Source organism: Lissotriton helveticus, chromosome 3_1, assembly GCF_964261635.1.
Source record: "Lissotriton helveticus chromosome 3_1, aLisHel1.1, whole genome shotgun sequence".
Taxonomy (NCBI): Eukaryota; Metazoa; Chordata; class Amphibia; order Caudata; family Salamandridae; genus Lissotriton; species Lissotriton helveticus.
The window spans coordinates 1,204,545,579-1,204,617,667 of record NC_136061.1 but is presented as its reverse complement, the minus strand read 5'-3'; the positions used below and the strand labels follow the sequence as shown (position 1 = coordinate 1,204,617,667).

Genomic DNA, 72,089 nt, shown 5'->3' with positions numbered 1-72,089 from the left:
GAAGACGAAGGTGAGATCAACGTCATAGGGGACATGACAGGAGTCAATGAATCGCCGGTCAATAAAGTAGCCATAGCAGGTGTCGTGGGGGAAGGAGTAGATATAGTTCCTGTGACATAGTCGTGGCAGGAGTCAAAGGGGTCGTAGCTAACGCAACAGGTGCACCGGGGGCACTTGCCAGGGGTATCGTAGGATACACTCGTTGCGGAGCATAAGGGGGTGGAGGACGCGTATCTAATAAGTCCTCTATCTCATCCTCCACCTCAGGTCAAGCTGTGTAACTTTTATCTGCCTGCAGTCGGAACTGTCTGTCTAAACATTCTATCTTTTTCTCAGTTTGTTCTTTATCATATGCCATAGCTTTTTGAGTTATGGTCTGACCATTCTGTATTTTTAACAACTTCTCTTCTCTAATTCGATGACGTTTTGCCTCTTTTGCCATAATCTTAAAGAATCAAACATTCCCTGCCGACTTCTTTTAGAGAACAAACAATCCTGTAAATACTGCATTTTCTTCTCATCAAAAGACCCAGTTACAGGCCACTGTAATTCTTCGTTATCCTTGGTGTATTTATGCCACAGATTGCTAAATAAAATGGGCGTAAGACCATGTTTTACATACATGTCAAAATTTGGACCAAAACATATTTTACTAAAACACAACATTTTTTTAGGTGATCACCCTTCACACTTTGTCACACACAATCAAAACATGGCCATGTTTAATTCACACTCAATCTTCGTCGATTCCTCACCAACCATACACACAAATTTAAATGTACAACTTTTTACATTAAAAAGGCAAAAAAAAAATCTTTTCAATTTTCGATCGATATGAAACCACCAAAGACTCCCGTTCATAGAGAAGTTGTGAACCTCCAGCCACCGGACCAAACAGAAGCAAAGAAAAACAGGCAGTCAGGAGACTACCAAGAGGTCATCAGACAGGAATTAACCACAAACCGGCCTACAGACCATCCAGCAATATTCCCGGTTCACCTTCAGGACTGTTCTGACTGAGCCCGCTACCTTAGCACTGCTTCAGATGTGTCCAGTCACCCAGGTAGAACCACTGGCCTTTCCGGGGGCAGTCCGGCCGGGTGTGCACTCAAAAATGCCACACCGAGGTGTCTGATTGCAACCTCTATTATTCACCAAACAAGTCCGTGGAGCATCTGCCCGTGCAGCCTCAATGCTGCCCAGTCGGATCTCCAAAACTCCTTGTGGTACGCCGACCACCAAACCAACAAAATCAGTTAACTATTTCTAAAACATTTCTCAATAGCACAATCCATAAACAACGAACTAATACACTCACCTGGTGCACTCAAGTAGGATTGCAAGTTCTCCACTGCCCACTCTTGAAGATCAACTCGGATCGGTTCCTGGGTTACACCCATAGGACTCCGGCGAGGGGTCACTAGCAGCTGGGGCTCTCTGATCGCAAGAGCGGAGTTTGGCCAAAATCATATATCCGTCCACCCCCTCGACCAGAGCAAACCCCTTAATGACCTTATTTTACCCCGCCTTACGGGAGGACGACCCCAAACGCGGAGTCCAGGCGGAGTCGCCAACTGTAGTACTGGAAAAATATCGAGAAGGGCCACACTTACCAATAGCCCAATAACATTACCAAATAACCAGTCAGTTGGCAGTGAAGAAATAGCAATCGTTTATTAACAAAAAGCTCTGCGCAGAGAAGCCCCCACGTCCACACCAAAATCAGTGTGCCGAGAAGACTGACGATGTACACATGAGACAAGTCATTTATACCTTAGTTACATTACATGAAATACCCATATTTGGCAACCTCCCAATAGGTACAGGATCTTAAGGAAGAACCATATATGGCACACAAAGCCTGCTCAGAAGTCTGTTTCTGCTATTAATGGGAAGGTCAGAAAGCGTAACTCCCTTTTGTCTCGGTACATGGGAGTAACAGCCTGGCGCCGGCAAGAATGTGCTTATCACCTCTAAAGCCAGATGTGACCTTGGGCCTTAGAGCAGAGAAAAACATTGTGAATTCAACTGTCTTGTAACTCAACTAATTGGGACTCGCTCTGCAACATGAAAAATAAAGTGTGATCTCTACCCAGGCCTGAGTCGACAAATGCAAAATGGCGTTAGTGTGGTTTCTCTAACTAATGTGCAACCTAACCTATAAGAAGGAACAAAAGCTACTCTTCGTTATTAACACTAAATGGTACATAACTATGAATATACGTGTATGCAGCTACATCAGGCTAGAATATCATATTAGTAATGACAGAAAACGGAATTCTGTACCACATACCCCTTCACAAACCTCCTATTTATCCAGTAAGGCCAAGGGATGCCCTGACCTGAGATTGTTTTTTGGGAGGCTACCAGTATGCATATGATGCGTGGAAACCCAAACTTGATCCCCAGGTTCAAAAACTGGACTCTCCTTACGACCCTTATCAGCCTGTCTCTTGAAGGCTGCCTTCGCCTTTACCAAATTAGAAGAGGCAGCCTGATAAGCCAATTGCAACTTCTGAAGAACCTCTTCGACTGCAGGGACGTCCACATCTTCTCTGCCCACCAACATATTGGGATGCCTACCAGAGTTCAAGAAGAACGGGGAAAATCCTGTGGCAGAATGGACTGAGTTATTGTACGCAAATTCTGCTGGGTGAAGCAATGAAGGCCAATCTCCCTCTTGTTCCATAAGATATAACCGAAGGTACTGTTCTAGATCCTGATTAACTCTCTCCGTCTGTCCGTCGGTTTCTGGGTGATAACCGGTGGACAAACGAGAATCAACCCCCAAACCTTTAAGGAAGGATCGCCAGAATCGAGACACAAATTGAGGGCCTCTCTCGGAAATGACAACCTTTGGGATTCCATGCAGTTTAACTACATGTTGCACAAACAAAGAGGCCAATTCTGTAGCATTAGGAAGATTTTTTAGTGGAACAAAATGACTCATCTTGGAAAATTGGTCAACCACCACCCAAATGACCGAATTCCCCTGACAAGATGGTAACTCAACTATGAAATCCATCGACACAGTGTGCCAAGGATAGGGAGGTACTGGTAATGGCATAAGTAGGCCCTGAGGAGATTGTCTGAGACTTTTCCCTTTCAAACACTGTTCACAAGTGGCAACATACTGTCGAACCTGAGCTTCCATGCCGGGCCAAAGAAAATTCCGCTTCACCAACTCCAAAGTCTTTACCACTCCCTTGTGTCCGGCCAAAGGCAGATCATGGAACCTTTGAATGGTTTCTACTTGAAGCTTTTCTCCAGGAACGAATCTCTTGTCTTGAAAAAACGGTCTCCCATCTTTCACTGAACGATTTGGACCTTCAGATTCCCAATTCTGATATTCTTCTTTCTGAAATTCCAGCACAATTTTCTCTTCCAACTCATCCACCACGGAGACGGCCACAATCTTCTCCTTAGGAATGAGGTATTCCTCCTGTCTGGCTTTTTGATTTTCTCCCACATTCAAACGAGAAAGAGCGTCAGCTTTCCCATTCATCACTCCAGGTTTATAAGTGAGTACAAAATCAAAATCAGCAAAAAACAATGACCACCGAAGTTGTCGCGGTGTCAAAGTCCGAGCTGATTTAAGGAATTGCTAATTTCTGTGGTCAGTAAACACTGTAACCACATGTCTGGCCCCCAGTAAATAATGTCGCCACTCCAGGAACGCATCCTTGACTGCCAACAATTCCTTGTCAGCAATGGCATAGTTGAGCTCTGCTGAAGACAATTTTCGGGAATAATAAGCAACGGGATGAAGCTGCCCAGTTTTCTTATTGCGTTGAGACAAAACTCCTCCAATAGCCAAATTGGAAGCATCTGCTTCCACAAAAAATGGTTCCAAAGGGTCAGGGTGTTGCAGAATTGGCGCTGAGATGAAAGATTCTTTGAGAAATTGGAAAGCCCCCTCTGCCTCAGACCCCCACACAAACTTTTCATTTTTTCGAAGCAAACGGGTGATTGGACTCACCTTCTCAGAAAAATTCTGGATGAAACGCCGATAAAAATTGGCGAACCCCAAAAAACTTTGGATTTCTTTTACTGTACTTGGAGCTGGCCAATCACGAATTGCTTTAAGCTTCGATTCATCCATAGACACACCATCCGGGGAAAGGATGAATCCCAAAAATTCGACCTTAGTGGTATGAAACACACATTTTTCCAATTTTACGTAGAGTTGATTTTTTAAGAGACATTCCAAAATGGTTCGGACATGCGAGACATGCTCCTCCATATTCTTGGAAAAAATAAGAATGTCATCTATATAGACGACTGCAAATCTATCCAAAAACTCCCGAAGGATATAATTTACAAAATGCTGAAAAGCCGCAGGAGCATTGCACAACCCAAAGGGCATCACCTGGTACTCAAAAAGCCCGAATCGGGTCCGAAACGCCGTCTTCCACTCATCACCCTCCGCCATCCGAACCAGGTGATAAGCCCCCCTTAGATCTAATTTGGTGTAGACATGGGCCTCTTTCACCTGGTCCAAAAGTTCAGAGATGAGTGGCAACGGGTACCGATTTTTTCTAGTCACCAAGTTTAAAGCCCTATAGTCGATGCAAGTCCTCAAGCTCTTGTCCTTCTTGGGAATAAAAAAAAGAGGGGAGGAAACTGGAGACTGAGATGGTCTTATGAATCCGTTTGCCAAGTTCTTATCCAAGTACTCTTTTAAATGCAAATTTTCTGATTCGGAAAGAGCATAAATGCGACTGCAAGGTAGGGAGGCACCAGGCTCCAATTCAATTGTACAATCATACTCCCGATGGGGAGGAAGTTTTTGAGCTTCTTGTTCATCAAAAACGGATTTCAAGTCTTGGTATTGAGCAGGAATTTCCGGAAGTTCCACCAAACAAATCATCTGCGGTTGGTTAGCCAAACAGTACGATTCACCTAATTCCTTCTCCTGTGGAGGAGAATGAAAACAATGTTCCAAGCAATACTCAGAATTCAAATCTACAGTTCTCTTGGCCCAATCAATCTTCGGATTGTGTTCGGTTAACCAGGGCAAACCCAGAATTAACTGAAATTGCGGGGCGTCAATTAGACTGAAGCAAATGACACTGCAATGTTTCCCAGGACCCAAAACCGATATTACTTCGGTATCAAATGTTATCGGCCGGAGGATAGTGGAGTACCATCCATTGCGCGCACAGGCTCTGGTTTGATTTTTCTCACAAAATTAATTCCTAGACTTTTTGCAAATAGGATATCGCAAAAATTTCCAGTGGCTCCAGAGTCTATCATTATTGATACAGTTGCTCGTTGATCTTTTCCAAAATGAATTTGACAAGAGAGAATGAGATGTGGTGCGGAGAACTGCATTGTGTTAGACAAGGACTGCACAAAGGGAGTTGACTTAGATTCGGCATCCACCAGAGCAACTCCGTCTACTGGTGGAGCTTCTCTTTTACCCATGTCGACATCTTCGGTTTTCGGGGACACTCCTTGACAAAATGGCCTGATCCACCACAATACATACATAATTTTCCGACTCTTCTCTTTTCACGTTCTTCCTTACTCAAAGGTCCTCGAACCGTTCCTATTTGCATCGGTTCTTCAACGATAGCTTCTTCCTTAGGTTTAGTCCCTTCAGAGCGAATCCGATCAAATCTGGGAGGAAACGGTCTATTTTCTTTACGCCGCTCTGAACGTCTCTCAGATTGTCTCTGGTCAATTTGAAGAACCAAGTCAATCAATTCAGAAACATCTGTGGGTCTTTTGGGAATCTGAGCTAAGCCATCCTTAAGTTCTTCTCTCAGACCTCTGTAGAATATCACTGCTCTTTTTTCTGATGGCCACTTAGTCTCCACAATAAGTTTGTTGAACTGTGCTAAGTATGCCACTAACTCGCGATTCCCCTGTTTCAAATCTAGAAGCTCATTATCTGTAGTTTGAGAAATTGCTCTGCGATCAAATATTCGTAAAAATTCAGTCCTAAACTCTTCAAAATTGTATAACTTGGGATCATTGGTAGACACCAGTGGCAAAGACCATGCCGCAGCATCCCCACTCAGGTACGACAGCATGAACGCCACTTTGGATTGATCTTCCTTAAATATGATAGGTTTGCACAAGAAATGCAACGAACACTGGGTGACAAATACCTGTGCCTTATTTGGATCTCCCATAAATCTTTCTGGTGGAGCAAGCGGGATAGTAGGGGACATGGCATGCACCACCTGAGTTGTAAGCTCAGAGGAAGATGGAGATAGATTAAAGGTTTGAGATCTCTGACCCCCAAAATCTGGTCTAGGACTAACTGTGAGTTCATTTAAACGTTGACGAAGGAAACTAGTCTCTTGATTTGATTTTCTAACTTCTTCCCTAGTCTCAATCAACTGCTTCTGCAAGCCTTCCAAAATGGACCCCAAAGCTTTTACATCTAGTCCCTCAGCCATGACACCCAGGCGGAAGGCAACTGCGGGCACTTCAATCTGTCAGATTAGTACCTGTAATTTCCTGATGTCCGCAGGGATGCCCACACTAGATTCCTCACCTCGATTGTTCTGCTGAGGGAAATGTTCTTCCTACAAAATTTAACAAAACATTACTAAGTTCATGCACATGGAAAAAGAACAATACTACTAAGATATTCCTGTCTCCCTTTTCTTTTACCTGACTTAGTGTGGGGGTTAGCCCTTCTCTAGTAAATCTCTAAATAGTACGCTTCTGCAAAGTTCTTGAGCCACAAAGGAATACGTGGAGGAAGAGGATGGATGAAGATAAAGGTGGTACACAAGAATATATATATATATTATTATTTACTTGTAGAATTCTCTGGTCGCTGTACTCCACACAATATTCCAGGAGGCAATGACTAAAGTTCTGTTCCAAAAGATGGCGCCTTTAATCAGTCAGTAGAGGGCGCTCTAAGTCAACAAGTCACTGCTTAAACTACAATTAAGCAAATAAAGTAAAGTAAAGTCCACATTTGTAAAGCGCACAATCACCCGTAAGGGTCTCTAGGCGCTGGGGGGCCGTCGGGAAGATTAAGCGAGCTATTGCCCAGAGTCACATGGTGCTGGGCTAACCTGCCGCCGGAGCCGGGGATCGAACCGTGGTCCCCAGATTCCAGCGTCAGTCGCCCTGGCCGCGGCGCCACACCTCTTCCACCAAATGCTACTAGTTCATTGAAGCGGAGGACTTCTCAATTACTCATTACTCCATGAGCGTATTTATCAACTCGACTGAAGCCCATGTATAAATCAGAGTCATTAACTGAAGAACAAATAACTAAATAGGAACTCGAAATAAATGTCTCTGGACTAACTGCAGGTAAAGGCTGAAGTACTTTGTAATATGAACACTCAAGCAAGGAAAAATCTCACCCAATATTTGGCGAGTGCTGCCTCTGGAACATGGAGCTGGCGTGGCTGGCTGTCACTGCTGCGTGGCTCACTAGGCGAGAATAACTGCCTCAGGAACTCGGAAGGACTGAAGCAGAACACGACGAGTGAGAAACGTCTGTTCTGAGAATTTCCGAGCCGGACTGAAAACTGCTGCAGGCACCGCGGAGATGCCGACACAGAAGCTCAGTGTCGAAGATACTAAGAAAGCCAGATACCAAACGTGGTATTAGTCCTCTGGCCTCACAAGAGCTGGAGAGCGCGAACTAGCTACCGCCTCTCGAGAAATAACGGTTGAAGTGCGACGTTATTAGAACGCTCGCGCTTCATATTCAGCTGTACTCGTTTTTACAGGAACAGCTAGAGCGCTAACCCCTGGAGCAAAACGTGGCAACTGGGAAATGCCTGACCAACCTCCAGCGGTATTTTGAAAACAGAGCGCTCCAACTAATTAAGGGACAAGGACACTTTGCCACCCAGGGACCTTACAGATTGGGGAAACTATGTGTGCCTGCCTACACGAAAAGACCTTCCTGACACCCGGTCCACAATATCGTATAGGACCTACGGGGCTCTCCCATCCTCAAAACATTGTTCCCATAGAGAAATCAACCGATTAGCCATAGTTTATAAGGTATACTGCTGCATAACCGGTTCGTAATCCTTCATAGTTCCCCAAATAGCCTCAATAGTGTAAATAGCATTCAGCACCCACTGGGACGCCTGATCTATCACCATCTGTTTTTCCTTGCATACTACAACAGCACGTGTATATAATCATCAAACGCCCCCCATTCCGGGAGCATGGGAGGGGGTCGAATTCACCCTGGCAGGGGTTGAAGTGGCTGACTAGGAAGGCCAAGCCACAGAAGACGAAGGTGAGATCAACGTCATAGGGGACATGACAGGAGTCAATGAATCGCCGGTCAATAAAGTAGCCATAGCAGGTGTCGTGGGGGAAGGAGTAGATATAGTTCCTGTGACATAGTCGTGGCAGGAGTCAAAGGAGTCGTAGCTAACGCAACAGGTGCACCGGGGGCACTTGCCAGGGGTATCGTAGGATACACTCGTTGCGGAGCATAAGGGGGTGGAGGACGCGTATCTAATAAGTCCTCTATCTCATCCTCCACCTCAGGTCAAGCTGTGTAACTTTTATCTGCCTGCAGTCGGAACTGTCTGTCTAAACATTCTATCTTTTTCTCAGTTTGTTCTTTATCATATGCCATAGCTTTTTGAGTTATGGTCTGACCATTCTGTATTTTTAACAACTTCTCTTCTCTAATTCGATGACGTTTTGCCTCTTTTGCCATAATCTTAAAGAATCAAACATTCCCTGCCGACTTCTTTTAGAGAACAAACAATCCTGTAAATACTGTATTTTCTTCTCATCAAAAGACCCAGTTACAGGCCACTGTAATTCTTCGTTATCCTTGGTGTATTTATGCCACAGATTGCTAAATAAAATGGGCGTAAGACCATGTTTTACATACATGTCAAAATTTGGACCAAAACATATTTTACTAAAACACAACATTTTTTAGGTGATCACCCTTCACACTTTGTCACACACAATCAAAACATGGCCATGTTTAATTCACACTCAATCTTCGTCGATTCCTCACCAACCATACACACAAATTTAAATGTACGACTTTTTACATTAAAAAGGCAAAAAAAAAAATTTTTTAATTTTCGATCGATATGAAACCACCAAAGACTCCCGTTCATAGAGAAGTTGTGAACTTCCAGCCACCGGACCAAACAGAAGCAAAGAAAAACAGGCAGTCAGGAGACTACCAAGAGGTCATCAGACAGGAATTAACCACAAACTGGCCTACAGACCATCCAGCAATCTTCCCGGTTCACCTTCAGGACTGTTCTGACTGAGCCCGCTACCTTAGCACTGCTTCAGATGTGTCCAGTCACCCAGGTAGAACCACTGGCCTTTCCAGGGGCAGTCCGGCCGGGTGTGCACTCAAAAATGCCACACCGAGGTGTCTGATTGCAACCTCTATTATTCATCAAACAAGTCCGTGGAGCATCTGCCCGTGCAGCCTCAATGCTGCCCAGTCGGATCTCCAAAACTCCTTGTGGTACGCCGACCACCAAACCAACAAAATCAGTTAACTATTTTCTAAAACATTTCTCAATAGCACAATCCATAAACAACGAACTAATACACTCACCTGGTGCACTCAAGTAGGATTGCAAGTTCTCCACTGCCCACTCTTGAAGATCAACTCGGATCGGTTCCTGGGTTACACCCGTAGGACTCCGGCGAGGGGTCACTAGCAGCTGGGGCTCTCTGATCGCAAGAGCGGAGTTTGGCCAAAATCATATATCCGTCCACCCCCTCGACCAGAGCAAACCCCTTAATGACCTTATTTTACCCCGCCTTACGGGAGGACGACCCCAAACGCGGAGTCCCGGCGGAGTCGCCAACTGTAGTACTGGAAAAATATCGAGAAGGGCCACACTTACCAATAGCCCAATAACATTACCAAATAACCAGTCAGTTGGCAGTGAAGAAATAGCAATCGTTTATTAACAAAAAGCTCTGCGCAGAGAAGCCCCCACGTCCACACCAAAATCAGTGTGCCGAGAAGACTGACGATGTACACATGAGACAAGTCATTTATACCTTAGTTACATTACATGAAATACCCATATTTGGCAACCTCCCAATAGGTACAGGATCTTAAGGAAGAACCATATATGGCACACAAAGCCTGCTCAGAAGTCTGTTTCTGCTATTAATGGGAAGGTCAGAAAGCGTAACTCCCTTTCGTCTCGGTACATGGGAGTAACAGCCTGGCGCCGGCAAGAATGTGCTTATCACCTCTAAAGCCAGATGTGACCTTGGGCCTTAGAGCAGAGAAAAACATTGTGAATTCAACTGTCTTGTAACTCAACTAATTGGGACTCGCTCTGCAACATGAAAAATAAAGTGTGATCTCTACCCAGGCCTGAGTCGACAAATGCAAAATGGCGTTAGTGTGGTTTCTCTAACTAATGTGCAACCTAACCTATAAGAAGGAACAAAAGCTACTCTTCGTTATTAACACTAAATGGTACATAACTATGAATATACGTGTATGCAGCTACATCAGGCTAGAATATCATATTAGTAATGACAGAAAACGGAATTCTGTACCACATACCCCTTCACAAACCTCCTATTTATCCAGTAAGGCCAAGGGATGCCCTGACCTGAGATTGTTTTTTGGGAGGCTACCAGTACAAAATGATCTGGACCTTGGGTTGGAGAGGTTTAACTTGGCCTCCACCTACAAGGTAGCCCAAGTAGACAACAGAACAGAAATCTGCCCTTTCTGGCACTTACTGTCCTTGATAGTGCGGTCTGCCTATTACAGGGCTGCAAAACTTCTCTCAGGTGGACCATGTGATCCTCCAAGGTAGAGCTAAAGACATCTATATCATCCATATATGCTGCACTAAAGTCGTCCAGGCCTGAAAGAACTCTATTCACCAACCTTTGAAAAGTGGCTGGTGCAATCTTTAACCCCAAAGGCATCACTTTGAGCTGAAAGTGGCCCTCCAGAGTGGAGAATGCATATCTCTCCTTGGATCTCTGGGTCAGTCCAATCTGCCAGTACCCTGATGTTAAATCTAAAGCATTGAGAAATGTGGCTGTCCCTAGCTTATCAAAAAGCTCATTGACTCTTGGAATGGGGTGTGCATCTGTCTTGGTCACTGCATTCAACCCATGGGAGTCCACACAAAATCTCATCTCGACCTTGCCACCCTTTGAGTGAGGTTTGCGGACCAGTACCACTGGGCTAACCCGGGGACTGTCAGAGGGTTCAATTACCCAAAGTTCCCAGCAGCTTACTGACTTCAGTTTTGATGCATGATTTGACGTGATCAGGCAGTCTGTGAATCTGGTTCTTGACAGAGAGCCTGTCACTGGTGTCCACATCATGGGAACATCATGTTGTCTGGCCAGGGGTCAAAGAGAAGAGCTATGAAAACCGGCTGAAAACATGTCTGCATTCAGCCTCCTGCTGGACAGTTAGGGTGTCAGAAAGATCAACACCTTCCACTCTATAATCTTGTGGATTTGTGGACAATAAATCAAGGAGAGGTTCACTCATTTCCTCCTGATCTGCATCAGTGACCATGAGCATGGTCATGTCAGCTCTGTCCTGGTGTGGTTTCCGGCTATTTACATGAACTACTCTGCGAGGACTTCTAGGGGCGCCCTAATCAACCAAGTAGGTGACTTACCCTTTCTTTTCCAAAAATTGGATAGGGCCCAGTCCACTTGTCCTTGAGGGACCTAGGAACCAAAGGCTCCAAAACCCACACCAACTTTCCCAGTTGGTACTCAACGAAGGAGCTTCCTGGTCATCCCAGTGCTTCACAAGTTCCTAGCTGGTCTGAAGATTCTTTGCTGTTTTTCTTCATGTACTCAGCCATACATGAGCATAGGCGAAGCAAATAGTCCACTATGCCTTGCTTGGTTTGCTTGAGAGGTTTCTCCCAACTTTCCCTCACCAGACTCGGAGAACCCCTTACACTTGTCCAAACAGAAGTGCAAAGGGGCAAACTCCCCCTTCTGAGGAACCTCCCTGTATGCAAACAGGAGGCATAGCAGTAAGAAATCCCATCTTTTTCTAAGTTTGTCTGGGAGTCCCATGACCATGCCTTTAATGGTCTTGTTTAATCTCTCCGCCAAGCTATTACTTTGGGAGTGATAGGGGTAGGGAATTTGTAGCTCATGCCACATTCATCCCATATAGGTTTTAGGTGTGTACACATGAAATTGGTTCCCCTATCGGAGACCACTTCCTTAGGTAACACAATCCTGGTGAAGATACAAAGGGAGGCCTTTGCCTCTGCAGGAGCAATTGCAGTCCTAAGAGGGATTGTCTATGGAGACCTAGTAGCATGGCACACTACTACTAGAATAAATCTGTTTCCAGATGCACTAAGTGGGTCAAAGGGACCAGCCACGTCAATTCTAAACCTCTCAAAAGGGGTCCCAACCACAGGTAGTGGGACTAAGATAGCCTTTGGTGATGCACCTGTCTTGCCACTGGCCAAAAGGTTGCACATGAGTGACAAAACTCCTTCACTTTCTTAGACATTAGGGGCCAATAGAAATGGGCTACTAAATGGTCCCAAGACCTTGACTGACCAAGATGTCCAGCCAGAGGGATGTCATGGGCAAAGTGAGAAGGAATTATCTGCATGCTTTGAGAACTACCACTTTCCTGGCTGTCCCTGGTTTGGGGTCCCAGGCCTCAGCATACAGCGATCCATCCACCCAATAAACCCTGCGTGTGCCACTGGCATCTCCCTCGTATTGCCTGGCAGCTTGCTGCCGGAAGCTCTCAAGGGTTGGGCATGTCCTGTGCTCCTGGCAAAGTTCCGCTCTGGAGGCCCCCCTGCACTGAGAGGCTCTGCCAGGTCAAGCCAGGCTTCCTCAGTTGTAGTTCCCTCCTCAGGGCCTACTGTTCAGAAGAGTTCTCCCCCCTAATCCTGTGGATCTTTAGAAACTGGTTTAGCAGTCTTCTTGTCCTTTCTCTTGCTTGTTCTTAAAGAGCTTGGCACAGTTTCAGGTTCCAGCTCTTTACCTTTACCCTGATGTACAGCCAGTGCCCTAGTTGTCACACACACAGACACTCAGGGAGACCCGACATTTCTGAATGAGTCCTCTTTTCTACTTCTGCCCATGCAGAAGTCTCCAGATTGTTGCTTAACATATGCTGTGCTGGTATGGCAGGAGACACAACCACTTTCTTCTGCCGAGTAACTCCTCTTCACTCTAAGCTTACCAAAGCCACTGAATGAAGCTTAGTTTCATTATCAGTGTTGGTAATGTGGTGACTGACACCAGGCATCATTTGGTCTGGGGAAACCAGTCTTGCTGCTAGCATGGTAACACTGGCACCTGTATCACTCATAGTCCCTACTTCAGTCTCATTGATTCTTGGCCTTTGTCTGTACTTCTGCAGGCTTGGAGGTAAAAGTGGCAAGGCGTCAATGTCCACCCCTCCCAGGGAAACCAATGTTGCCTCAGTGTGTTCTCTGGACCTTCCAGAGTACACTTCTTTGTACCCTTGTCAGTGCTCACCTCCTTCCCCTGTTGGGAAGTTTGAAACCCCTTTTTAGAGTCACCTCCAGCTTGAGTCTTGTTCTGGATAACCCTGGATCTGGCCCATTATTCTACAATCTTTCGCAGCTCTCTAGGAGAAGATAACTCAGAATCTACCAGATGCTGTCTAAATTGCTCTCTGGCATAATTTATTAGAATGTGCTCTTTCATCAATAGATAATACAGCCCTTCATACGTTTCCACATCATTACCGATAATCCACCTTTCCAGTGCCTTAACTGAGGAGTCAACAAAATGTACCCAGGTTTGGTTTCGTCCTTTATGGGTGTCCTTAAATCTGATTCTGTACTCTTTTGTAGTGAGTCCAAAACCTTCCATGAGGGTGACTTTCATGTGATGACAGGACTCAGCTATTTGTTCATTTAGGGTCAGAACTCTATCCCTTCCCTTAACTGGTAGTAATTCCCACAGCAGTGAGCCCCAGTGTTGGCGACCTACTCTTCTCATGATGCAGGCTCTCTCAAAAGCTGCGAAACATATTGAAATGGCATCTCCATCCTTGTAACCGGGGACTATAAACTTTGGAAATTGAGGGTCACAGGATTCCTCTCTGAACCTATTAACTTTTCTGCCACCATCTTTAAGCTCTAGGCCCAGATTAACCCTTCCCTCATCTAGGGATAGTCTCCTCTCCATAGGTTCAAGCTTTCTCTCATCCAAGGAGATTTGGGGAAGCTTGTTCTCAGGGTCTCCTGCTACCCTACTCACAGGTTTACCACTAGAGTGACCTCTGCCACTACCTGCAGGTGAGGGGAGTCTTGGGAAGTTCATGAGATCTTGGTTCCCATCTTCTTCACCTACTCACTGAGCCAATATATCCTCCTCTGCATCAGGCTGACTGATGAGAGTTTCCCTATTCAATCTGCTTCCTCCTCATACTCTTGGAGCGCCTGTATCAGATCCTCCTTTCTGGCAGGGGCTTTGTAGTCAATGCCCTGAAGTTTACAAACAACCCTAAGATCCTGGTTCTTAGAGTTGGGAGAGTGAACACCTCACCCTCTTGCGCACTCTGCATTGTATTTAATCTATATAGAAAGTGAGTAACTTAGTAAAATTTCTAAAACTTTTAAGATGATTTCACCTACTTTCTAAAACATTTTTAAACATTTTACTCTTTAGTTTACTATTGCAATAGGTATGTAAAACAGGGCCCTGGAAATTGAAATTAAAACCTGATTTTTTTTTACTCTGCAAAAATACACTTCTGGAGTCTAAAGTCAATTGAGGATTTCTCATGCACAAAAAATATGCTTATTCCAAAGTGGTGAAACGAAGCACAAGTTCTGGAATCCCACCGCTGAATCCCCAATGTTACTCGGTGAAAGTATTATGTGGTATGTTTGGCGGGGGGCTTACCATGTAATACTAGCATAGATGGACCCCGGGTACTCTCTTTTACACTTTTTTTCTCAGTCCTGGGAGAGTGGCAAAGAGCCGACAGGCTACTTAGAGGAACATGTGTTAAGCATTTCACATCACCAACATGGACGATAAGCAATTGACACAACTTGATAGAAATCTGACAACAATTTGTGAAAATAGAGATCATTTTTACCTGGGCGTACATGCATGTAAATTGAGATAATCGAATAATTGAACTCTTGAAAGTGTACCTAGGGACCATAGGTGTACCCCGTTGAGCTAAGTCTAAACAAAACAACACACACATCCTGTAAAGTATAAAACTTGAGGAAACAGGAACATCATAAAATTTGCAACAAGCCCAAACATAGATACATATGGTAAAACAGGCTAAAACTGCCATTAGCATAAAAAACGTGATTTGAAGAGAGTTACAACTATGTGTGAACGTGTCATCATATACATATGACACACACACCAATGTGGAAGGACAGGTAAATGTCGAAGGAAGGAAAACAGTGGCATAGACATAAATGACGTGGCATTGAATGAGACTCCCACACTTGAGTTGTGCTGCTGTAAACAGAAAATAGAACACTGACCCCCATAAGAAACATGTTAAATAAAAGTCACTAAAAACACCAAATGCGAATAATGAATACATGTATAAGGTGAGAGTGTCACCAATCTTGAGTTGTAACACACCAAATTCTTTCCTGTTGTGTGTGTCACCGCTGACCAATACCTTAAAAGAATAGAGAGTCGTGGAATCCTCCTGAATTGAGCTTAGAAGAAACTAAGGCCAACGTGAGTCTTTAGCATGTAACAGCTAAAAAGGAGAGTCAACTGCATCTCTGGTGCGACACAGCATAAACACTAAAATGCTGACTCCCATGTGGCACAAACTGATAGGGAGCTACGATGGTGATTCCTGGATCCAGGGAACTGGAGGATATTTTCTCGTCATTACTCACTTCCCTCAAGATGGCGGCACACATATGACATCGTGCCGTGTGGCAAAAGGCGTGACCATGCACCAAGACATCCTACAGCAGCATACAATGATGGACAAAGGGGTGTCACGGAGACTAACGCACGAGTGATAACAAAGGTAAGAACGCGCGTGCACTGTTAGTTTTTGTGGATCTAACAGCAGCGTTCGATTCCGTAATCCATGTCAGGCTTTGGGAGATCCTTGTAGACTCAGGGGTGGACCCCAATATTATCGCCTTTCTGCAGCGACTCTATGAGGGAGCGTCGGCCAGCGTCAGATATGGGTTGGAGGGTCAGTGGACAAAAACATTCCCTGTAAGGAGAGGGGTTGGCAGGGGTGTGTCCTGGCCCCCTCCCTTTTTAATCTATACACTAATGGGCTGGCCAAAGCACTCCTAAAGAGTGGAAAAGATTTCCCTCAAGCAGGCGGGCGACCGATCCTGGCCCTGCTATATGCAGATGACGCGATGTTAATGGCGCGTATGCAAAATGGTTTGCAAAGGGACTTGGACAGTTTTAACGCTTTTATGCTTGATTTGGGTTTATGTATCAATTTCTCAAAGACTTTTATAATGAGTTGTGGTATAGGGACACGCAGGGATAAGGGTAGGGACATTTGTCTGGATGGTAGGAAGTTAGCATCAACAAGAACTTTCTCGTAACCTTGGTGCCCTTTTCAATCAGAACGATACTTCGACCCGCTCAATGGAGTCAAAAAAACTTGGCTTTAGTATAACTACTAGTGCCCTTGCCATCTTCGCGAAGAAGTTGGGCAGGAAGCCACCGGTCGAATTCCTGCAAATATATAAGGCGCAGTGTATATCCGCTGTGATTTATGGGGCTGGGGTTTTGTTAATTCTTTACCTCTACAAACTGTGGAAAACGCCTTCCTCAGGTATATTCTTTCAGCTCCTCCTGGCACGTCCTCATTTGTGTGTCATGAGAAGCCAGTCTACCGTACTTAACGGACCTCATTAAACTAGAGCCTATCCTCCTTTGCCACAGGATATGGGTTAGTGAACAGACCCATTTAAATCGAGATATCCTGCGCGATTGTATTGGGTTGGAGGGGGCGCACAAGATCCCCTGGCTTAGGTTCGTTCACAGGTTTATGATAGATCTTGGCACCCAGATTATTATACAAACCCTAGCTCTATAGCTGGAATCTCGAGAAAAACTTTGAAGAAAGAGGGCCTTGCTTTGTTGGAATTATTAAGAGTAGCCGATGAAGCTGTTACACCGACAGTTATGCAACATCACTTAAGGCTCACTTCTCTGGCTATGGAACCTTATTTAAGCTTTGTCCCTAGTGGATATGATAGAATGCTTTTGACCAGATTTAGACTAGGCACCGTACACAGACTAGTGACCACACCCAAGATGAATGACTGGTCAAGACCTCTACCCCCGTATGTGTGCAACACCCACTCAGAGCAGTCCACTATTCACTTATTCATTTTTTGTAAGCTGTTTTTTTAATTAAGGAAAGTATGGTTACTACCTCTTCTAAGACAGCATGGTCTTAGGCAATGCCACCCAGCTCTTGTTCGCTTACAATTACTAGAGAATGAACATGTGGCGTGGAGGGTCTCCAAGTTCTTGAAAAAGGTCCCGTGGCATAGGAAAAGCATGCTATTTGAGGCCTTGGAGGCCCTTTCTAGGTGGAATAGTGGGATCTGAAATGCTGTTGGATACTATTTGATGTAACTTTTTAAACGTGAGCTTTGTATTTTATTTCTCTTAATCTATGTATTGTAATAATCCTTTTTAACTTCAATTTTACTGATTGTGTTATGTGCTTTTATGACTGTGAATATTATGGTCGAATAAAGCTAAATATTGAATTGAATTGATTCCTGGATCCAGGGAACTGAAGGATATTTTCTCGTCATTACTCACTTCCCTCAAGATGGCGGCACACATATGGCCATGTGGCAAAAGGTGTGACCATGCACCAAGACATCCTACAGCAGCATACAATGATGGACAAAAGGGTGTCACAGAGACTAACGCACAAGTGATAACAAAGGTAAGAACGCGAGTGCACTGTTAGTCTCGCGGAAACTTTAAAACAAAATGTCATAATAGAGGTTGAACTGTCACATGTCCAGGTGAAGCAAGGTACTAAATAAAAGACAAAATAGACATACCTCCACAAATCCATTAAAGCACATGTGTGGTAAATGACGGAGAGACGATCATCAACCAAACAGCCTTCACCAGACCGACATCAATTGCAGTACAAACGTTGAAATTACAAAAGTTAACTGTACACATGAGAATTCCAAGAGTTAGATTTGTGCAGGCCATAGATGTAGGTGTCACCGCTCCAGCAAAGATAGGAAACATCTCATAGACGCTAAGGAGAACATAAAACATTGTATAGACTTTTCCCTTATAGGATAAACAAAAGCAAGTAGACAAAGTTGGTGCAGGAAAAATATCCATGTAATTACAAAGTGTGACATACTGTACTTGAAGGTGCAGTTCTTGTTGATGTAGTCACATGACACAGATCATAGCCTGCTTAAATTGCTTTTCTCTGGAAAGGCGCTTGTGAAGAAACTGTCAAGCCACACTGTACCTGTGGGGCTTGTGTGAAGTGGGATCTGGCATGCAGAGGTTGGGGGCGAACGGTGTAGTGGTCACTGGTGCTGCTCGGGGTGCCAGAGTCCTTGTTCCAATGGAAGGTCGATGTTTGTTCTCAACTTCTTGATTTCCTTGACATTGACTTCTTTTGTTGAGCATGTAGAACGAGGGTAAGATCAGATCGTCGCCTTAAAAATGTAGTAATGAAGTCCAGACAGATTGTTGTGTTCAAGATGATTTATTGTAGATATGTAGATGACTCCCACCAGGAGCAGCCAGCATGCTGCTCAGCCCCATCACAACTGTGGCTTTTCTTGACAGACACCCAACATTCCGTTATGCATCATTATAATGTAACATTCCAAAAGCAGAGCATGTGGTGGAAAATGGCATACATAAGCATGGACAGTAAACTAGGATACTACACTTAAATCCTGGATTTAGGGGGTGTTAGTGGGTGTGAGAACTATTTAGCCAATGGGCATCTACTCTTGTGGCTAATCCTCCCCTTTAGTGACCACATCCTGCAGGTGTATGTCACTAAACCAGTAAGAACCTACTTTTTAGGATAAATTCCTTATGGCCAAAGCCATTCTAGACTATGCACATGAGCTGCATCACCCTAGAGATGTGGTCAGCCTTGTGGGTGTGTACGCCTCCTGAATAGCTCATTTACCCACCAGCCCACGAAAAACAGTACATGGGGTAGGGAGAGGCGTTGAACTCGATAGGGAACAAGTTCCTTTGTCCAGAAGCGCTGGTGAGGCCTTGGAGGCTCACAGCCATGATAGCCCATTGACTAGACCTCCTGTGTGGGTGCAGGTGTCACCTCCTGCACACACAGGTCTTTGTATCTGACCTCTGGGAGCAGCACACATTCCCCAGCATGAGGTCAGATCTGTGTCTTGGCGGAAACCCTTTGGAAAGCCAGCCAATGCACAAGAACACTGGCTTAACTTGGTGGGCACTGTCTAAAGTGCCACCTAGGTACATGCTGATTAAACCTTGACAGCACTATTGTGTATGGGGTTAAAAAGCAGTGTGTTTGACACCAAACACAAAAGGAATTGACCATTCCATAATAGAGTTGGACATCTGTGTACAGCCCATGTTATCCTCTGGAGGGTCGGTCACTTGTGGGCAATTAAGTTTAGAATGCTACCAAAGGGAAATATATACTTGCACATATATTTCCACACATACCAAATAATGCACTCTGCCTCTTGGGCTAAAGGGAGGCCTACTCTAGGGGTGACTGGCATTTATTAAATGCAGTGAGGTGACCCAGTCACGCATGGTGTGAGCAGGGTCGAACTCAAGCAGGCAAGCTGCTTGTGCAGGGCTCACATGGCAGGTCTGCAGCCTTTGGTTTCACTTAGGACCCTCAGGGTGACACCATAAGTGCTGCAGCCCAGGCACCCCTTTTACATCCCTGCCCTGGGTATCACTGGTACCTTATACTAGGGCCTTACAGGGGTGTTAAAGTACTTTGCCAATTGGGTGTACCAATTCACAGTTACAGTATAAGGGAAAAAGCACTGGTGCCGGGGCCTGGTTTGCAATTACCAGAGCATCTAGCATCAAAAGGCTGGGGGTGACCATTACACTTTACATTGACACTCTCGTCTAGCCCTCCAGACTTTTTTTTTTTTTTAATTTTTATTAACAGCACATAGTGAAACTCAAGCAAAAACAGTATACCATCAAAATTTATACATAATACTTATACAGAAAGGCATATAATACTAAAATAACAGATACAAAAATATATACATACATTCATACAGTATAAAAAGAAGCATATTCTCCACAAAGAAATTATTAAATAAAGTTGCCCCAAATTTTCTCAAAATTAAGCATAGCCCTGGTACCCCTAATACGGGCTAATCCGGCTTCCATATTATGGATTTCATTAACCAAAGACCACCACTGCATAATCTGCGGTGCCTGTGGCGAAATCCATGCCCGAGCTATAGTAGTTTGCCACAGGATAACAGAATAGTAATTAAAGCTTTTTGAGGTAACGTAGTACTGTGTATATCTAAAAGTACAATTGAAGCTGATAATACTGGTGGTTTTATTAGTTTAAGCTTCAAAGCTTTATCCAAGTTAAGCCAAAAATCCTTCAATTGTGGGCAAGAAAATAACATGTGTTCTATATTAGCACCAACTGTATCACATATGGGGCATTTAGTACAATCAGTATATAATGGGTTTGAAGACCATTTAAGAATCACTTCCGGGGTATGGTATAACAAACAAGACGTTTTAAACTGTTGCAGTCGAAGGCTAGCTGAATGAACCAAACTGTTAATTTTAGAAAGAGAGTGAGAAATCTGATCCGAATAGATCCTCAATCCGAGTTTAGAGCTCCACTTCTCCGCTAATTTAGAGCAATCTTGTTTTATATAAGAAGTTAAACAAGTATAGCCAGTGCTTATTACCGATTTGGTTTTAGATGAATAAAGGCAATCCCAGATATCAGATTCTGAGACAGTTAAGATTTTCATCCGACGTATCAGAAAATCATGTACCTGAATATATTTAAACCTCATAGACTCCGTAAGATGGTACAAACGTTTTAGAGTCTCAAAATCTAGAAAGCCATAAGCACCATACATGTCCCCTAAGGTTAGAATACCATAGGTTGCCCAAACACTAGCCCTACTATCATTAAATATCCCCGGAAGTCCTGGGTTATCCCAAAGCCTCAATTTTGAGTGAAAAAAGGAGGTCTTACAAAAACGCATCATACTAAACCAGATTTTAGCAGTATCTCGAGCTGTCTTAAATTTGACTCTTTTGTAAAAATTTGGGTCATTCAATCTAAGGAGAAACATTCTTGCTTCCAGATTCAACATTATGGTATGAAAAAAGAAAGTTTTAAGCTCAGGGTTAAGTAGGGAATGAAGGCGGCCTATAAAAGTCGCCCAAAAATAAAGTTTAAAGTCCGGGAAGCCACCCATATCAGTTGATCCTTTTAATGAAGATAAGCTTTATCGAGCTTTCTTATAACCCCAAATAAAGCTACTAAAAATTCCATCTAACTTTTTGAAAAAAATATAGTTAAGTGCCAAAGGAATAGAACGGAAAAGATAAAGAAATTTCGGCAACATTTTCATTTTAATTAAGTTTATTCTGCTTATAATGTTTAATGGTATTTTATGCCATTTTTTAAGAAGCTGTTTAGTTGATTTAACCAGCACATCATAATTAATAGGAATTATATCATTAATCTTAGATGAAATTTTTATCCCCAGATAGTTAGCTGCCCTACAAACCCCCATAATTCCCCCCGATAGTTTAGAGTTAACCACTAACTGAGTTTTATTCGTATTTAATTTGTAGCCAGAAACATTGCCGAATTTTTCTGCTTCGACCATAATACCCTCTAATGCTGTTATGACATTTGATGAGTAGATTGCAATATCGTCCGCATAAGCGGTGATTTTCAAGCAGTGGGGTCCAAAGCCAAATGGGATTATCTTGGGCAGAGCCAGGAGTGCAGATAGAAATGGCTCCATAGAGATTGAGAAGAGCGAAGGTGATAACGGGCACCCCTGACGAGTGCCCCGTGCTATGGAGAAAGCAGAGGATAGTAAACCTGAGTAGCTGATTTTAGCCATAGGTTGGTCATATAAGGCCCGAATCCAGCTAACCATATTGCCCCTGAGACCGATAAAAGACAAAAACTACCACAGATAATCCCAACCCACTCGGTCAAAAGCCTTTTCGGTGTCTAATAAAATCATACCGAGTGGGGAGTCTTCAGTTTCGGCAATGTCGAAGGCTGTGATAGCTGTGTTGATATGAGTTGTTGTGTCTCTGCCCAGTACAAAACCGTGCTGTTGTTTGTTAACAATCCCAGGGACAATCAGGGCCAACCTGTTTGCCAACACTTTGGCGAATACTTTCGCATCTGAGTTGATCAAAGAAATTGGCCTATACGACCCACATTCCTCCGCTGGTTTATCTTTTTTTAAAAAGAAGATTATTTTCATAATATTCCAAGAATTCGGGGCCTTCCCAGTTGACCCGATATGCTGTGTTACAAGAAGAAAAAGAGGAATTATTTCCTCAATGCAAATTTTGTATATTTCCAGCGGGATTGAGTCCTCCCCTGAAGCTTTCCCTGTTGGCAGAGATATAATAGCATGTCTCAGTTCCACCTCGGTGATATCATCCGAAAGAGTTTCCAAGCCTGGAAAATTAAATTTCTCCTTAAAGTTACTTTCTAAATATTTTAATATATTAGATATAAGGGGTTGATTCTCCGGAGTATAAAGAGTACTATAGTAATCTCTGAATTGAGACAAGATCTGCACGGGTTGATTATACACAATTTGATTTGGGCCTTTTATACATTTAATACGAGTCTGGGCTCTGTCATCTGCCACTTTATACGCCAATAACTTACCGATCTTATCCCCTCCTTCATAGAGCTGAATTTTGGTCTTAAGCATTTTGGCACAGTTGTTTTCCATTAAGGTAGTTTTTAGATTAGATTTTAATTATCCCAATTTTAGTTCTATTTCTAGAACATTAGTAGATTGTAAACAAAGTGCCTTAACCAATAAAATGTCATACTCCCTAATATCTGCTATTAATTTGTTATTCTCTTTGCGACGTTCAGAATTCTGTTTAAGAATGTATTGTTGCGCATGACCTCTGATACTGGCATTACATGTATCCCAAACACAAATATGAGAAGCAGTATGAAGATTTAATTTAATAAATTCACACAGATGGAGCTTAAATTGAGAGATATAGACTGTGTCAGTCAATAGATAGCGAGGGAACGAGAACAATCTGGAATTATTTTGACCGTCATTATAGCTATAAGTTAGTAGAATAGGGTTATGATCCGAGGACACCCTGGGCAAATTTCCATAATACTATTCTGAATGATTTGATCTGTTGCCCAAGCCATATCAATCCGCGTGCAGAGTTTATGGGGAGCTGAATAAAACGTATGACCAGGGATAGCAGGGTAAAGGGAGCGCCATACATCCTTAACATTATGTACCCTGCTTAAATCTAAAATAGCAGCCCTGACTTTATGCATACGTTGACGAGTCCCCGGTCTAGTGGTGTCCTGTTTGTAATCAATAATGCAATTGAAATCCCCCATCATGATTAGCTCCCCCTCCCAGCCCAATAATTCCACATTTAATTCATCAAAAGCTTCATCTCTATTGGAGCCATAGACTCCACATAGTACATATTTACAATTACCAATGCAGACTTGCGCAATCACCCACCGACCCAATTAATCGGTGCCAGATCTGATTATTTCAGTTTTAGATCTTTTATCTTTTAATATGGCAACCCCCCTGAGAGAAACCGATTGAGAAGAGCAGACTATAACCTCATAGCCCAGCTGATTAAGTAGTTTTCTATCTTTATACGAAATATGTGTCTCAGATAGGAAAATTAGCTGAGGGTTATAAAGCCTTAGTTCTTCAGATATAAGTCTTCTTTTATTCCTATTATTTAGGCCGGCTACGTTCCATGCTAAACATTTTAAAGTATGCATTTTAGTATATGATCTAAATCAACTTTGCCAAACTGTATATTATAAAGGAATGAAAATAAGCAAAAAAAACAGTGATACCATCCTTTCAAGTTTAAACTTTTATCACAATGTGCTGAGTTTTTAGAAATTTTAACCCCTCCCATACCACCCACCCCTCGGAGAACCTGGGCCCACCCCCCACCCCCCCTCTCCCTCAGCCCAGAACCAGAGGGAGCCCCTTCCATTTCTGCTGCCGTTAAAGGGGCAGCACAGAACACAGAAGCACCGAGGCTATCCGACCACCCATTCCCGCTTTTTTTTTCCTCCCTCCATCCCCTAACCACTGTTTCTTCCCTTTCCTCTTTTGCTTTTCTTTAAGCTCCTCCTTTCCCCCCCCCCCAAGTGCTAGTGAACACACACAAAAGTACACCAAAAAAGTTATTTATACATATAGTAGACCCTCATTTTCATCTTCAGCCCACCCATTAGCTCAAATTTGATAGCATACTCTGCGCCTCTTTCTCATCCGAAAAATAATAGGTGTGAGCACCTTTAATAACTTTGAGACGGGCAGGCTCTTGCAAAAATGCTTGCCCCCGATAGCTTTGAAGGGGTCAATAAACTTTTTTAATCTCCATCTCCTGTCCATCATATGTTTGCTCAAATCTGAGCGAACAAATAAAGACATATTCTCATATTTAATAGGAGAATTGGGGCGTGCTTTGAGAGCTACTGCCTCCCTCAGGAGAAAATTCCCAAAATAAATTATGAAGGGCCTAGGGTATTTACTGTCCCTCTTCTTCTGAAATGGGGGGAGACGATGGGCTCTCTGGACCTGAGAGTCCCAGTCTCAGTCAGCTAGATCAGGTAGAGCTTTGCTTAGTAGTGCCACCACATACGCCCTTGCGTCTGACCCCTCCAAACCCTCCGATACACCAAACAGTCTCAAATTTGATCGGCGTTGGCGATTTTCCAAGTCCTCGACCTTCAGCTGTAATGCCAGAATCTGGCTCTCATGATCCTTTAGTTAAGTCTCAGTGTGGGCTGAACTCTCTTCAATACCAACTACTCTTTGTTGAAGATCTTCTATTTCCTTCGATATCCCACTTAACTTGGAGGTCAATTCAGTCAATGAGTTCTGAAGTTTGGTATTGTCCCCCCGTAGTTGCAAAAAATGTTCCTGCGCCTCAGCACGATGGCTAGTTAAAGTGTGTAAAATAACCTCAAAAGGGGACATCTCAGGACATTGTTTCTCAAAACCATCTGGAGACATATTGCAGGAAGAATCAGAGGGCACACATGTTGGTGTATTGGGGCCATGGCAGGATGATTCAAGATTATCAGGGGAGGTTGCCAGTATAGAACTGGTTGTAAGACCAGTAGGGCTGAGAAACGGGACAGAATCTGTAACCAGAGCTGATCCTGGCACCGACGCAGGATGAGCTAGGGGTAAAGAATGAGTGTCCAGCTGTTTTACCTGAGATTCATCAGCGGATAGGGCCGAGCCTGAAAGTCGAAGAGTAATACTCTTCACAAGACCCTTAGCCTGCATCCATTTTCTGAGAGGGCTATTATCCAGATTGGAATTTTTCTTCGTGGTTGAAGAAAGATTAATTAAGGATAACCCTTCTGCTGGTGTTCTTTTCCCTTTCTTATTCCTGTTCTTTGTTTTTTTTTTCTGTTTAGCTTTGCCCCTTCGATCCGCCATAAATGTAGCTATCTCTGCTGCCGTTCTGCCCCTTATCTCATGTTCCTCTCCCTCTTCATACTCAGAGCCCTCTGCGGAGCAGTCTCCTTCACACTCGCCCTCGACCTCGACCTCATCATCCCGGGCCGCAGCCGCAGCCCCCTCAGAAGGTAGCGGAGTCACGTTTGATGGGCTGATAATGCTTATCCCCAAAGTAGTTCCTGAAGGATTAGTTGTGTCCAGTTCCTGCTCCTTAAGCCCCTCACCAGCAGCTACCGCCTTAACACTAGCTGCGAGTGTATTCAGCTCCTTAGGAATAGAGTCAAGAGCAACTCCTAGCTCTAAAGTACTTTGTTGAGCTAGAATGCTAGATGAATCATTTTTATCTCGAGAGGTAGTTACATTAGACCCCTCATGCTCCTTCTCATTGTCATTTTTCTTTCCCAAGTCCGATGGACCCCCCCTGCTATGATCTGCAAAAGGGTCCGATTTGGTATTTACTTCCTTGATAGAATTAGATTTAGTTAATGTGACTTTAGATGTTACTTTAGATGGAAGAGTACTATCAACAATCAACACAGGAGGACGTAGTACCTGTTTATTAGTCCCTGTGCCTCTCACCGGTGATTTTGCTGCAGCAGTCGGCTGAGAAGGTGATACTGCCAGCAAAGTAGTCCCAGCAGCGGTACTGTCACTCGCCCTGGCGATATTGCAGCTTGGTCTGCTACAGCCGGTTTGGTCGCTCGAGTAGACCTGGGCAAGTTTTTTGGAGCCATCCCCTCCGCCTCTGCAGTCCAAGGCACACGTCCGCTCCACAGCCGCCACCAGAGGAATGCAGAGCCCCGGATTAGCTGTGTGAGGCGGGGAGTCGAGAGCTGCCCTAATCGGCGAAACACCCAGAGCCAGAGCATTTGGCGCCCGCTCAGTGCATCCACGAAGCGACGTCACTAAGGAGCAACAATGTAACAGGGAAGCCCCTCCACCTAAGAACGCTGACTGCCGTCTGCACCTCTCATGCAGCTACAGTAACAAATGCCGGCGGCGGTACCTTCACTGCGCTGGCGTCTGCTAGTGCTTTCTCCCCTCCGATAGCTCCGCAGGAAAAGAAGCGAAGATGATTGTAAAGTAATAAAATCCACAAAGCTCGAAGCCACTTGCAGGGATGAATAGCCTTGAACAGATCCGAGGAACAGGTAAGTCTGCGAGAGCCCCGGCGGCAAGCTGCGTTCTAGGGCATCCTCACTCCGCCATCTTGGATAACCCCCCCTAGCCCTCCAGACTTACCGGTATTTTAGTTGTAAATACCTCCTCCCACCCACCCCACCTCTCTGAAAACAAGTCAAACTAGTAGATTAACAGGTATTTTGGCTTGGGTCACCAAAGCCTTTCTTCTATTGTACTTTTTCGTAACTGGAGATCCAGAGTTACCAAGGAAAGGGCCTGGTGGATGTTCTCACCTGGGCATGACCTAACCCTCTTTCCCCCAACTCTCCACGTGGTCATTCGATTCCCAAAAGGCATTCATGCCTTACTAGTGTACCCCTCGCCCCTCAGGTTCCATTAATCAACTAATGTATGTCTCGCCCCATCCCTCAGTCTCACCTCTGACTTCATGTGACCCACCCACCAAGATACATTGTCTGCTCATTGCAGCCTGCCCTCTCAGCCCTCTGATGTCACAGAGTACAAAGTAATAAACTGTCTAACTTTACAGGGAAAAGTTAACCCTGTTATTGTATATTTAGTTTGGAAACTCATGCTTTCCCTACTGCGTCTCTTCTGGTCGCTATGTGCAGCAATCTATTGCTCCAACGGCTGGAACGGCACTTCAAAAACGACTGCAGATAAAATCGAATGTGGTGAGCCCTGGAAGAGGGTCGAGCTTGCACTTTGCGCTCGATTGGTGAAATGCCGGCCCCCGGGGGAAGTGAAGGTCGCAGACAAGTCTTCCCCCGGGGCATTTCGCGCAAGGCCGGAAGGACAAGTTGTGGGAGGGATTTAGAATAGGGGGGAAGGGGTGGGAGTTTAAGAAGGCATAAAAGGTGTCAGGAGAGGAGGACCCAGCCTCCTCCTGACACCTTAGCACCACGGGGGGGTTTAGAGGAAAAACGTTTGTTAGTGCAGGTTAGTTTGGTCGTTTGGGCGGTTATGGGGAGCACGGGGCGTTATGAGGGTCCACGATGCTGGGATCGTGTGTACCCAGCCGGTCTGGGGGGGGGGCAAAAAGGGCGGCAGAGGAACAGGCTGCGCAGTTCCCTTCGGGCCGATCAGCTTCATGAGGCCGCTGGGCCGACTTCCCCCGTGCCGGTCAGTGCAGGCTGCGGGTGCGCGCTGAGGGAGTGGGATGCCCCCTCCCCCGCTCTTTACCTTGCTCAGGTCCAAATGTTGGTCGGCCCTTCAGGGGGTCCGCTTTGCGGCTGCCAGCATCGCCCGCATCTCTCGCGGTATGTGCCGCCAACCCATGGCATCGTGACAAGCCGAGTGTTTGGGTTGTACAGGGCCCTGCCAATCTTTAGCTGGCTGCGCATGCGCAGCGCGACCCACAGAATCTGCGTTTTTTCTGTGTGTGTGATCCCTGGGGCCAGCCTGCCCCCAGTTGTTGGGGAGGTGGGTAATTTATGTGCCGGCACAATGCGGGTCCCGGCAGTCAGCTCCGCTGTGTGGGGGGCCTGTGGGCTCTCTGCATATTGAGCCTTGCCGGGAGGCCGTGCAGCGTTTTTTCTCCCAGGGCCGTGCGGCGCGCCTGGTCCAGGCTATCTGGGTAGTGGGCTATTGGTTTTGAAAACAGATAAATAAATGGCATTTTCATTTACATTGCCATTCTCTCGCAAATGTGAGACCTATTGTACCCTACGGACGAGCTCAGCAGACAGCAATTACTACCACACACACACACCCAGAGCCACACACACACACCCAGAGCCACACACACACCCAGAGCCACACACACAAACACCCAGAGCCACACACACACACACATGCATGTGTGCGTGCATGCGTGTGTGTGAGAGAGAGAGAGAGCTTGTGTGCGTGAAAGGGAGAGAGAGTTGTAGTGAGAGCGGGTATATCCAGTCAATGAGAGGGAAGGCGCTCCGCGGCACCAGTTCTCATGCAAATATTTGTGTTTTAGGTATTTCAAATGCTGTGTTTTTCCTACCTCTGTAATATACACATCGAGGGACAAGCGTGGAGCGTGTAGTAGAGCAGGAAAAGTGTGAGGGAACGCACACACACCACCCTAGCCTTTCACAACCACTGCTGACTCCACAGCTGCAGGAGAATCATTAACAGGCACCAGCCCTGAGCAGCTGGAATGGATGATGCACCACCACTGCTGGAGACTTGACAGGGAGCAAAGGCCTGCCTGCTGTCAAGCCATGGCCCTATTGAAAGCAGTGAGCACCAATAAATGCCTTACCGTGCATAACAGAAGTGAAAAGTGCTTCGGCACTGCACACTGCCAACACCACGCTACCAGTGCTGGAGGCCTGAAAGGGAGCAAAGGGGTCCTTGTATCATACTACAGTCAAGCTAAAAGCACTAGTGAAGGTCTTACTGTAAACAGCAGGAGTCAAGGGTGCTTCTGCACTGCACACCACACACTATCCCCAACACGCCACCAGTGCTGGAGGCCTGACAGGGAGCAAGGGGTCCTTGTATCATAATAAAAGCACAAATGAAGGACTTACCGTGCGTAGCAGGAATCAATGGTGCTTTGGCACTACACACCAAAGAAAGAGAGAGAATGCATGAGTGCCTGTGTGTGTGCACGAGAGAGGGGGGGGGAGAGAGAAAGAGCGTGGGCGTGTGAGAGAGGGAGAGAGAGCGTGGATGTGTGTGTGCATGTGTGTGAGAGCAAGAGCACGCATGTGTCTGTGCGTGGGTGTGTGTGAGAGAAAGAGAGAGAGTGAATGTGTTTCTGCATGTGTGTGTGTGTGTGAGTGAGAGAATGTGCATTTGTGTGTGTCTCTGTGTGTGTGAGAGAGAGAGAGAGAGCGTGCATGTGTGGGTGCATGTGTGTGAGAGAGGGGGAGAGAGAAAGAGAGCAGAGAGCCTGCATGTGTGAGTATGCGTGTGCTTATAAAGGACATCAAAGTGCCAAAAGGGGAGAAAGAAGGGGTGAGTGCATGATGAGGTGACAAGAAGGACTGGGCGAAAAGGGAGGGGGGAATGCCAGAAGGGAAAGTGATCACGGGGGGGGGGAAGCACGCGAGTGTTGCACGCGCACCCGCTCACATGCCCTGCAAACTGTAGCCAGCACAGTGCATGCTGGACACTGAACAGTGAAGGAAGTAATATGCCAACGGAATGCTGATGTAAGGCATTAAAACGCAATATGCGCGATGTTGTCATGATCGGTTTTCTTGAAAAAATAGTTTTATAAAAGAAAGAAAAAAGTACAACATATTAAAACAAACAGGCTCCTTCCAGCCAAAGCAAACATCCGGTCTCCTAGAAGAAACATTCGAGTTTTCACAAACCGTGTACAGCAGGCCAATCTTTGCAGAGTTTACTAGCACAGCCAGCAGAAACGCAATGCATGGAATTCGCCGAGGAATGCACTGTAAGCTAACTAAACAAGTGTATCACGAGTTTTAATTTTACTCACCATGTAATAAGCTGTTAAGTTTTTAGAACATTTTTTGTGCCTCTCATGACGTTTTACAATGACCGGTGACAAGAATCGGGATTGGTCACTTCTGCACATCTTAAAACATTATTAAAGCTGCTTTGACAAACGAGTAAGGCTCTGCATGACGACCACGTTGTAAAATGCAAGTGTGGGTCATTCCGTAAGGTGGTCTCCGTGCTCATAAAGGACACCCATGTAGAACGCACAGCCTTTACTGCTGCAACTGCAATATATTTACTGGTGGCAGAAAGGTGCTTCGCAATCGCAACACATTAAAAGCCAAATAATTTGTAATCCTTCGAGGGGCGTAAGGAAGAGGGGAGAGGGAGAGTTGGGCGGGTTGGCGCAGCCCTAAAATCGCGGCTCACTGAGACGAGAACATCAAAGCGGCCGAAAGGGGAACTAGAGGTGCCCCGTGTGACAGCGGGGATGGGCACACGGACAGCGGGAGTCACGAGGGGGGGAGGGGGGGAGGTGTGGGGGGGGCAACAAAGACACGGACAAGGCTGTTCACCTGGTAAACAAGCACTGGCGTTGCCAATAGGTCTCGCAGTAGGAAAGTTTGAGCTATTGGTTTTCTAAATGACATTTTAATTTTTTGTTTTGTGATTTACAATGCCCATACTTTTAACTTTTCGCATTAGGAAAGTTTTAGCGATTGGTATTGTAAATGACACTTTTTTAATTTATGTGTTGGTTTTGAAAATAGCAAAATTAATAGCTTTGTCAGTTACAATGTCAATAGTTTTAACTTTCGCAAATGTGACACCTATAGCATTTGTAATGCAATGTGTGTTGTATTTACGTGACTTAGATGTATTGATATTACAAATAACAATGGCTTTTAATTTTGTAAATAATTAATACTTAAATAAAAGTTATTGTAATTTATAATGGCAATAGCTTAAACGTTTGTAAATAAATTTTGTGAAGATTATGTTCAGTGTATTTTATTGTGACGAAAATCCAAGAACATTGCATTTGCACCTACACACACATATGTGTTGTAGCGCTGAGTGGTGTGAGGGTGTGAGGGTGAGGGGGTGTGAGGGTGAGGGTGAGTGGGGGTGTGAGTGTGTGAGGGTGAGTGAGGGGGTGTGAGGGTGAGAGTGTGTGAGGGTGAGGGTGTGAGGCTGAGTGAGGGTGAGAGGGTTGTGAGGGGGGGTGAGGATGAGGGGGTGAGTGAGGGTGTGAGGGTGAGGGGGTGTGAGGGTGGGTGAGGGTGGGTGAGGGTGGGTGAGGGTGTGACGGTTAAAAACAATCATTAGCCACCCCAAAAAAGGAAACTTTGGAAGTGGTCACCACACTGCCATTCTTATCCATTCCCACAACAGCGTAGCCTATGTACTGTGTGAGCAGAAGGGAACCGGTGGAGGGGTGGAGTGTGCAGGTGGAGGAGAAGAGGGGCTTCAGACGGAGCAGGGTTACAGGTGGAGTAGAGGGGATTCACTTGTTGGGAGGCAGAAGGAAGCATGTGGAGACATGGAGGGGTGCAGTGTGCAGGTGGAGGGGTGGAGGGATGGAAGGGTGGAGTGTGCAAGTGGAGGGATAGAGAGGTAGAGTGTGCAGGAGTAGGGGAGAGTGCCGGTGCGCGAGAACAGGTCAATTAGGGGGAGAGGCGGAGTAGAGGCTATGGCAGACGTTGAGAAGCAGGAAGGTACGGGTGGAAGGGGTTGTGTGGGTGGAGCAGGAATACGGGTGTAGTAGACAAATGTGCTGGTGAGGGGACTCAAGTGGAGCGGGGGTGCGCATGGAGTAGAGAGGGAACAGGGTGAGGAACGTAGGCACATAGGTGGAGGGCGGATATGGAGCAGACACAGGTGGAGGAGTGACCAGATCAAGCTAAAGTAAAGGTAGTGGTAAAGTGAAGGAAGCGGTGCAGAAGAAGAGTGAGGGTGGCAGCGGCAGCGGCAGACTAACCCCTCCGCGCCGGGGTGGTGTGGCGAGGTGTCCCAGGTGCCTTGTTCTTCGCCCTGCCTTACTGCTAAGCTCTCCGCAGGAGCTCCACTCAGCTCTGATCTTATCAGCTGGAGCTGCAGGGAGCTGGCACCGCCGCCAGGAGGTGGGGAGTAGAGCGAGAGGTCACTCCTAGACTTGGTGCTTCTGCACTCCTGCCAGGGGTAGAGCCGTCCCAAGTGTGAGACAGAGGCAAGCTCACACCGCACTCTCCACCGGGAGCGTAGCGAGCAGAGACGGGCTGTAGCACTAAGCACAGCGCGCAGAGACACCCCAAAGCGGCGGTATATGGGCAAGCAAGCAGATAATCTGCTCGAGGAGGCCAGCCGATAGAGGGAAAATGCCTGCCTAGCACCACGCATTCCACCCTGGGGAGGTAGCCGAGAAGCGGGGGGGGGCAACATGGAAGTGGCAGCAGCCAATCCCTGGGAACAGACCAGGACGCCAAAGAGTCCACTGTTTCCTGGGGCTCCAGGGAGGCTCTCCAGACATAGTTTCTCTGCTAGGGCAGCAACTCCTCTATGTGTCACGGCGGTGGTGCGGGCCTGGTTAGATTCATCCAGGCAGTCAGAGTTCGCATTAGGCCCGTATTGCTCTCAGGGTCGATACGCCATCAACAGTCCGATAAAATGCGCATGAGTAAAGTGAAAAGAAAGGGTCCATGTTATAGTGGTTTATATATTACACCGACACACGTGACGAATGCCGTGTAAAGATTAAATATGGTGACCAAATGTGTTCAGAGCTTTCTCTCCTGGCTGAGTGCCACTCAAGCCTTTTTACTTCGACTCCACAGCAATAAAACACAGCTTTGTTATTTCCGCGCTGTTTTACTCTCAAACTAGCGGCGCCGCGGCCCTTTCCGTGTCTCCTAGCGCTGTATGCACATCTAATGCATGCACAATTGTCCCGTCGATCTAAGTAGGAATTTACTTTCTACAAAGGTGTTCTATTAATGCACGGATGAAAATCAGTCCTGTATGATAGTTAGGCACCCGGAGGAGACTGCAGACGCTGGGGCATTACACAGCATTTGGAGCGGGACGCAGACAATGACTTGTTTCACCGGTGATCTTTGGAAGTGCGTCGTGCACGTGCTTTGTGCACTTCCTAAGTTTAACGCGCGCAGACCGGGGTAAATCAAGTTAAAACATCACTGTGAACGGCGGAGATCAAGGCGGTATCAAAACACTGGCAGCATGGCATTGTGGTCCAGTGAGCAGATGTCGTTGTCACTTAGAAGCATGCTACATGTGTGTTTCTTGTGCAAACTCGTGCCCAGTGGCGGCGTCTGCCCGCTGTGCTTGAGGAGTGCTGCTCGGCTTGTGAGGCTGTGGGAGGGGGCCGACAAAGCTACAACAAGCACATGAAAAGAAGAAAAAGATGCGAGCACAGTGTGAGGGCTGAGTGCCACTCAAGCATTGTTACTTCGACTCCACAGCAATAAAACACAGCTTTGTTATTTCCGCGCTGTTTTACTCGCAAACTAGCGGCGGCGCTGCCCTTTCCGTGTCTCCTAGCGCTGTATGCACATCTAATGCATGCACAATTGTCCCGTCGATCTAAGTAGGAATTTACTTTCTACAAAGGTGTTCTATTAATGCACGGATGAAAATCAGTCCTGTATGATAGTTAGGCACCCGGAGGAGACTGCAGACGCTGGGGCATTACACAGCATTTGGCAGAAGAAAGAAGGACGTGCAGGCAGAAGTGGAGGGGTGGACGAAGGAAGTTGGAAAGAAGTGAGAAAGGAAAGAAGTGAAAAATTAGAGAAGTACGCCAGGAACAAGGGAAAGAAAGGAGGAAGGAAATGGAAGATGTGTGGCGACTTCGGAAAAATGCGATGCCAGATAGGTAACGAGGTGAGAATATATGGAGACATGACGAGGAAATTAATGAAAGGCAATGGAGAAAGTGGAAGATGAATGATGAGGAAAACAATGATGCACAAGTACAGAACGAAGGCAGGAAGGGGGAAAAGGAGGGACAAAGTGGGAGCCGTGGAATGAAGAAGGGAAAACGTGGAATGCCAAGAGGATGAAGACACATATGTCTCCAATTAGACTGAAGTCGATGAAGGGGGAGACATTAGGAACAAGAGCGGCCGGGAAACTGAAAGTACGGCCGGCCACCGGCCAGCCATGAATAATTAGGGGAGGAGAAGCCGCCCAGCACACGCTGGGAGAAGCCCTTTGATGTGGTGGCGGCCGTGAACAAAATGCAATTAGGAGGGAGGGAGGGAGGCTGATGCGGGTGCTTCTTTGGTCACGTGATTCACGTGAACTCAAAGAAAACCGCACCAAAAAGCCCTTGGTTTCACGAGTATTTTGAGCACTTGAATTCTCTCCATTTCCAATTCCTTCGGAATGGAAAAGGCGAGACCTAAAAAGCTGTGTTCTTCAGAGGATTTTTTTCATTCCATGCATTTTTGGGTCAAATGTTGCTATTCTAAAACAGCAGTGTCTTTAAAGCACGACTAACCTCTTCCATATCCAATACCTCTGCGTGTGTGCATTTCTACCTTAACACACACAAGTAAGGTCCTAGGAGACAGACACACAAGCGCACAAACACACAGGCAAACACAACATAAATAAAAACATGCATGCAGAAAAGAGATACAAACAAGTACCGACCTATACACACAAACAACATGATTTCGTCGAGTTTCCCTTCCGAAGAAAGTCGACGTGTGTTTTTCGCAGATGCCCCCCCTTCCTGAAAGTTGTGATTGCTCCTTTCAGCCATAATCCAACCAGAAACTGATGCTTGCTGAACTCTCGAAAGTAAACCCCGTAGGAAGGCTAGAGCAATGTGTGGGCGCTGACGTTTCCTCGCTGCCTTTATTTTGTAAACTGCTGCTGTCTGTTTCTTGGGCGCAGGCCTGGCTGCGTCGGCTGGCCCCGGGCTTCTGAGGGCGGGGGATAAAAAAACAATATACCAGGGCACTCGGGATCAGTCCCTCTCACCTGTGCATAGGGCCACGGCTGCTCCTATTCTGGGACCGTGATCCTCGCAATGGCTGCTGCTCCGGTATGGGGGGGTGGAGGAGGTAATAAAGTCCACTGACACAACTGTGATAATTGCGGGTCAGTCGTCCGGGGGTTGCAGTGCGACAAGAATCACTGGAAGGGGTTGAAGAGAGGATGTGGTCTCACGGCTGAACTGCCGACCTTGGAGCTACGAAACCAAGGTTCGAGCCTCTGAGTCGACTCCACATCCTGTGGTTCTGGGCAACACTTAATCTCTCTGTGCGGGCTCACGGACAGTGGGAGGGGGGACGGGCTCACGGACAGCGGGAGGGGGGACGGGCACACGGACAGTGGGAGTGGGGGGCGGGAAAGGGATATAAATAAATAATTAAAATATGCTGCTTACCTGCTAGCAACTCTACATGCATGGCACACTGCTAGGCTGCGTGATGGTAGTGTGGGGGAGGGGCGAGAGGCGAGAAGCTCGGGGGTAACATGGCGCAGCGTGGTTTCATGGAACGGGCAGAGTGCAGGGAACACTCACCACAGACCAGGTCGGGGCAGATCAACAACACCAATTGTACAGTTTTTCAAGTTTGCCCATCAAAAGGAGGTGGAAACAAGGCAGGCAGCCTTCCCACTAAATATCTTCAAAGCGAGTGTCACAGCGAGGAACCACGGCCCCATGGGACACAAAGGCTGTGCAGGACCACATCGTGGTCCCTTCCCATGCTGCCCCCCATGCAACAAAACACAACCTCCGGCCTCGGGGACTGCAGGTGAGGGGGGAGACAATGCCCGGGCACTCACCGCAACATGCCAGCGTGTCCAGCGGACCATGGCATCCACAAGGGGGGGGGCAGGGGACTCACCGTCAGAGGCGCCAAAGGCAACCACTGACCAGACGCATGAGCGGCCTGACCATGCGACGCGGACCCTCGTTGAGCACTCCACGCGCCGCCAGACCGAGGGCTGAGCAACCGGCCCGAGGGCTGAGCAACCGGCCCCTAGCAACACTTCAAACCCCCTTCTCTGCCAATCCAAGCCCGAGGCTCGGAGCCCAGTGCATGACTGCCAGTCCTGACTCCCCCTAGCCCAGATGCTCAGCGGCAAAGAAAGGCCCCAAAGGTCCTCCCTGTCCCCATAACTCACAGCGCGGGACTGCCACCACCTGGTCCCGGCTACACATCACCCAAGGCACGCTCCAGACACAGCGTGTCCAGCGGGAGCAAAGGAAACCGCAACAACGCCGACCACAGAATGAGAGCAATGGAGGAGGGGTGGGAACGGAGACACGGACAGCGGGAGGGGGGGCGGGTGAACATCCACAACACGGGGCATGTAGAGACGACAGCAAAGACACACACAAAGACGTAAAACAAACAGGGAGACGACATGAGACGGGGTACATGTACAAAAAGGGAGACGACATGAGACACATGCAAATAAAATGCAAATACACATGCAAATAAAATTATAAACAAAATGATGCTTACCTGATCGCAAATAACAACAACTTCCTGGCAACTTAAATCTCGCAGACCACTCCGGCTAAAGGCACTTCGAAAAAGACGAAAACATCACGGGGGAAAAAAATAATAATAAACACACGCCCACAGCCGCATGACGATCGCAAAGGGGCGGGATGAGTAAAAATCGCGGGAACGCCCACGAATCTGCTTCGGCAATGACGGGCAGATCTCTGTTCCAATGGCTAGCCTCCATTTATGGAGCTAGCCATTGGAACAGAGAGGGGGGACAAAGCTACATACTGTGTAAACATAAGATTTCGCCTGTGCGATACTGCTTGCGCAGTAAACGCCAGGCGAAACCTAAAAATGTAGCTCCTGCCCCGGGTTTCAGAGCGAGGCGCCTGCAGACTGAGGTGGGTGCTTTTAGGTATGTGGCGCAGGGATGGTTCGTGGTTGTGGGTAGAAAGTAGTGAAGTTAACAGACATGCTTCTGGGGTTTAGAAATTACATTTTATTTATGTTCTAGCTGCCTGCTCTGTAAATCGACGCTGAGGAGCGCTGTCCTTCCATGCACACGCTGGGTTTGAAACGGTAGCCTTTCTTTTCTTTTCGTGAAATCCCCCGGTTTTGGATTTAAAATCCTGGTCACCCTATATTTGAGGCTGACTATACTGAGGGGGGCGGAGCTGGGCCAGGTACAGGGACTTATTCTGTGGAGGCAGGAGGCCCTCTATAGAGGGCGTGCAGCAAGGCGCAGGGGCCCTCTACCCCCCACTGACCAGCCCGGCATGGGGGGGGGGGGAGAGTGGGGCCGAAGCTGGTGCGCGGCCCCCTGGGTAGGGGTGAGGGACTGCCAGCACGGCATGAGGCCTGGTGGTGCTTGGGACCCTCCAGGCTGGAGCGGCCTGGGGGGGGGGGTCCAGGACCGGCGACTGATACCGGCAGAACAGGGCATCGCCAGTGGGGCGCATGACGGCCTCGGGGTGCTGGCCAGATGCAGTAGGGGGTCCGCAGCGGCCTGCCCCTCCAACGTGGGATCGCGCAGCACATTCGGCAGTGTGATGTTACAACCTGTGAGGAATGATTTTGTATGGCGAGGAGAAGGATTGGGAGGCTGACGGGTTTTGGGGGGATGGGGGACATGTGCAGATGGCTGTGGCTGAGTGTTTTTTTTTCCGGGAGGGACTTGGAGGTCACTGGGTGTGGAGCGATGGGAAGTGCTGGGGAGTGTGATGTGTGACGGGAGGGGGGTTTTGACTGAGGATGAAAGTGGTCGTTGTAGCTGCTTGGGGTTTTTTCAAGGGGTGGGGGGGAGTTGCGGTAATAAGCCTGTTTTAGTTTTGCAGGAGGGAGTATGCCCTCGGACGGACCTGTGGACGGGGATCAACAGGGCGCAGCAGCGCCGGACGGGATGTGGAGGTCCTGGACGGACTCTCAGGTAACAGAATGAAATAAGGGGGGGCTTCAGCTGGTCGGCTGGGGTGTGTTCGGATGGTGAGGGAGTTGGCACAATGGCGGGTGCAGCAGCGCCATCCTGCTGGAGTACTGGGAGCCTGGCGATTTGGTGGGGGATGGGTCCAGATGGACCAGGTGGTACCACACGCAACAAAGGGTCAACCAATGGATCACAGATTGTGGATGGACAGGGTGTTGAATGGGCCAGGGGTCCCAGTTCATGGGCATGACAGCATGGGGAGTGGAGGGCTAAGATTCGCCCAGACTCTTACACAGAAGGGGCATCTAGGTGTTGGCTAGCACCTCTGCACTGCGAGGGTATACTGGTGTCACCAGAGGATTCCCGAGGGATCACGTAACTAGGGGTTGGGGATTTGGGACGCCCCCCCCCTTTTCATAGGGGGTTAAACTGGGGCCCCTCTGGTGATCACAAGGAGAGCGTGCTAGAGTTGCTGGGGCCTATTGGTTAGGGTCTCAGACTCCTAGTTGCAAGGTTGAGTGTTCCATTCCTGGTGTGTCAAGGTATGTTTCTTCCCTTACAGGTATAGGCCGTAGTAATTATTGAACGGGGGATGGGTTTGGGGGTGGTGGGGAGTCCAGGCACAGGGTCCATATACGGTTTCATAGAGACCAGGGGCTTATGGCCCCTTCTTTTTTGGATTGGCAGCTGGTGCAGCAACACAAAAAGATGTGGTTTTCAGGCGTGGATTGGGGGGTGGCAACTGATTCGAGAAGGGCAGGTGCTTTGCAACATGTAGATGTTGCAAAGCATGGGATGGGAAAGTATATTTATTGTATTTATGTACTGTTTAATAAAGATTAAATGGATGCAACCTTGTCCTAATAAAATGGCCTTTTACACTTCAAGTAACCGTGCGGAGTGTAGTTATTGCGCGATGTGGGACGTGTGCTCCACATTTCACCATCCGCTGTTGGTTTGCAGTCCAGTCATGGTGATCAATGCCCTGCGCGTCACCTGCTGAGGGCACCAGCGAGGGCTCCAGCATCACCAGCAGATAAGGCACCGTCCACAGGTGTCACGTCTGCCCGGTCTAAAGTCCAGGACGGCGCCTTCTGGTCTTCCTCTGGGCGCTATATCCAGAGAAGAGGGTGTGTGCTCTCATATAAATACCAGCGAGGCACAAGGGGCTGGTACCGGCAGAGGCCAGCCAGCAGCTGTAGAGTCCAGAGGTGAGTTGTGGAAGAGCGGCTTGAGAGGGTCCGGTGAATGCCAGAGACCCAGATGGGACCCAGTGGGAGAGGTGTGGCGCCGCGGCCAGGGCGACTGACGCTGGAATCTGGGGACCAGGGTTCGATCCCCGGCTCCGGCGGCAGGTTAGCCCAGCACCATGTGACTCTGGGCAATAGCTCGCTTAATCTTCCCGACGGCCCCCAGCGCCTAGAGACCCTTACGGGTGATTGTGCGCTTTACAAATGTGGATTATTATGTTATGGTGGGGGCTATGCATGTCCTTGGAGGTGCACATCTGCTCTCCTGTCTCCAGGTACAGGAGAGGTGAGGTCCGCTGCTTTAAGGGGGTGGAGGCACATGACCGGAAGTGGCACTGCCCTGATAGGGGGTTCTGACTTGGCGGCCGGTGGAGGATGGGGCAGCGAAGCTACAGACACAATTCAGTGCTGGAGGTTTCTAGCTGAGCAGGTTGTGAAAGTCGACATCTGGGCTGTGAGATCCGAGCACTGTAGACTGGGGCTCGGGGGAGTTGAGCGGGGGGTGCGGGGGCCTGCCCTGAGCTCCGGGGACACGTCAGTGAGTCGGGGTGCTGCTGAGACACGAGAGCTCCTCAGACACCGCAGTGATGAGCGAGGCTTCCTGAGGGAGGGGTGTGTGAGATCAGACATTGCAGTTATGGGAGAGGCTCTGCTTGGGGCATCTTCCAGTCCTGGTGATATCAGGTGGGGGGGTCTGACACAGAGGGGCGTAGGTTCACTGAGCACCACACCCTTCAGTAATGTTACGTTAATGGATACTATTACTTGATATAGCGCAGCGAATCGCCCCTGAGGGGGCATCTCGGCGCTGAAGCAACAAATAAACAGAGAAGCAGCCGTTAAAACAACCAGGTCTTAAGATGTTTTTTTAAAACCTGAAAACTCCGTGCATGCCTTCACGAACAAGGGAAGCTTGTTCTTGTGGTAGGGGCCAGATAAGAAAAAGCTCGTCCACCAAACCTAGACGTACGAATATGCAAAGAAGAGAGAAGAACTTGACTCCTCGATCTAAGATTTCTCATAGGAAGATATGGAATCAGTTTGTCCTGCTGATATTTGGGTCCATTGCCTGACAAAGCATTATATCTCAGGCAGATGAGTTTGAAAATGGTTCTTTTCCTTATGGGAGCCGTGGTCAGTGGTAGCGGCCGGTGGTTAAGGGCTGACCTGTGAGCACACTGAAGATGGGGAACACTTGGATGGAGTGAGCAGCATGGCTGGGGCGCCTGAGATACTGCAGCGATAGGAGCAGACTCCTGACAGGCCAGGATGGGTCCGGCCACTAAAGCCCACAGAGACACTGCTCTGTACTGCGGGGGCCTCAGACAGCGAATTCCTAGTCATGCGTGGGTTGGTGTTTCAGCAGACTGAGGTGTTTGATGGAGGGGTCTGTGGCTATGTTGTTGGGCTCTCGACATAAAGGAGAGCCCTCACCCACCAGTGCGCTGCAGCCTTTTGGACTCTAAGCCCCTCCTCTCCACTTTTATACTAAGCTCAATATTTTCCCTCCAGGTTCCACCCCCGAAGCTCCTTTCGAAGCTGAAGATGTTTCTGAGATCCATTGGCGTCGTGTTGGCCTTGCTGACCATTACAGGTAAGAGCAGAATCTTTGGCTTCTGACGCCATCTTTACTTGCTGAGCTCTTAACCAGGGTTGGATTGAGATCACAAATAGGCCTGGACACGCTAAAAAAGTGGCCCACATTTGCATATTGCCTTTCCACATAACACTGCTTCGGCGACGTTTTATAAAAACAGGGGGGAGGAGGGTGGTCTACAGAGACAAGTTTTCTTAACTTCACTTAGATAAAAATAAATACAGGGATTAGTTCACATTGGTGAAACACACCTGAAAACAAGTGAGACCACTTCTGCTCAGGCCCCCTGTCCCGCTCAATCTGCATTCACCAATGGGCTAGTCCAGCGAGAGAAAGGGAGTGATACCTCTACCCGCTGGGCTCCTGGTGGCATCCAAACAACGCAGACATCGCTCAAATCGGACCCCCAGGCTGCCCAAAAAAGCGGCCCACAGCTGGAACTGTGCCCGACTGCCCGCTTTACCAATCCAACCCTGCTTTAACACTACTTAGCAACCGCTCTAGCACCAGGGGATGGTGGTTTACACATGGTCACTCCAAGAGGGGAAGTCTTACCGGGCGCACTTGTTTTCTGGTTTCATGTTCCACACACCTTAACTGCTGGTCCATCTCACCCTCTTTCTAAAGGGAGGAGCAGGGTGTTAAGTGGGCAGGGTCCTGCCAGTGTTCATCACCGTCAGATCTAAAAAGCTGGTGCTGAGACGGGTCCCTACCGGGCTCTCCATTTCTGCCATCACCCTCAGGGTGATAAAAAAAAGCTTAACTCTGCAGCAGTACCACCCTTCACTGCCTGTGATGTATCTTCCAAGAGCCTCTTTATAGTTCTTTCACAGGCTCATCATTTCAGAACAGAAGCATTTTCAATATTATATACTACGAAGCCATAGTTATGGATTATTTCTCTTACGCAACTAACAACCATTGACAAAGCCAATTGGCCTGGCTTGTTGTAAGTGTAATGTTACTTGTTGTATTGTATGTCTGGATCTAACGAAGCAGCAAACTACTACTCAGGCGGCACACTAGGCTAAGCACAGAATTTAAGTTGACGTGTTTTTAAGCCACGCCATTAAATACATTGGTCATGCCTCTTTAAGAGTCCCCTCCGTTTTTTTCATCCCACTTAAAGCCCTGGGGAGGAGGATAGCAAAGGCCTAGATTTCAGTCCATGGGTGGGTTTTGCGGATGCAGAAAACAGCCAGTTGTAATCTAAGGTCTGAGCTGTGTGATTCCTGGGCGCCTTCACATACCACTCGCCAGGGGTGGCATTTAGTTTGCTCTGTTCCCTGGCAAGGGCAGGTAAGATCCCTTTCTATGGATATTCCAAAGGTTCATACTTCTCATGTCGTCCAACCAGCTTCCAAATCTCCCTGTAAATGCAAGCAACGTCAATGGGTATCTCACACGCATAACCCGATTGGTCAATTTCAGAGCATCCTTCACGCATGTAAACTATTCAGCACTAATCCTTCATACGTAATTATAGATGTTGGCCTGAAATTCAGCAGAAAGTGCAACATTTGATGTGGTGAAGGGGAGCCATAGGTAAAATTATTTTCTGCCTTGTGGGTGCATCCATGCCCATGCAGTAAGGCTTGTTTTAGCCTATTGAATGTAACCTTATGCTGGCTTGTGCCTTTCATTGTGGATCCATAGGTCAGCCTTTGTAGCAACCTTATTGTAGAACTGTCCCTTCGTGAAGTGTACTCCAAAAAGATCAGTAGACTGGTGGTCCTCATAAAAAAGATAATGTATGGATCCATTCTCAAGTGCCTTGTTCCTGTTTATTGTTCCCACAGGGTCCTGCACTGATGAGGTGGAAGATGGCTTCTGGGATAACTTAAAAGAACTAAGCAGCAGCGCGAAGCGGGCAGCGCAACAGATCCAGGAATCGCAAATCAGCAAACAGTTCAAGTAAGCATTGTCTGACAGTACGAACAAAAAAATCCACCTTTATCAATGACCAGTCACTATCCCTCGTGCAATTCTATTGCTAACAATCATTAATCCAAGCCCAATTGTTAGTAATCCTTACTATACTCCCTATTGTTGTAGATCCTTACACTACAGATTATTTAATACAGATTTTTACGATAAGCCGCATTGTGACAAATCCTTACATTAAGACCCATGGTTCACGATTCTTAAAGCCCCATGGTTAAATATCTTTATATAAACCCTAACCGTTAAAATCTCCATAGTGGCTTTATTTTTGCCGATCCATTAGCCAGGTCCCCAAGCTCAACTTCTTATGACAAAGACCAGTTGTCATATATGGCACCAACAAGCCCCTTTGTTGTATGTCTCTCAACCGCGTCCTGTTCCAGAACTCTTTCAACCTAGTCAAATTGTTAAGAATCCATACACAAAACTGTCCTGTGCAGACATACCGCCTGCCCATTTCTAGATGTCCCCCAGTCAAGCACAGTTATTGGAAATCGTTCCAAAGAGCAGGGATGCTGGAATTCCTATTAACTGCAGGTTTTCCACCAAGCAAGGTTCATTAGGTCTCATTGTTGAATGTCCTTCAGTCCTTCCCAATGATCCTTCTTCGTGGTCCATTGTTAGACATCTTTCTAGCAATTCCTCTTCTTTGGAAACCGTCCACGAAGACCCACTCTTCAAAACAAATACATCTTTTCATTGTGGATATGCCCCATTCAAACCCAATTCATATTTTTAATGTAACTTGCAGTCTTTCTTTAACGTCATCGTTAGATGTCCCTATTTTAAGCCCATGTGTTTAGAAATGCCTTTGCAAAGCTCAGTTGATAGACATGCATAGGCTAATCTTTATTATTAAAACTCCATGCTTGAATGTTATCCACCCCGTCTTTCTTGTTAGGGATTAAAAAGTCGATTTTAGTTGAAGCTTTCATGAGCACTGCTTTCCTGCTTTAGGTTAGGCAGCGTCTTCAAAGTCTCATACCCCGACTCACTCCTAAAGAGCCTTAATTAGGTTCTAATTAGTCCTTTGTCTGCCATTTAAATCTTTTTCTTTATTCCTTTGTTTTTTATTAAATAGTTGCTCAGTGCTACAGTAAGCATATATGGGTTATCATGTACAGAGTAGACATAAAAGAACAAAGTACAGTACGAGTGGCATAACCACTAGGATACATAAGGATAAGAATTGTGCATACAGTTGTTAGCAATGCTATATGATGGAATTTCGACAGCGACCCCAGTTCCGCACTCAAGGTATGGTTCACCCCCTTTTTGAGGGCTCCTTCTATTCCCTGTATATACACTAACCGTCCCAGATTTTCTCCCATTTTTTTAGACTGCCCTGACTCTTGTATACCACATGTTCAGCCCTTTGGCACCATTCCACCCCAGCTTCCCATTCCGCAATGCGTGTCATCCCACGCGCCCCCCTGACCAGGGCTAAAGTTCTCTTGGCAATCCTAGAGGCCAACGTAAGCCATATTTTTTGGTATTTAGGCCACTCATCTCCACCACTTATACATAGGAGGTGCCTCCTGCCGGTCAGAGGCATGTTGAAATCAGTGGCTTTGGCGATAATTTGAACCACCCCCATCAAGTAGCGATGTATTTCCGGACATTCCCAGAGTATGTCAAAAAGAAACCTGTCTCACCACAACCCCTATCACATAGGGCAGTGTCACACTTCCCAAGACGATGCAGAAGCGTCCTGGAATAGTATGATCTATGGAGTATTCACAATTCAATAAGGTGGCACAGAGCCCGTATGGCCATCTCTCTGGGACTTTGTACAGCCTCCAACCAATCCTCCTCTTCTATAAGTCCAAGGTCTCCCTCCCATGCTTCCCGCAGCTTCGGCAGAGGGTCAGGGGAATTATTCAACAAGTTTTTATAGGTTAAGGATACCGCCCTCTCTGTCATGGGGTTCAAGAGGAGCCGATCCTCTAAAGGTGCGGACTTTGGTAATTGCTCCATCTCCAGTATGTGGTGCCTAAGAGCGTGACCCATTTGTAAATATGTAAAACTTTATGATTCAGCAATCTCATACTGCTCTTGTAGAGCCTCTAATGTGAGTAATGCTGGCCCTCTCCACACATCCCCCAGTAGTTGAATGGCTATTAGTTTCTGGTTGGAGAACCCCTTCAGATCCCGACCCTCTTGCAGAAGGTCGCTGTCCCACAAGGGGGCCCGGTATATCAGCTTGTTGTCCCATCCCAGGAATCTAGTGGCTTCTCACCATATCCTTACCATCAGCTGTGTAGGGAATGGAAGGGCGCCCTCATGTCCTTTTCGATAACGCAGTGAGGAGCAGCCCGAGTACTGAGCCTGCACTTTACGCAGGCTCAGTATTGTCCGAGAACACCCAGTCATTTATTAGTATTTACTATCAATTGTGCCATCCAGTAATATCTGCGTATATCTTGGACCGCCAGACCCCCTTCATATACCCCTCTCTGGAGCTTGCAGAGTGCGATTCTTGAACTGCCCCATCCCACAGGAGGTGCCGTAGTGAGCCATCAACTTTCTTAAAGAAGTCAGGGGAGATTTTATACGGGGTATTCTGTAAAACATAGAGCAATCTTGGGAGGGTCATCATCTTAAAGAACCCCTGCCCGCCTACATATATATCTTCATAATATGTAGCAAATGACTCTGCTAGTGTTGCACCTGCAAAAAAACAATCATCACCTCAGAGCAGGCACGCTTGCAAAATGACGCAAAGAGGTCTGTGCCGCTGCATGGCTGAAATTTCTACGCAGGCATGGGGGCAAGGACAGGGATCCCCAGTATCTTGTAGATACAGTGTATTACTGCCCTTTAAGTTGATGCATGGCAGTGCAGCAGAAATGCTAGCTTCGCTGCTATGCGTCAGAATATTGTAAATTAGGCCCTAAGAGTCTCTATCTAGTGCTGGGCCCATTGTCGCATTGGAGTCCCCTCCTAATATGAGGATCCCAGGGGCACTTCCATCAGGATATCCCTAGGGCGAGAAAATTCTCTGGGTGATACCTCTGCATAGTATATAGACTGAGCAGATGCTGAGCGTGGCCACTCCCAAGTATCCGTCTGTGCCACAAAGTGCCCCAGCTGGTCAGTCCATGTGTGTCAAGGGATAGAAGGCACCGATTTTGTTAGCAATATTCCTGCACCCCTAGAGTTGGTGATAAAACACCAGTTGGGTGTAATCAAAATGATCCATGGCCTCATAATGGTTGCCCTTCAAGTGAGTCTCCAGGAGAAGAACTATGTCTGGGACATGTCTATGGAGGTATTTTAGCACTACTATTAATTTAATTGTGTTGCCTAAGCCATTTACGTACCACGTTAGGACCTTCAGTGCTGAGTGGGGAGTACCATCTAGCGTGATATAGTGTAGAGGGCTGTCCCCGCGTGTAATGGCAGAGTAACAATCCTACCTTTTCCCAGCATGTCCCCGATCACTGTCCTTCAGTGCCTATGCTCACTGAGCTGAAGAAAACAGAAGATAGAACAAAAACTGAAATGAATCTTATATACCCAATGTTGTAGCTCCCCAAGCCTGCTACCCTGCACAGTAGGCTCAGAACTGTCCACCACAAACCCAACATGTAGAGCGCCTTTTGTCCCAATGATATCATGCAATTATTTAGGGTTGGCCAGCACCACCTCCAGGGCTGCACTGGTATGATCATGTTACCGTACCCCTTTCGCATTTCTTAGGTTCTCTGTCTGCTTCAAATATAACAGCATTATAAATCTACTCTCCCCCTCTCCCGGAGTTCCCTTCGTCTCATACCTGGGCAGGCCAAGTCCAATCCCAAAATACCTGATGCAAAATCATGCAGTCACGATCCTTCTTTATCCTTGGTGTCTGAGGGGTCGACCAGCTCCACTGAGCGACATGACATAGCTGTCAAGCCATGGAGTCCAGTTCTCAGCCCTTTCTCCGAGCCCCATCCTTGATCTGTCCCTCATTGCAAACAGGTCCCTCCTCTTCCAGCTAATCGATTGGGTGCCCTCCCCCCCTCTCGTTGAGACCGATGACCAGCAGGGTACCAACCCTCTCGAGGGGTGAAGTGCCACGATTTGCCTTTTGCCACAACTTCAAGCATTACTGGATAGAGCATCATGTACTTAAGTTCTTTGCCACTCAGTACTTTTTTTACCTTTTTCAAAGCTTCTGCGCTGGCACTGAACTTGCAGGGTGAAATCCGCAAAGAAGTGCACCGTAGCATTTTCATAGGTCTTGTTACCATGAGAACATGCTGCCTGTAGGATAGTGTCCCTGTCACAGCAGTTAAAGATTCTGGCTATAATTGTTAATGGAAAGGTTCCAGGATTCAACTGTAGGACAGGCGCCATGAGTGCATGCTCAATAGAAAAGAAGTTCAAGAAGCGTTTAGTGTGCACAGTATTGACTAAAAAGAAAGAGGTAAATGCTGAGCCCCTCCTCCCCCTTGGGAACCCCTACTAACTTGATTTTATTCCTGCAAGCTCTGCCTTCTTGGTCTTCCAGTTTTGCTGTAATTATGGTGTGCTTTTTCGTGAGGTATTGCACTTGCTCATCCTGCTTTTTGGACGTGAATTATAGCAAGTTAATATGGGTTTAATATGGGATTTGGATGTATTTAGTTTTTGAAAAATCTTTTTAAAGTCTACTCTGTGGAGTTTTACATCGACATTCGCTGTATCTAACTTCGGTTCAATGGTACCCTTGAGGTCACATATGGCAACCATGATGGCACTGAAAGGGCTCCGTCATTTCTTTTTGTTCTGCCTGTTGTCCGGGTGCCTCAGAGGCTGGCTTTGGTATAGCATATCTATCCATTTTGTTGGTCTGTGAGTGCACCACTCCCCTAGCCCTAACAATAGCCCAAAGGACACAGTTGCCAGGTCCTCCTCTCAGAGCATGCCAGACCCTGTGTTCAACTGCGCCTCTGGTGCCCAAGCAACACCACACTGGTCAATCGCTGTTTGGCTAAATCCTCACGTGGCACAACTAGTATCTGCAATTCCAGAGTGTCCTCGCCAGGACCCCCAGTTCTGGTTGCTTGGTTAGGGTTCGCTACAGCACCTTACTGTTTAGCCTTATGTGGGACCCTCCGGGTTCCCAGTTTGATCTCCTGTCTAGTGGCAAGTCTGAGTTGGGTCATCGGTATGACATACAAATAGGCCATCGCATCCAAAGGGCTGAGCCACTGCACCTCACAATTACTGGCAGCCATGGCCCCCTCCAGTCAAATCATGTACGGCTTCCTGATGCTCCTCTCAATGCCCAGGCACAGCTTAGCACTCAGTCACACAGTGCTGTGTTTATGGTTACATCTAGGCCTGTAGGTTATTCCTCAGTCAGCGCATTCATGTTGCATCTGGAATCCCTCATCAGGTTCTCGCAGGGCACTATCTAGTGCCACATGCCCCCCCCCCCCAGTGCTCCCAACTCGCCAGTACAGACGTTTTGTAGGGGGGGCAGGCCCCCAAAGGAGAAAGGGCACAAATAGGAAGGGCTGGGGAGAGAAGAGAACCAGGCACAGATCAATTGAGCTTGATAAGCACATCGCTCTAATCCCTCACTGTAATGCTCCATCGTACAGCTGCCAGCCAGCAGTGTTCAGGAGGGGGTCGTCACTCGTTTTCTTTGCAGCACAGCCCCCGGCACCACTCTGGTATGCTATTTTAGCCACCAGCTCTCCCCTGCACCCACAAGGCTGCGCTCTCTATTGCGAGAAATGGGAGCCCGGTGATATCCTTGTATCCATGCCCCTCCCTCAGTCACACCGGTACCGGGGGCCCAGAGTGTCTCTGCAATCTGTTCACTTTGCCCGGTAAGCCCCAATCTGTGATACGTTCCTCCCCCCCCAACAGTTCGGGTTTGCTCATTGAGGCCGCACCGTGGGCCACATTAAGTGCCTGTCCAGACAACGGGCCTGTGCGGTCCCACACTCTGCCTCTGTGAAATCACATCAATTCAGCTGGGGGAAGGCAGGGGGGCCAGGTAGGTGGGCCGCAACCTATGTGGTCACCTCTGGTTATTGGGGATCTTCCCTGGGAGCAATGTAATCCTCCAGTTTTGGGGATCAGCAAGTTACAGACTCTAACACGAGGTGGTCCTCCCTGTCCACTCGGAAAGCTGTACAGCGGTCTCCACAATCAGCGGGGGAGAAAATAGTTACTTGCACCAGACCGTCACTTGCCGCAGCATATTCTGGTGTAGATTTACTGAGGGCAGGGACAGAGAATGTGTCGGATGTTAAGGATTAGAGGTTAGGCCGCACAGAGCTCACTCATGGGGAGATTTACAACATCTCCACGCAACTCAGCGAAGCCCCCCCCCCCGCGAGGATGTGCTGCATTGCGTGAAAGGGAGTGAGCCGGACAGCACTATATTGTTAAAGATATGGCTCTTTCCTCCCCTTTCCCTTGCGCCTGCGCTGATTTCAGCTGTCGTGCGCCATGCACACAACTTGGCACTGTAGCGCTAGGGTGTGTGCATGAGTGTAGCATAGGTTTTGTACAGGAAGGGTACCCTTACTGTACGAAATACTATGCTAGGCATGATGCAAAGCTTTTCTCTCCTTGTATGCGTGCTGCACAGTGCAGCATGCATGCAAAATCGGAAAAGTAAGGACAAATTCTAGCATTTCTCCATCAGTGCGCCTAGCTGAAAAGGGTGCCGTTTTTTCACGCTAAACGCAATTTACTGTTTTTAGTAAATTGGGTTTAGCATGAGAAACCTTAGGTGGTTTCATGGGAATGCCCATGTACCACCGTTGGTATGCCCCCATGGCGCAAAGTAATGTGAAGCAGCGCTATGCACTGCTTCGCATTACTTTAACATCATTTCCAGCACTAAACAAGTTTAGCGCTGGAAAGTTAATTAGGAAAAAAAGATTGTCACTATCACTTGTACAAGCGTCACTTGTGTTATGCAAACACCGCGCAAAATCTTAGTAAATCTCCCCCTAAGTGAGCGGCTATCTTGGCAAGCCATGCCCCTGCAATTGAAATCTTTAACCTCACCTCTCCTTTTATGGCCACAAGCTCTGAGGTTTCTTATCGTACCTCTACAATATTCCACTAACATGTCTTCTATATTTAAATGCCTGTCCCAGCTTTGATAGCATTTTAGTTTTATTTTGAAGACTATGGGTTTCATATCCCCTTTTTGCTTCTATTATCTGCATATCTCAGCAGTGACAGGGAGCTTTCAGCTATATCACAATTCTCTAACCTCAAGTGCTGCTCACACCAGCTTTGAGGCTTTGGTTTTGACACACAGTCCTAGCCTATCAGTTGGTCCATTTCCTTGAACAGCCTGCATAAGATCACTGGGTTCCGGGGCCCCATTGTCCCAGTGGTAAGAACATGGCCTAGTGTGAATACAGTGTTTTGCGGCCCCAACCCTCCAAACACAGCAGCATTCTAGGGACTTGTAACATTTGGCACAAGGGGGGACTATAAATAAGGACATTTCTTGCATGTTATGTTCTCAGAGGTCTTAGTGCCTTCTCTATACAACATCCTCACCTACACAGATAGTGAGTTTTTCATTTTTATCAATGCTCTTACCCAAGCCATGCCCTCGCCAACTCCCCTCTATTCCATGACTCTATTGAGTAACCAACCCGATTGTTGTACTTACTGAGTAAGGGATATAAGTAAAATGCTTGTATAGTTCAACCTTAAAGAATTGAGCTAGTTGAGAAACTTCCAAGACCATTTTGGATTTTGTGGTTCAATAGAAGAAATTTTAGGATGCAGATATTGAAGCAAAAGAAGAAAGGAAAGTGTAGGAAAAAGGGTTAGTTGTTATATACTAAAAATATAGGATATTTCATCTGAATTAGTAATATTGATCAATTTTTACATTCTTTTTCCTTAGCACCCTCCTCCAGGAAAACCTCCATGATGTTCCTGTTTATGCTGCACACCTACAAAGCCAGCTAGTTCCTTTCACCACCCAGCTCCATGCACGGCTCTCCCAAGACTCAGAGAAACTAAAGGAGCAGATACGCCTGGAGCTGGAGGAGTTACGCTTGAAGGTGTCACCATATGCAGATGATATCCACAAGCAGCTTAACAAAAACATCGAGGAGCTACAGCTGAGGCTGACTCCATACGCTGAGGAGTTTGCCAGTCGGGTACAGGAAAATGCAGAGGAGATTCGTCAGGCGCTCACCCCATATGCTGAGGAACTTGGCACTTGTGTCCAGAAAAATGCGGAGGAGCTTCGTCTCCAGCTCACCCCATACACTGAGGAGCTTCAAGCTAGACTCAAGGAAAATATGGATAACTTCCAGGCAGCATTCATTCCGTATGCTGAGGAGCTTGAGGCCAGACTTCAGGAAAATGTTGACCACCTCCAAGCAGTGATCAAGCCATACACTGAGGATCTTGAGGTCAAACTCCAGGAAAAGATGAACAGCCTCCAGACTGAACTCTCACCATATGCCGAACAGCTTCAAGCCAAACTGCAAGAAAATGTGGGCAACCTGCATTTGGCCCTTAGCCCGTATGCTGAGGAACTTCAGGGAAAGATCTGTGAAAAAGCACAGCAGATGAAGAAGAACCTGAGCCCTTACAGTGATGAGGTCCTGGCGAAGATTGAGCAGAACATTGAGGAGCTGCAGAAGCATTTGACACCGTACGCACAGAATGTCCAAGAAAACCTCAACCAAAAGATTGAGATCATGGCCTTCCAGATGCAGAAAAACATAGAGGATATGAGAACCAAGTTCTCTGTCAATGTGGAAGACATGAGACAGCAAATACTCTCCTCCACCAACCTAATCAAAGAGAAACTTCACTTGGACGACATTGGGCAGAATTTATCACCGTACTTGGAAGACTTTAACAAGAAAGTGAACCAGAGGATCGAGGAGTTCAGCCGGTCAGCTTCCCCATATGGAGAGGATCTAAAAAAAATGATCATCCAGAGAGCTGAAGACATGAAGAGGAATCTGGATCCATACACTAGTCAAATCCAGGATGAGTTGGACATGCTTGAAGGGGGCGTAAGGGATAAGATCACCTCCTTCCTGAACAGGTATGAACAGACTGAGAACTGATGGGCCCATCGACCAGCACCAATATTCTGAAGAACCCAATGTTAATTAACAGAAAACACATCCATGCTCATTAGCAGATTTAATAATAAGGCTGTGCAGAAACTCCAAACTCCGTTCCTGAGAATATTTGCAAAAAAAAATAATGAAACATCCTCTTTAAAGCTGCACATGACCAATAAAATAGATTTTGCGAACCACAGTTCAAGCCTGGTTAATGTGTCTACTGTTGAATTGTTTCTCTTGTTGAATAGCTGGAATGTGCTCCCTGACATTATCCTATATACATTCATTTAGTTCGAGGCTGAGGTAAGGGGCTATGGTTTATAGTTGTGATGAGGGTTTGGAATAGGGTCTTTGGGACTGGGTTAGAATAAGTTAATATTTATGTTGGGGTAGAAGGTTGGGAATCAGGACTAAGGCTGGTGTTAGATGGTTAGGGTTAGAGTTAGGGTTTTAATTAGGGGTTAGGGCAGAGGGCTGCAATTGAGTTTAGGGTTTTAAGGCTACGGGAGCTGGCAATGAAAAGGCATTGACAATAGTATGGTGTTGATTGTGGTGGTAAATAACAAATTGATATGTAGTGCCATGAAGATGAGTAGGCCACAATGTAATTGTGGATGGTGCAGTGGTTACAGCTGAACTGACATATTTAATGATGCAACCTGTGCAGTAGAAGCAGTCCACTGTTAAATTGCTGCTTCACTGCACCCACGGGCGAGGGAAGGCCCACAAAAAAGAACTTTCTTGTAATTTGACTAGACTCACAGCAAGAGGACTCACTTACTAGCAATGGTGTGAACAGGGGATGCCCATGTGTATTTGTGCACTCTTTCAACAGGCAGAAGAACACTTGTTGAGGAATATCAAGGACATTTACAGTAAACACGTGCTTCAGACATTCTGGCAGGATTGGGGGCAAGAAATCACGTGCCATTTTCCCCCTTGAGCATCTCGTGTGGGTGGAGATGAGACAGTACATGTTAGGTTTCAGCTTGACATGGGCCTGCTCCTTCCACATCGATGCGCCCCTCGAAGAGTCATTTACCTGTTGGAAAATATATTGTTTTCCCTGGATAAAGTATGGCGGACATGCGGTGCATCTCTAAAACGCCTTTACACGTGTTTTCCAGATCCCGGCAAACAACCGTTAAGATGCATAACAGCAAATTAACAACAAGCATTTGCAATGCAATAGGTCTCGTATTTACACCAGTTTGAGCTATTGACATTGTACATGACAATACCTTTTATTTTTGTTTTTGTTTTTAAAACATAAATAAAAGGCATTGTCATTTACAATGCCAATAGCTTAAAATCTCGTATATCGAACAAGTAGGTATTCTATATATCTGCAGTGACAGTTATCTCACACCTTTATCTACAGTGATGGTGATCTCATACCTATATCTGCAGTGATAGTGATCTCCCACCTATATCTGCCGTGATAGTAATCTCACACCTATATCATAGAAGTAATTGTGATCTCACACCTATTTATCTGCAGTGATAGTGATCTCACACCTCTATCTGCAGTGATGGTGATCTCACACCTATATCTGAAGTAATAGTGATGTCACATCTATACCGGCAGTGATATTGATCTCACACCTATATCTACAGTGATAGTGATCTCACACCTATATAAGCAGTGACGTGATCTCACACCTATATCTGCAGTAATATTGATCTCACACCTATATCTGAAGTAATGGTGTTCTCACTCCTATATCTGCAGTGATATTGATCTGACACCAATAGCTACAGTGATAGTGATCTGAAACATATATCTGCAGTGACGGTGATCTCACACCTATATCTGCAGTAATAGTGATCGCACACCCATACCTGTAGTGATATTGATCTCACACCTATATCTACAGTGATAGTGATCTCACACCTATATCAGCAGAGACGTGATCTCACACCTATTTATTTATTTATTTATTAATAACATTTCTAGAGCGCGAACAAAGGCCCATGGGCGTCTCGGCGCTAAGATATCTGCAGTATTTAACCAGAGAGGGAGAAACTGGGGTTAATGATTAAAAAGCCAGGTCTTGAGTTGTTTGCGAAAAGACCAGAGAGAGGGGCTTGTTTTTATTGAAAGTGGCAGTGTGTTCCATAATTTAGGAGCTGACACCAAGAATCTTCTGTCGCCCCAGGTGACCGATTTGGTACGGGGAATCGTAAGGTCTTTTGAGGTGGAAGAGCGTAGTGTTCTGTGGGGACAGTAAGGAATCAGATTTGGAGTAAGAAAGACTGGTCCCAAGTTGTGCAACGCCTTGTACACAATACACAGGGTTTTAAACTTTATCCTGTTTCTGATGGGTAACCAGTGTAGATCTCTAATGGTTTCTGAGGCAGATAGATATTTGGGAATCTTGCCCAGAAGCCTAGCAGCTGAATTTTGAATAGTCTGAAGTTTGTTTATAACCCTTCCCTGTGCATTTATGAACAAGGCGTTGCAATAATCCAGAGTGGATAGTACCAGGGAGGTCACCAATGTTATCTGCAGTAATTTTGATCTCACACCTATATCTGAAGTAATGGTGTTCTCACACCTATATCTGCAGTGAAATTGATCTGACACCAATAGCTACAGTGATAGTGACCTGACACCTATATCTGCATTGACAGTGATCTCACACCTATATCTGCAGTAATAGTGATTGCATGCCTATATCTGCAGTGATAGTGATCTCACACCTATATCTGAAGTAATGGTGATCTCACACATATATCTGCAGTGATAGTGATCTCATACATGTATCTACAAGGGATTCAGAGCAAATCATAGCACGGAAACAGCAATCCTACACATTGTCGATGATGCACTTCAAGCTCTAGATCGCAATCAATCTTGCCTACTCATCCTCCTAGACTTTTCAGCAGCATTTGACACAGTTAACCACGAAAAATTACTGAACAGACTTCACAACAGGATGGGAATGTCCGGCACGGTACTGAAATGGTTCGAATCATTTTTAAAGAACAGAACTCAGAGATTCCTAGTAAACCAATCACTATCGCCATCATGCCCAAACACACTCGGAGTACCGCAAGTCTCTACCCTATCTCCTACACTGTTTAACTTATACATCGAACCTCTTACAGAAATACTACGGAAATCAAAAATATCCTACCACATGAATGCAGACGACACGCAACTTTACATCAAGATTGCTAGCCTGGAAGACATAACCACAATGAATGATGTCCTCAAAATATCGCTAGAATGGCTAACTAACATTCATCTCAAGCTTAACGCTAACAAAACAGAATTCTTACTCATCACACCACACAAAAATCAATCCATAGTGAAAGAATGGTCCAAAATGATCACAGCATTAAATTGCATCCCTACTCTAGTTGACTCGGCGAAATCCCTCGGAATCACACTGGATGAGAACCCTGATATGAAAACCCACATTAATTCTATGGCAAAAAACGCCCGTTACCACTTGAACTATCTGAGAAAGATGAAATCTTTTTTAACGGAGACAGACTTGAAACTAGCTGTGCAATCACTGGTTGTCTCTAGGATTGAATATGGTTGTACTACACTTGCTGGTCTACCAAAAATTTCCACAGCACCCCTAAAAGCCTGCCTTAATGCAGCGGCAAGGCTTATTACAGGGTCGAGGAAATTTGACCATATCTCGCCTCACTTGAAAGCCTTAAACTGGTTACCGTACGAAGCCAGAGTACAGCTGAAAATGGCATGTATCACCCATAAAGCGATTCATCACAACACACCTAAATATCTCGCCCACAAAATAGAAATTTCAGGAAAAAACAGACCTGTCAGGAGTGCCAATTATCTGCTCCTGAAACCACCTATCTCAAGAAGAAAAAAACATATGAGAGGACATTCTCAGGCGTAGCTCCCAGGATCTAAAACTCCCTTCCCGCAAACATCAGAAAAATTACAAACACTGTAACATTCAAGAAAGAAATTAAGATCTTTCTTATGAGTAAGTTCCTCCCATAGACAAGACTAGCGCCACCGAAGACTAATATGAGGATCCCAGGGGCACTTCCATCAGGATATCCCTAGGGCGAGAAAATTCTCTGGGTGATACCTCTGCATAGTATATAGACTGAGCAGATGCTGAGCGTGGCCACTCCCAAGTATCCGTCTGTGCCACAAAGTGCCCCAGCTGGTCAGTCCATGTGTGTCAAGGGATAGAAGGCACCGATTTTGTTAGCAATATTCCTGCACCCCTAGAGTTGGTGATAAAACACCAGTTGGGTGTAATCAAAATGATCCATGGCCTCATAATGGTTGCCCTTCAAGTGAGTCTCCAGGAGAAGAACTATGTCTGGGACATGTCTATGGAGGTATTTTAGCACTACTATTAATTTAATTGTGTTGCCTAAGCCATTTACGTACCACGTTAGGACCTTCAGTGCTGAGTGGGGAGTACCATCTAGCATGATATAGTGTAGAGGGCTGTCCCCGCGTGTAATGGCAGAGTAACAATCCTACCTTTTCCCAGCATGTCCCCGATCACTGTCCTTCAGTGCCTATGCTCACTGAGCTGAAGAAAACAGAAGATAGAACAAAAACTGAAATGAATCTTATATACCCAATGTTGTAGCTCCCCAAGCCTGCTACCCTGCACAGTAGGCTCAGAACTGCCCACCACAAACCCAACATGTAGAGCGCCTTTTGTCCCAATGATATCATGCAATTATTTAGGGTTGGCCAGCACCACCTCCAGGGCTGCACTGGTATGATCATGTTACCGTACCCCTTTCGCATTTCTTAGGTTCTCTGTCTGCTTCAAATATAACAGCATTATAAATCTACTCTCCCCCTCTCCCGGAGTTCCCTTCGTCTCATACCTGGGCAGGCCAAGTCCAATCCCAAAATACCTGATGCAAAATCATGCAGTCACGATCCTTCTTTATCCTTGGTGTCTGAGGGGTCGACCAGCTCCACTGAGCGACATGACATAGCTGTCAAGCCATGGAGTCCAGTTCTCAGCCCTTTCTCCGAGCCCCATCCTTGATCTGTCCCTCATTGCAAACAGGTCCCTCCTCTTGCAGCTAATCGATTGGGTGCCCTCCCCCCCTCTCGTTGAGACCGATGACCAGCAGGGTACCAACCCTCTCGAGGGGTGAAGTGCCACGATTTGCCTTTTGCCACAACTTCAAGCATTACTGGATAGAGCATCATGTACTTAAGTTCTTTGCCACTCAGTACTTCTTTTACCTTTTTCAAAGCTTCTGCGCTGGCACTGAACTTGCAGGGTGAAATCCGCAAAGAAGTGCACCGTAGCATTTTCATAGGTCTTGTTACCATGAGAACATGCTGCCTGTAGGATAGTGTCCCTGTCACAGCAGTTAAAGATTCTGGCTATAATTGTTAATGGAAAGGCTCCAGGATTCAACTGTAGGACAGGCGCCATGAGTGCATGCTCAATAGAAAAGAAGTTCAAGAAGCGTTTAGTGTGCACAGTATTGACTAAAAAGAAAGAGGTAAATGCTGAGCCCCTCCTCCCCCTTGGGAACCCCTACTAACTTGATTTTATTCCTGCAAGCTCTGCCTTCTTGGTCTTCCAGTTTTGCTGTAATTATGGTGTGCTTTTTCGTGAGGTATTGCACTTGCTCATCCTGCTTTTTGGACGTGAATTATAGCAAGTTAATATGGGATTAATATGGGATTTGGATGTATTTACTTTTTGGGAAATCTTTTTAAAGTCTACTCTGTGGAGTTTTACATCGACATTCGCTGTATCTAACTTCGGTTCAATGGTACCCTTGAGGTCACATATGGCAACCATGATGGCACTGAAAGGGCTCCGTCATTTCTTTTTGTTCTGCCTGTTGTCCGGGTGCCTCAGAGGCTGGCTTTGGTATAGCATATCTATCCATTTTGTTGGTCTGTGAGTGCACCACTCCCCTAGCCCTAACAATAGCCCAAAGGACACAGTTGCCAGGTCCTCCTCTCAGAGCATGCCAGACCCTGTGTTCAACTGCGCCTCTGGTGCCCAAGCAACACCACACTGGTCAATCGCTGTTTGGCTAAATCCTCACGTGGCACAACTAGTATCTGCAATTCCAGAGTGTCCTCCCCAGGACCCCCAGTTCTGGTTGCTTGGTTAGGGTTCGCTACAGCACCTTACTGTTTAGCCTTATGTGGGACCCTCCGGGTTCCCAGTTTGATCTCCTGTCTAGTGGCAAGTCTGAGTTGGGTCATCGGTATGACATACAAATAGGCCATCGCATCCAAAGGGCTGAGCCACTGCACCTCACAATTACTGGCAGCCATGGCCCCCTCCAGTCAAATCATGTACGGCTTCCTGATGCTCCTCTCAATGCCCAGGCACAGCTTAGCACTCAGTCACACAGTGCTGTGTTTACGGTTACATCTAGGCCTGTAGGTTATTCCTCAGTCAGCGCATTCATGTTGCATCTGGAATCCCTCATCAGGTTCTCGCAGGGCACTATCTAGTGCCACATGCCCCCCCCCAGTGCTCCCAACTCGCCAGTACAGAAGTTTTGTAGGGGGGGCAGGCCCCCAAAGGAGAAAGGGCACAAATAGGAAGGGCTGGGGAGAGAAGAGAACCAGGCACAGATCAATTGAGCTTGATAAGCACATCGCTCTAATCCCTCACTGTAATGCTCCATCGTCCAGCTGCCAGCCAGCAGTGTTCAGGAGGGGGTCGTCACTCGTTTTCTTTGCAGCACAGCCCCCGGCACCACTCTGGTATGCTATTTTAGCCACCAGCTCTCCCCTGCACCCACAAGGCTGCGCTCTCTATTGCGAGAAATGGGAGCCCGGTGATATCCTTGTATCCATGCCCCTCCCTCAGTCACACCGGTACCGGGGGCCCAGAGTGTCTCTGCAATCTGTTCACTTTGCCCGGTAAGCCCCAATCTGTGATACGTTCCTCCCCCCCAACAGTTCGGGTTTGCTCATTGAGGCCGCACCGTGGGCCACATTAAGTGCCTGTCCAGGCAACGGGCCTGTGCGGTCCCACACTCTGCCTCTGTGAAATCACATCAATTCAGCTGGGGGAAGGCAGGGGGGCCAGGTAGGTGGGCCGCAACCTATGTGGTCACCTCTGGTTATTGGGGATCTTCCCGGGGAGCAATGTAATCCTCCAGTTTTGGGGATCAGCAAGTTACAGACTCTAACACGAGGTGGTCCTCCCTGTCCACTCGGAAAGCTGTACAGCGGTCTCCACAATCATCGGGGGAGAAAATAGTTACTTGCACCAGACCGTCACTTGCCGCAGCATATTCTGGTGTAGATTTACTGAGGGCAGGGACAGAGAATGTGTCGGATGTTAAGGATTAGAGGTTAGGCCGCACAGAGCTCACTCATGGGGAGATTTACAACATCTCCACGCAACTCAGCGAAGCCCCCCCCCGCGAGGATGTGCTGCATTGCGTGAAAGGGAGTGAGCCGGACAGCACTATATTGTTAAAGATATGGCTCTTTCCTCCCCTTTCCCTTGCGCCTGCGCTGATTTCAGCTGTCGTGCGCCATGCACACAACTTGGCACTGTAGCGCTAGGGTGTGTGCATGAGTGTAGCATAGGTTTTGTACAGGAAGGGTACCCTTACTGTACGAAATACTATGCTAGGCATGATGCAAAGCTTTTCTCTCCTTGTATGCGTGCTGCACAGTGCAGCATGCATGCAAAATCGGAAAAGTAAGGACAAATTCTAGCATTTCTCCATCAGTGCGCCTAGCTGAAAAGGGTGCCGTTTTTTCACGCTAAACGCAATCTACTGTTTTTAGTAAATTGGGTTTAGCATGAGAAACCTTAGGTGGTTTCATGGGAATGCCCATGTACCACCGTTGGTATGCCCCCATGGCGCAAAGTAATGTGAAGCAGCGCTATGCACTGCTTCGCATTACTTTAACATCATTTCCAGCACTAAACAAGTTTAGCGCTGGAAAGTTAATTAGGAAAAAAAGATTGTCACTATCACTTGTACAAGCGTCACTTGTGTTATGCAAACACCGCGCAAAATCTTAGTAAATCTCCCCCTAAGTGAGCGGCTATCTTGGCAAGCCATGCCCCTGCAATTGAAATCTTTAACCTCACCTCTCCTTTTATGGCCACAAGCTCTGAGGTTTCTTATCGTACCTTTACAATATTCCACTAACATGTCTTCTATATTTAAATGCCTGTCCCAGCTTTGATAGCATCTTAGTTTTATTTTGAAGACTATGGGTTTCATATCCCCTTTTTGCTTCTATTATCTGCATATCTCAGCAGTGACAGGGAGCTTTCAGCTATATCACAATTCTCTAACCTCAAGTGCTGCTCACACTAGCTTTGAGGCTTTGGTTTTGACACACAGTCCTAGCCTATCAGTTGGTCTATTTCCTTGAACAGCCTGCATAAGATCACTGGGTTCCGGGGCCCCATTGTCCCAGTGGTAAGAACATGGCCTAGTGTGAATACAGTGTTTTGCGGCCCCAACCCTCCAAACACAGCAGCATTCTAGGGACTTGTAACATTTGGCACAAGGGGGGACTATAAATAAGGACATTTCTTGCATGTTATGTTCTCAGAGGTCTTAGTGCCTTCTCTATACAACATCCTCACCTACACAGATAGTGAGTTTTTCATTTTTATCAATGCTCTTACCCAAGCCATGCCCTCGCCAACTCCCCTCTATTCCATGACTCTATTGAGTAACCAACCCGATTGTTGTACTTACTGAGTAAGGGATATAAGTAAAATGCTTGTATAGTTCAACCTTAAAGAATTGAGCTAGTTGAGAAACTTCCAAGACCATTTTGGATTTTGTGGTTCAATAGAAGAAATTTTAGGATGCAGATATTGAAGCAAAAGAAGAAAGGAAAGTGTAGGAAAAAGGGTTAGTTGTTATATACTAAAAATATAGGATATTTCATCTGAATTAGTAATATTGATCAATTTTTACATTCTTTTTCCTTAGCACCCTCCTCCAGGAAAACCTCCATGATGTTCCTGTTTATGCTGCACACCTACAAAGCCAGCTAGTTCCTTTCACCGCCCAGCTCCATGCACGGCTCTCCCAAGACTCAGAGAAACTAAAGGAGCAGATACGCCTGGAGCTGGAGGAGTTACGCTTGAAGGTGTCACCATATGCAGATGATATCCACAAGCAGCTTAACAAGAACATCGAGGAGCTACAGATGAGGCTGACTCCATACGCTGAGGAGTTTGCCAGTCGGGTACAGGAAAATGCAGAGGAGATTCGTCAGGCGCTCACCCCATATGCTGAGGAACTTGGCACTCGTGTCCAGAAAAATGCGGAGGAGCTTCGTCTCCAGCTCACCCCATACACAGAGGAGCTTCAAGCTAGACTCAAGGAAAATATGGATAACTTCCAGGCAGCATTCATTCCGTATGCTGAGGAGCTTGAGGCCAGACTTCAGGAAAATGTTGACCACCTCCAAGCAGTGATCAAGCCATACACTGAGGATCTTGAGGTCAAACTCCAGGAAAAGATGAACAGCCTCCAGACTGAACTCTCACCATATGCCGAACAGCTTCAAGCCAAACTGCAAGAAAATGTGGGCAATCTGCATTTGGCCCTTAGCCCGTATGCTGAGGAACTTCAAGGAAAGATCTGTGAAAAAGCACAGCAGATGAAGAAGAACCTGAGCCCTTACAGTGATGAGGTCCTGGCGAAGATTGAGCAGAACATTGAGGAGCTGCAGAAGCATTTGACACCGTATGCACAGAATGTCCAAGAAAACCTCAACCAAAAGATTGAGATCATGGCCTTCCAGATGCAGAAAAACATAGAAGATATGAGAAGCAAGTTCTCTGTCAATGTGGAAGACATGAGACAGCAAATACTCTCCTCCACCAACCAAATCAAAGAGAAACTTCACTTGGACGACATTGGGCAGAATTTATCACCGTACTTGGAAGACTTTAACAAGAAAGTGAACCAGAGGATCGAGGAGTTCAGCCGGTCAGCTTCCCCATATGGAGAGGATCTAAAAAAAATGATCATCCAGAGAGCTGAAGACATGAAGAGGAATCTGGATCCATACACTAGTCAAATCCAGGATGAGTTGGACATGCTTGAAGGGGGCGTAAGGGATAAGATCACCTCCTTCCTGAACAGGTATGAACAGACTGAGAACTGATGGGCCCATCGACCAGCACCAATATTCTGAAGAACCCACTGTTAATTAACAGAAAACACATCCATGCTCATTAGCAGATTTAATATTAAGGCTGTGCAGAAACTCCAAACTCCGTTCCTGAGAATATTTGCAAAAAAAAATAATGAAACATCCTCTTTAAAGCTGCACATGACCAATAAAATAGATTTTGCGAACCACAGTTCAAGCCTGGTTAATGTGTCTACTGTTGAATTGTTTCTCTTGTTGAATAGCTGGAATGTGCTCCCTGACATTATCCTATATACATTCATTTAGTTCGAGGCTGAGGTAAGGGGCTATGGTTTATAGTTGTGATGAGGGTTTGGAATAGGGTCTTTGGGACTGGGTTTGAATAAGTTAATATTTATGTTGGGGTAGAAGGTTGGGAATCAGGACTAAGGCTGGTGTTAGATGGTTAGGGTTAGAGTTAGGGTTTTAATTAGGGGTTAGGGCAGAGGGCTGCAATTGAGTTTAGGGTTTTAAGGCTACGGGAGCTGGCAATGAAAAGGCATTGACAATAGTATGGTGTTGATTGTGGTGGTAAATAACAAATTGATATGTAGTGCCATGAAGATGAGTAGGCCACAATGTAATTGTGGATGGTGCAGTGGTTACAGCTGAACTGACATATTTAATGATGCAACCTGTGCAGTAGAAGCAGTCCACTGTTAAATTGCTGCTTCACTGCACCCACGGGCGAGGGAAGGCCCACAAAAAAGAACTTTCTTGTAATTTGACTAGACTCACAGCAAGAGGACTCACTTACTAGCAATGGTGTGAACAGGGGATGCCCATGTGTATTTGTGCACTCTTTCAACAGGCAGAAGAACACTTGTTGAGGAATATCAAGGACATTTACAGTAAACACGTGCTTCAGACATTCTGGCAGGATTGGGGGCAAGAAATCACGTGCCATTTTCCCCCTTGAGCATCTCGTGTGGGTGGAGATGAGACAGTACATGTTAGGTTTCAGCTTGACATGGGCCTGCTCCTTCCACATCGATGCGCCCCTCGAAGAGTCATTTACCTGTTGGAAAATATATTGTTTTCCCTGGATAAAGTATGGCGGACATGCGGTGCATCTCTAAAACGCCTTTACACGTGTTTTCCAGATCCCGGCAAACAACCGTTAAGATGCATAACAGCAAATTAACAACAAGCATTTGCAATGCAATAGGTCTCGCATTTACACCAGTTTGAGCTATTGACATTGTACATGACAATACCTTTTATTTTTGTTTTTGTTTTTAAAACATAAATAAAAGGCATTGTCATTTACAATGCCAATAGCTTAAAATCTCGTATATCGAACACGTAGGTATTCTATATATCTGCAGTGACAGTTATCTCACACCTTTATCTACAGTGATGGTGATCTCATACCTATATCTGCAGTGATAGTGATCTCCCACCTATATCTGCCGTGATAGTAATCTCACACCTATATCATAGAAGTAATTGTGATCTCACACCTATATATCTGCAGTGATAGTGATCTCACACCTCTATCTGCAATGATGGTGATCTCACACCTATATCTGAAGTAATAGTGATTTCACATCTATACCGGCAGTGATATTGATCTCACACCTATATCTACAGTGATAGTGATCTCACACCTATATAAGCAGTGACGTGATCTCACACCTATATCTGCAGTAATATTGATCTCACACCTATATCTGAAGTAATGGTGTTCTCACTCCTATATCTGCAGTGATATTGATCTGACACCAATAGCTACAGTGATAGTGATCTGAAACATATATCTGCAGTGACGGTGATCTCACACCTATATCTGCAGTAATAGTGATCGCACACCCATACCTGTAGTGATATTGATCTCACACCTATATCTACAGTGATAGTGATCTCACACCTATATCAGCAGAGACGTGATCTCACACCTATTTATTTATTTATTTATTAATAACATTTCTAGAGCGCGAACAAAGGCCCATGGGCGTCTCGGCGCTAAGATATCTGCAGTATTTAACCAGAGAGGGAGAAACTGGGGTTAATGATTAAAAAGCCAGGTCTTGAGTTGTTTGCGAAAAGACCAGAGAGAGGGGCTTGTTTTTATTGAAAGTGGCAGTGTGTTCCATAATTTAGGAGCTGACACCAAGAATCTTCTGTCGCCCCAGGTGACCGATTTGGTACGGGGAATCGTAAGGTCTTTTGAGGTGGAAGAGCGTAGTGTTCTGTGGGGACAGTAAGGAATCAGATTTGGAGTAAGAAAGACTGGTCCCAAGTTGTGCAACGCCTTGTACACAATACACAGGGTTTTAAACTTTATCCTGTTTCTGATGGGTAACCAGTGTAGATCTCTAATGGTTTCTGAGGCAGATAGATATTTGGGAATCTTGCCCAGAAGCCTAGCAGCTGAATTTTGAATAGTCTGAAGTTTGTTTATAACCCTTCCCTGTGCATTTATGAACAAGGCGTTGCAATAATCCAGAGTGGATAGTACCAGGGAGGTCACCAATGTTATCTGCAGTAATTTTGATCTCACACCTATATCTGAAGTAATGGTGTTCTCACACCTATATCTGCAGTGATATTGATCTGACACCAATAGCTACAGTGATAGTGACCTGACACCTATATCTGCATTGACAGTGATCTCACACCTATATCTGCAGTAATAGTGATTGCATGCCTATATCTGCAGTGATAGTGATCTCACACCTATATCTGAAGTAATGGTGATCTCACACATATATCTGCAGTGATAGTGATCTCATACATGTATCTACAAGGGATTCAGAGCAAATCATAGCACGGAAACAGCAATCCTACACATTGTCGATGATGCACTTCAAGCTCTAGATCGCAATCAATCTTGCCTACTCATCCTCCTAGACTTTTCAGCAGCATTTGACACAGTTAACCACGAAAAATTACTGAACAGACTTCACAACAGGATGGGAATGTCCGGCACGGTACTGAAATGGTTCGAATCATTTTTAAAGAACAGAACTCAGAGATTCCTAGTAAACCAATCACTATCGCCATCATGCCCAAACACACTCGGAGTACCGCAAGTCTCTACCCTATCTCCTACACTGTTTAACTTATACATCGAACCTCTTACAGAAATACTACGGAAATCAAAAATATCCTACCACATGAATGCAGACGACACGCAACTTTACATCAAGATTGCTAGCCTGGAAGACATAACCACAATGAATGATGTCCTCAAAATATCGCTAAAATTGCTAACTAACATTCATCTGAAGCTTAACGCTAACAAAACAGAATTCTTACTCATCACACCACACAAAAATCAATCCATAGTGAAAGAATGGTCCAAAATGATCACAGCATTAAATTGCATCCCTACTCTAGTTGACTCGGCGAAATCCCTCGGAATCACACTGGATGAGAACCCTGATATGAAAACCCACATTAATTCTATGGCAAAAAAACGCCCGTTACCACTTGAACTATCTGAGAAAGATGAAATCTTTTTTAACGGAGACAGACTTGAAACTAGCTGTGCAATCACTGGTTGTCTCTAGGATTGAATATGGTTGTACTACACTTGCTGGTCTACCAAAAATTTCCACAGCACCCCTAAAAGCCTGCCTTAATGCAGCGGCAAGGCTTATTACAGGGTCGAGGAAATTTGACCATATCTCGCCTCACTTGAAAGCCTTAAACTGGTTACCGTACGAAGCCAGAGTACAGCTGAAAATGGCATGTATCACCCATAAAGCGATTCATCACAACACACCTAAATATCTCGCCCACAAAATAGAAATTTCAGGAAAAAACAGACCACCTATCTCAAGAAGAAAAAAACATATGAGAGGACATTCTCAGGCGTAGCTCCCAGGATCTAAAACTCCCTTCCCGCAAACATCAGAAAAATTACAAACACTGTAACATTCAAGAAAGAAATTAAGATCTTTCTTATGAGTAAGTTCCTCCCATAGACAAGACTAGCGCCACCGAAGACTTATCATTGATTTGATGACCAGATACCCAATATGGGAATAGAAATGATAGAGCCTTGAAGAAATACTACCTCAGAATATTGTTAACTCATGTCTTATTCAATACCGACCCTTTATTGTTCCCCTATATTAGCCTTTTAGTTGCTAGGTCGAAAACGACACTATTTAAGTCTGTAAGATCTTACTGCTCTATGTACATTGTGTTTTTAACTCATACCATATGATGTTAAGTGCTCTGATACCCATGGGTCATGTCCGCGCTATAGGAAACTGTTAATAAATAAATAAATACATAAATATCTACAGTGATGGAGATCTCACACCTATATCTGCGGTGATAGTGATCTAATACCTATATCTGCAGTGATAGTGATCTCACACCAATATCTGCAGTTATGGTGATCTCACACCAATATCTACAGTGATAGAGATCTCAGTTGGTAACTGGAACTTTGGCTCCACACTCATGTTCCCACATCATGAAGTGAGACCAGACTCTTGTCAACATTTCTGCCTTTCCAGTCACTGATGTCTGGGATGCTGTGGATTTCCAAATTCATTGCCTGACAGAGATTATTAACATTCCAAATGTACTTCAGGTATGCATGGGTGTTGTAGTGAAACAGAACATACGTTCAGACGACTGGGATGTGCAGGTAGTACAATCTTTATTTTCAGATTTGAAGTATTATGCTGCCTTTGATGCTGAAGAATTGTATTTAAATACTGCTAATTATGCTGATGTATATTGTTATCAGCATTTTGGACACCACTTCCTACATTAGGCTAATTCATTTAGAAACTTTTTAATTACACACAATGGGAACATTGAACAACCCCATTAGAAGGCAGCTCCAAAACTCTGTTAAGGCAATTTACATATTCTACAGGTTTTGATAGGTCAAATCCGGGGTCATTTTATGTTAAATTGAACATTTCATCTAGTCCCCAGGTGATGTTGACTCACACAAAATTGTCATATTCCAATTCCTTTATAGATAAATTATCAGTGGGTGGCTATGAACATTGGGAGGCCACCGTTGATTTGAAATCCGTCTGAGGTTCTAGACCCTGGCAGGTTCGCAGCACTGAAGCCTTACATAGGGAGTGCCTTATCCCAACACAAATTCTTCTTTTAAATGATTCCATATATCAAATAACCTGTTTTGGCTTAGCCACTACAAAACAGATGAAGGCCTCTACCATTCCTACCCTCGCAATGTATCATAACTGGAGCTTGCATACTGATTACTCTATTGAATAATTGCAAGCTTTATTTCAGAAAATGAAAATAATGTCTCCAGTTTAGATCCACTAAGATGGTTGGTTTAGCAGACAACTTCTGATGCCTGCCAATTACGTTTCTATAACACCGTTCCTGGTTACAAACAGGTTAGACCTGACCCACGGTTTGCAAATACACACTCGGTTACCACGTACTCTGAGGGTAAGTTATGTCAAAATTGGTGCCAACACTCATCCTTATCATCCGTGAAACAACATTTATCTTTGTTATCTAATAACATTGATTTGGCAGACTTTATCAAGGGACTGGCAAGTCCCAGGAGAAAGAGATTTGTTTACGCAGCTTACAATGAAATTTGAAAGATGTCTCAAATTGAAGCTGCTTCACGCTTAAGGGAAATAGATTAAAAAAAATTAGAAAAAGTACTTGCTGTAGTTGACAATAGTATTAACACACTGTCTTCCCGTATTTACACCTTGGATAATATTGTTTCATCTGTTGTTGACATTGTTCAAGATGATGTGTCTGTATTGTATCATGGCCAAAGTCAATTGCGTTCTGTTATGCAGTTTGCTTGGACTTTGCAAACTCTGAAAATGGGAAAAGTGCCATTGGATTATTTAAATGCATCTGCTTCATTTTTGCCTTTTAATTTGACAGAGAAACAGCAATTTATGTCCATGAATGATGCAACATACACTATTTTACATATTGAAAAGATAAACCCTTTACCCTTCTCCGTGGCTGAAACTGACTATGCTGTCTGGCTCATCCACGGGGTTATCTCTTTACCATTTTCAATGTTTCATTTTAGCTCCTGTATGAAGCATTACCCGATAGGTCGCTATGAACCCCTAGGCAGCACTTTCCTGCATGAGTTATGGTACTTGCCTTTCACGTACAGTTTCACAGCGTGTAGTTTGTCGTAAAAATTTGCTCTTCGAAGTCTCGATTTGGTCTTGCATCCTGACTGTGAAAACAGACTTCAATAAGCAAATGCTTCGTGACCGTATGCTTGACTACTATGGTATACTGCCGCTGGTGACATTCAGAGAAGCTTATGAACTGTCTTTCAGCTTTGCATACTACACTTGCGTGCAACCCGGCTTCTCCTGCTTGTAATGTTCCTTTCAATGGGCATTGGATCTCTGCCTCTCCAATACGTCATCTCCCGACCCAGAATACAACCTGTTGATGAGTCCCTTAGTGGCCCAAGAGCAAGAATGCTCCGGGGTTGGTTTTATGGCATGTGCAGCTGCACTTGGAGTGTTGGCACAGTGGGATATCTGTGCGGCTGCGCAGGATCTCCTACAATGTAGCTACATTGAATATCACACAAGTTGTCCTGCGGTGGTCCTGGAAGTTCCAAATTGTGATGACCATGCTTGTCATTCTGCTTGTTAATTGGATGGCATCTCTTTTTTCTACAGATGACAATGATTTCCTATTGGAGGCAGTGGCTGTTTACTGCTCATACACTCTTATGGATTAAAATGGCTGGCGCACATCTTTGCCTATTTTTAATGGTATTTTTTGGCAAACTAGAGGTTCGCACCCAATTTACAATGAAATTTATTTTTCCTTAAAAAAATTTTTTGCCTCTCCGCCATCCGCTTTTTTCCAAATTTGATAGACTATAGAAACTCATGAACTCTGCTCACGTTTCTTGAACTCTGTGTTCGTCCTATGCTTACATCCAATGGACTGACCAGGGGAGGGTGTAGTGAGGATACATGATTCCCTGCAGACATTGCTAAGTTAGCATATGTTACTACATGCTTGGCTGCCATGTTGCCGCTTTTGCACACGTTTCTATATTACTTTGTTTTCATAAAACCAGTGCTTGTGCTCGTCCACATGAGAACCGTCTACCTTTCATGTTTCTTGCTGTAGTCTGTGGGTCTCATCTGAACATCGTGTTCAAGGTCGAAAAATAATGTTTCTCGTTAATCTGCTTTGGTCAGTCCCACGCATGTTAGACATAATACACACCCAGCTGCACTACTGAAAATTGAGTGCTTTTAATAAGGCATTGCATGTTTGTTAAGCACTTGAAGAATACCCTTCCAGAGAGAAGAGCTGTGCTTGAACGGAGATGTAAACTTTTGCAACTAAACCTAGAGGTATGGGGTCCCCTCTGACAAAGCCCAGAGGTCTTCTATTTCTGTATTAAACTAGTTCCTAGCACGAGAAGGATGGCAAGGCACGGTAGTCCCTTTTCCACTATCTTTATAGAATGATATCTCCGTTAATTTTCTATGGAATTGTAACAATGTTTACTATCTTGTGTTTATTCATTTTGCTGCTAGTATTGGCTCGTGTCCTGCATTATCAAGCACGTTATTTAAAATAAACATTTTAAACTATACAGTGTCTCTGATTATTCACGTTGTGGACAAGTATGAGTGAGTGAGAGAAAGAGCGTTCTTACTCCCACGATTCCTGGGAGTATCTGAGTTACATGTTCTAGAATGTCTAATCATTGGTCGCTTCGCTGTAGTATGGAGAACGAATGAAACACTATAGCTAGTAGGATTGGGGTTCCTGGCACTAAGGTGGGTTTTTGGTACACCACTACACACTGAGGTCCTGGTTTCCTGCGCACAGTTCTGTATATGTGCAGCATCAGTGGATCAGTTCCTCATCCTCCCAAGACAAGAAAGAAATAGTGGTTTGTCAGCCGCACACTAAATTTAACATGTGCCAAAATACAATTCTATTTGTGGCATGGCCTGTACAGTTCCTCCGGGCTTTGTAAGAAAGCTAAGTAAGGTTAGCCCCCGCACCTCTTCTGGTACAAATGAAGCGCTATAAAAGTGGCAGTAACCAAACATCAGTCTGCTCATAGAATGCACAGAATATCATTAAATGGATATTGCTACACTGTTACCATGAACACTTCATGTACAATCTTATTAACATTTACACAGCTTATTTTCATAATAACAATTTTTATGGAGCCTCACTGCCGTCAAACGGATGGTATTATTTTAGAGCAGATTGGTGCGGAATTATTCAGCAAATTCTAAGCAGGTGATAAGAAAGTACAAATGCTAAACAGTATTAACGTTTAAATAAAACGCCAAAACTTTAAATGTTCCCATTTATAGGAAGCACAAAGAAACCAGTTTTTACACAGCGCTTGCAAATAGCAAGAGAGAGGGATAGCTCGGTGGGATGCCTAAATGCAGCAGAGATGCGAAATACTGCAGGGACAACTCAGTTCCTCATCTTCCAGAGACAAAAAAGAAATAATTGGTTTATCAGACACATACCAATTATAACATGTGCCAAAATACAATTCTATTTGCGGCTCGGCCTGTAAAGCTCCTCCAGGCTTTGTAATGGAGCAAAGAAAGGAAACCCCCTGCACCACTTTTATTACAAATCGTTCCCCTTCGGAGGAAGCACAGAGAAACCACATTTTACACAACACTTGCAAATAGCCACAGGGAGAGATAGCTTGGTGGGTTGACTAAATGCAGCAGAGATGCGAAATAGTGCAGGGACAACTCAGTTCCTCATCCTCCCAATACCAGAATGCAATAGTGGTTTGTTAGCTGCATACTAAAAATAACAAGTACCAAAATACAATTCTATTTATGGCGTGACCTGTACAGCTCCTCTGGACTTATCATGACGCATGCTTAAGAACAAAAGCATGTTACAGCACTTACATCATGCAACACCTCCTTACCCTTGCCACCGACAGCAGCGTCCTTTCTGACCCTGCCAGACCTCACATTAAATGCTCCCAGTGACTCTTTCTACAGCTGCTGCCCATTTGGAGGGGGTCTGCAGCTCACACCCCGTGGAGCTCTCAAAGGCACCCTCTGCTTTATAGCCCGACTGAAACCGAGGTAAGGCGGGAGACAATACCAATGAAACACTCAACACCATGCGCATCACAGAAATGCTCTCCAATCTGTTATGAAACACTCAACATCATGTACATCACAGAAATGCTCTTGAGTGTGTCATGAAACATTCAAAAACATGCGCATCGCAAAAATGCTCTCCAGCGCGATTTTAAATTACAAAGAATAACATTAACACTGCACTGACAACACTCAAATGCTTAATATCACTATGATCATTTCAGGTAGCATCAATTAACAAGGACAAGAGGCGGGTAGCAGTGGGGGACAACAAAAGTGGGTAACAGTAGGGGTGATGACGGTGGGGGCACAACAGACGTGCATCAAACACTGAAATACAGAAGAAAAAGCAAGCCACAAAAAAAAACGAGTTCCAAGACAAAATTTCAATCCACTAGCAGCATGTATACTATAGTTAGGCATTGCTGAATAGGCGTTCCTAAAGAAATAGAGGACAAACTAAAAGCGCTTTGGCCTGTGAAAACAAAGAAATCAAAGCAGCCAAGGGAAGAAATCAATTAAAAGCAAAGAGGGTGGAGTAGGTGGATTTTCAACACATATACAGATTACTTGATGTCTCGGAGAGACAGCACAAGCGCTGCCTAGGCAAGGCCTAAAAATGAAATTCCGTCATTATGAGGAAAATCAGAAATGAAGATTGTCAGCCTGGTGAAATTCGGCTGGCAAAATATATTTTGGAGAAAGGGTAAAATGATAACATATCATTTTTTCACAAAACAGAAAGATGTTGTGGAAAAGGTATACTAGGCACAGCTTTCAATACCTGTTACTGGCATTTAGTTCTGTTACCGGAAAAAACGTACTTACAATTCAAGTTGCAATAGGAATTGTGTGAATAAATGTTAATAAAATAACAAACAAAAATGGAGCGCAGAAGGCAGTTTTGTGTGAGGTT

At 45.8% G+C, this 72,089-nt stretch overlaps 2 protein-coding genes across 3 annotated transcripts; both read left to right on the top strand.

The window, feature by feature from the left end:
• The first annotated feature begins 39,246 nt into the window (after window positions 1-39,246).
• Window positions 39,247-52,154, top strand: LOC144823391 (uncharacterized). 2 transcript variants are annotated; one of them, XM_078681856.1, is made up of 4 exons: window positions 39,247-39,325; window positions 40,877-40,958; window positions 42,761-42,875; window positions 50,770-52,154. In XM_078681856.1, exons 2-4 carry the CDS (start codon window positions 40,910-40,912, stop codon window positions 51,953-51,955), a joined length of 1,350 nt encoding a protein of 449 aa, XP_078537982.1. In that variant the 5' UTR covers window positions 39,247-39,325; window positions 40,877-40,909; the 3' UTR covers window positions 51,956-52,154. The 2 variants fall into 2 exon arrangements, with proteins under 2 accessions (XP_078537982.1, XP_078537983.1); XM_078681857.1 differs by lacking the exon at window positions 39,247-39,325 and adding an exon at window positions 39,452-39,469.
• Window positions 52,155-59,602: 7,448 nt separating this feature from the next.
• LOC144824226 (uncharacterized) lies at window positions 59,603-62,268 on the top strand. The gene is made up of 2 exons (XM_078683374.1): window positions 59,603-59,622; window positions 60,884-62,268. Exons 1-2 carry the CDS (start codon window positions 59,603-59,605, stop codon window positions 62,067-62,069), a joined length of 1,206 nt encoding a protein of 401 aa, XP_078539500.1. The 3' UTR covers window positions 62,070-62,268.
• Window positions 62,269-72,089: the final 9,821 nt, after the last annotated feature.

Coding starts and splice junctions, on each gene's coding strand:
- LOC144823391 (XM_078681856.1), top strand. CDS start 40,910: ATGTTTCTGAGATCCATTGGCGTCGTGTTGGCCTTGCTGACCATTACA. Junction 40,959..42,760: donor GGCCTTGCTGACCATTACAG/GTAAGAGCAGAA, acceptor TTGTTCCCACAG/GGTCCTGCACTGATGAGGTG. Junction 42,876..50,769: donor CAAATCAGCAAACAGTTCAA/GTAAGCATTGTC, acceptor CTTTTTCCTTAG/CACCCTCCTCCAGGAAAACC.
- LOC144824226 (XM_078683374.1), top strand. CDS start 59,603: ATGCATGCAAAATCGGAAAA. Junction 59,623..60,883: donor ATGCATGCAAAATCGGAAAA/GTAAGGACAAAT, acceptor CTTTTTCCTTAG/CACCCTCCTCCAGGAAAACC.